Source organism: Humulus lupulus, chromosome 3 (genome assembly GCF_963169125.1).
Source record: "Humulus lupulus chromosome 3, drHumLupu1.1, whole genome shotgun sequence".
Classification (NCBI taxonomy): Eukaryota; Viridiplantae; Streptophyta; class Magnoliopsida; order Rosales; family Cannabaceae; genus Humulus; species Humulus lupulus.
The window spans coordinates 130073933-130146021 of record NC_084795.1 but is presented as its reverse complement, the minus strand read 5'-3'; the positions used below and the strand labels follow the sequence as shown (position 1 = coordinate 130146021).

General features: G+C 39.5%; 1 pseudogene; it reads right to left on the bottom strand.

The window, feature by feature from the left end:
- Positions 1 to 16207: 16207 nt before the first annotated feature.
- On the bottom strand, positions 16208 to 68152 carry LOC133825051 (pentatricopeptide repeat-containing protein At5g61800-like; annotated as a pseudogene).
- Positions 68153 to 72089: the final 3937 nt, after the last annotated feature.

Here is a 72089-nt window from a genome sequence, read left to right as displayed (position 1 = left end):
AACCCTTTAACAACCTATAAACATCATAAACAACCCCAATCACACCCAAAATCCCATCTTGAGTTTCAAATTCCTAAAACTTAAACTATGGCTTCCAAGACTTAAACCAGAGCTTGAAAACTATAAATCATGCCTCTAAAATCTTAACCCACACCAGATATGAAAATTAAACATGCTAAGGATTCTTACCTCAATCAAACTTAGCTTGAACTCCTCCCAATTCCAGCTCCAAGCCCCTTTCCTTTTGATTATCCTAACTGAATTTTCCAAGTAAAACCAGCCATATTTCCTTTAGGTTCCCACACTTATTCTCTGTAAATTCAAGCTTAATTTCAACAAAAACAGAGTTCAAACTCTTACCTTTGATAAATCCTTGCTCAAATTCGAGTTTGATTGCCCCAAACTCCCTCAATTCTCTTCTTAGGTCTCCCAACCTCAATCTTCCTCTTCTTCCCTTTTCTTCTAGCTTTCTCCCCAAATTTCAGCATAAACCCAATTGCCCAAATGAGAATAACGTGAATGATTTTTCCCTTCAGCTCAAGCTTATCTCTTCTTAGCCAATTGACCATTTTACCCTTCCTTAATTATCCCTTCCTAACTAAACCTTAAGGGCTCTTTTGTCATTTCTTATCTATTACAATTCTACCATTCCTTTCAACCAAACTTGTTACTCTCAGTGGTTACTAGCAGTTACACAAGTTACCAAATTACCAGTTACCATTAACTCACAAGAACTCAATTTACAAAATCCCCAAAGTACCCCTAGGCTCCTCCCGAGCCGGGTAATTAACCCCGTTGTGACTTTTAAATTAACTAGCTCTCTAAGACCGTCTCAGCACGTGCATCACATTAGTATCACCACACTCATGTGGTACAAACCACATAATACAATTATCACATTTACCCCTATCATGCAAACGGGGCTCACATGCACATTTATACCACCTAAACATGCATTCTAATCACATATTCATTTAAATTTACATATTATCATATTAATTCACTTATTTCCCTCCAGGCACGCTAATCAAGGTCCTAACCCTTATTAGCAAATTGGGGTGTTACAGCTTGGATGGCTGGTGCAACTGACGAGGTGCCAAGATCGTGATCGCCTGGTCGAGCATTTTCATCTGGTGCACCGCCGTCAAGTATTTCTACTTGGCTAGCAGGGTGGTTCAGATTTTGCCCTTCGACCAGGACGGTCCTCCTCTTGTCTCTGATAACATCCCTTAGATCTTTCCGGGAAGTGCGTCCTCCTAGGCGATCAAACACTGTGCTCCGACTTTTTTCAGAAGACTTACCACGCAGGACTTGCTCTCTCCCACTGCGCTGCTGGTCAGGATGTAGTGGTGGCATCCCTGTACATGTCGAGCAGTCTTTTCCTCCTTATTGGTTGTTGCCATCTTATTCCTTTGACCAGTCGGTGTGATGACTATCAGCCTCATCACGACCATGTCCATCTTTGAACTGTGAAGTTCCTTTATCACGAGGAGCTCTGGTCTGATCCTGCCTGGGAGGAGTCTTTTTACTACCCGACTGGTGACTTCCTGACCTAAAAGTTTCTGACCAGTGGCTCTTGGAGGGAGTTCTAGAGTTCTCCCTTTGTGTCGAAGCAGTTCTGGAGCGGATCCCATCATCCTCCCGACCAGGAGGATTACTCCTACTTCTATCTGGGCCTCGAGAATCGGCTCTGTTAGCGGTTCTCCGATTGGCATTGTAACAACCCAAATTTACTAATAAAGCTTAAGGGCCTTGATTAGTGTGTCGAGAAGGCATAACTGAATTATATGTGATTTAATAATTAAAAGCATGTTATATGAATATTTGGATATCTGTGAAGCATGACTATGTGTATTAGTATGCATGTAGGCCCTAATTAGGTTAGAAGAGCATATTCATAATTTTGGCCCGTTGAGGGCATAAATGTAAATAATTGTGATAAATTATTGAGACCACATTACTATGTGGATATATTTGTAGCTTGTAAATCGAGGCGATCCTAATGAACGATTTAGCGAAAAAGTCACGACGGAGATTTATACCCGGCTCGGGGCGAGCTTGGGGGTATTTCTGGGAATATAGGAAATATATTGGAGTCTATTTTGATATTGAGGAATAAAATTGGTAATTAGTTAGGTGTCAGGAGGTAAGCGATAAATATTAGAGACATTCGAGGAATTAGCGGGAATTGGGCGTAATGACTAAAATGCCCTTAGAATGAGTTAATGGCTTAGGATTTATGGGAGGGCAAATTGGTCATTTGAGTTAAAAGAAGGGATAAGTATTATAATGCTTTATGCCTTAGTGGAATGTGTAGAAGGCAGTAGAGGTATGAAAAAGGATTGAGACAAAAGAAAAGAAGGAAAAAAGAAAGAAGGGAAAATAAGGCACTACTCTCTTGTACAGTTTGGGTTTTTCTTCACCAATTCTTCTGGAAATTTGGAGCTAAAGTTCGGAGAAGTCTTAGGCTAAGACTCAACACTAGGATCCTTGATTTGGCTTGGGGAATTAGCAGAGGTTATTCATCATTTGAGGTTGTTATTCAGTTGTTGGTTTTGGTTTTGGTATTGAATTGGTTTTCTAAGCTGAGTTTCTATGGGAATTCTAGAGAATTAAGCCTAAGGATTTGAGGAGGTGAAGGCTAAGGAAGTGTGGAAGATAACCTAGGTTGAGCTCATCCATCAAAGGTAAGAAGTTTTGGCTTTAAGTTCTGAGATTTCTGTTGCACTGCTGAGTTTTGAGCTTTAAGCTCAACTATGGTGATTTCTTTGTTTTGGGGTGCATGTGATTGAGTTTTGTATGATTGGGTCTTATGGGGTGAGATATAGATGTTGGTAGGTTTGTTTTGGAGTTTGGTTGAGGTTTGGAAGGATTTTGGAAGGTTTTGGCTCGAGGAAGTTCGAAGAGGAGAAGTCTGGGAATTGTCTGGCTGTGACTAGCGCTATCCTTAGGGCGCTACAACGTTAGGCTTGAGTATTTGGGAGCCTGTTGGCTCTGCTTGTAGCACCCACTTTGGGGCACTGTAGCGCTACCCTGTTCCCAGAAGGGTATTTTGGGGTTATTTCTTAGGGATTTTTCCTGGGGGCTCGGGGTTTGATTCCACCACCCCGTTTGGTGGAATTAGGGCTTCCCGAGGGCTCAAGATTGGTCCCGAGGTTAGGTTTTGGAATTGAAGTTTGGTGTGGTTCTAACTTGTGACCGCGACTAGGTGTATGCTAGGGCTCGGACAGGATCGTGCTTGAGGGTTGAATTGAACAAGCTATCAGAATCTAAAGGTAAGAAAACTGCACCCGGTTATGTGATTGTGTTGGGACTAAGAGCTCCCTATATCTGTATGATGTCATAGATGGTATCATGCCATGGGACATGTGATAAATGGCCTAAGAGTGCCGTAAATAATATTTGCGCACAGGGCGCGTGTAACGACCCTAAATTACTAATAAGGCTTAAGGGCCTTGATTAGTGTGCCGGGAGGGCATAATTGGAAGTTATGTGAACTAATGGAGTGTGTTATGCATGAATATGTGAAATGCATGTTTATGAGTATTGGATAAGCATGCGGGCCCTGTTTGGTTGTAAGGGCATAATTGAAATTTTGGCCGTTAGGGCATAAATGTGATTTTGTGATAAACTGTTAAGACCACATTATTATGTGGATATATGTGTTTGCAGCTTTCAGGACGAGGCGATCCTAGGGAGAAAGTAGCGGGAAAGTCACAACGGGACCCGGTGCTTGACTTGGGGCAAGTCAAGGGGTATTTCGGGTATTAGATGATTATTTGGGCTATCGGGTTATGGAAATAAATAATTGGAGATATATCTGAGGTTAGGAAGCCTTGGCGAGAATATTGAGGAAATTTTACCATTTTGCCCTCGGGGACGTTTTCGGTACCCCGAGCCTCGGGATAGAATTAAGCACCTAAGGATAGACTAAATAAATTTTAAAATGCAGTGGAACAAAGCTAAACCGACTCTTCTCTCCCTCTCTCCTTTTCTCTCAAGAAACTCAGTGAAACCGAAGGGGATTTGGCTAGAATTCAGTGATTTGAGCCGAGGATTTCGAGGATTAACTCAGTGGAAGCTGGGGAAACTAACTAGAATCTAAGGTAAGTTGTAAGTTTTATGTATGGTGGTTAGAATTCTGTGACTTTGGTTGAATTTTAAGAGACTTGTGGGTTTTGAAATTGAAGATTGAATTAAAGCTGGGAACTTGGGAGTTAGCCCAGAAATAGCTTGGAGAATTCGTTCTGCAGTGAAGGTAAGTTCAAAATTATGATTTCATGTTTGAATTCTGGTGTTTTGTGGCTGGTTTGAGTGTTCTTGAGTGTGTGTGGGTTCAAAAGATTTAAATGTTTTTTTGATGGGTTTCTAGACTAGATTTCTGCTGGGTTTTGCTGCTGGAAGCATGTTAGAGAGTTGTGATAGTTGAGTTATGTTATTGGGATGATCTAGGATGGATTTGGGTGAGGTTTGAATATTAAAAATGGTGGTTTTTCTGGGTTCGCGGGGCTGGGCTGCGGCTCTGTTCTAGAGTGTCGCGGCCCTTCGGAGCAAGGAGGAGCCAGAAGGGCTCTGAGATGAGGGAGCGCCGCGACGCCACAGGGGTAGGGCCGCGGTGCGTGTCTGTGGTTAGAGAGGCCTAGCCTCTGTTTTAGGGGGCGGCCTGCGGCCCTTAAGGGAATTTGTGGCCATTTGGAGTTTTTAAGCGTGAGAACCTAACCTTTGGTGCTCGGGATCGATCCCACTACCGTGTTTGGTGGAATTTGATGTCCCGGAGGCTAGAATTCTATCTGAAATCCCTTATGCAATTATTGATGGAATCCCTTATCACGGTTGTGACTAGGTGTACGCTTGGGCAAGGGGTAGGATCATGCTCGGGGGTCGTCTCTCCAAATTAAAGCACATGGAATTAAAGGTAAGAAAACTGCACCCGGTTGTGGAATTTATATTGGGACTAAGGGTTCCCTATTTTGTATGCTCTTTAAAGAGGATGGTATTATGCCATGTGAATTATAAACGGATGGTATCACGCCATGTAAATAGTAAATGTGCGGCCTAAGAGCGCCGGTGTTTACACTTGCGCACAGAGCGCGGCTCGGCCACTGGTAGCCGGGGACAGCTTATTATGCACTGAGCTCGGTTTAAGCGGGTCGGAGTCAGTGTGTTAAACAGAGGGTGCGACCTAAGTTGTCGGCCCTAACCATCTGGTGATTTGAGTGCAATTATTATGATGATTATGATTTGTTGTTTAGTTGAATATTATCGTTGAATGGGTGAATTTTGTGTTCTGTTGAGTACCTGGTTATGTCTTGTGAAATAATTGAATATTATTAGTGGTTGTGTTTTAAATGTTATGTTTTCTTGCTGGGCATTGGCTCACGGGTGCTACGTGGTGTAGGTAAGGGCAAGGGTAAGGCAAGTTGACCATGGGTTGGAGAGCTCTGGGGGCAAGGTGTACATTGTCACCTGCTCGGCCCCCACGGTCGAGGGTTTGTATAGGAACGAGAACCTAAAACGTGTATTTGCCATTAGAGTGGCTTGGTTATTTATAAGCTTTAGAAATTCTGTAATTACGTTATTTAAACCTTAATTTGGGATCCCATGTTCCAAACATGTATTTTAATGAAAATGATTCGTTTATAACCAAAATCTTTTAAACCTAACCTGTTTGTATCATTAGATTCACATTTTTAACAAAATGACTTGATTAGCAAGTCTCGCACTATTTCAAACGCACAGTGTAACAGTCTTGGTTATCCAGGGCGTTACAGTGCGGCTCTGCCACTGGTAGCTGAGGACAGCTTAAAATTCACTGAGCTCGGTTTAAGCGGGCCGGAGTCAGTGGGATAGATAAAGGGTGTGGCCTAAGGGCGTTGACCCTGGTTATCACATGTGAATTGATTATTGATATGAAATGATGTGCTTGGTATGTTGAATACTTGATTAACGTGAATATTTGGAATGTTAAGTATATGATTATACTGCATGAGTTATCTGGTTGTTTGCTTGATGATTATGCTCTGCTATTGTGTTTTCTTTCTGGGCCTTGGCTCACGGGTGCTACGTGGTGCAGGTAAAGGAAAAGGCAAAGTGGACCAGTCCTGAGATGGAGAGCTTTGGGGCTGAATGTACACAGTCAGCTGATCGGCCGCCACGGCCGAGGAGTGGTACAGGATGAAAAAAGCCTAACTGTCTATTTTGCCTTAGAGTGGCTAGTAACTGTAACTTAATCCTGAAATTTTGTAAACTGTCTTTTAACTTTACTACTTATGGGATCCCATGTAAAAATGTTTGATTATAAGAAATGAAACTTTTGAGACCAAAGTATTTTAACCCTAGTTCAACTGTAGTTTCAGTAACACGTTTCTAGCTAAATGACTTGATTAGCAAGTCTTGCACATTTATAAACACACACTGTAGCGGTCTTGGCTATCTAGGGCGTTACAACTTGGTATCAGAGCGTCCTAGGTTTAAGGGTTCCTGAAGACTGGCTGGACATGTACATTCGCTGCGAAAGACAATCTTGACTCAGGGTTTGGTAACTGTGTATACATGATTACATGCTTAAATGATTAGAATGGAATATGATTGTTGATATTTGTTTGATCAATAGGGAGCATATGATACTGATAGGGCCTGGCCCTTGACTATTGTGTGATGATATTGAGGCGTGCTTATTAGCATTGCTATGCATGTGAATGAAAATATTCGAATACTTGGATAAACTATTATATTTTGATTGTTTGTGAATGTTTGAGTTCTAATGGTGGATCATGGAAGGATTATTACCCTGTCATCATAGTTTGACCACTGAGTCGTTGATTGTAGATTGACTTGGATAATTATGCGTCCAAGAAAATCTACACGAATAGCAGGCACCAGGTCTGAGACTAGAGATGATGGCCAGGGCTAGACCCCTCTGCCAGTCCCTGAGAACTGGCAGCAACTTATGGCTGATATGCAAGCACGGCTACAGAGCCAGGATGAGCAGATTCGCATTCTGCGACAGCAAGCTCCATCAAGGAGTGCTGCTCCTATTGTGCCACCTGTAGTGGTACCAGTTGTACAACTAGTGGAGGTTGTTAACAGGTGGGAGCCATTGTATGAGCGGTTCAGGAAACAGCAGCCCCCAATTTGGAGGGAGGACCTGATCCACTGAAGGCCGAACAATGGATGACCATGATTACTACTATCCTAGATTTCATGAGGGTAGAGGGACATGACAGTGTGGCCTGTGCCACATATATGTTGAGAGAGGATGCCCGTATCTGGTGGGAAGTGGCATCATAGACTAGAGATGTTACTGCTTTGACTTGGGAAGGATTCAAGGACTTATTCAGTCAGAAGTACTATAATGTTGCCATCAGGGCAGCGAAAGTAAATGAGTTTGTGTGGTTGGTTCATGGCAGCATGACAGTTACAGAATATGCCCTGAAGTTTGACAGACTTGCGAAGTTCGCACCATATCTTGTGCCTACTGATGCAGCTAGGCAAGACAGATTTATCAGAGGGCTTAATGCTATGATAGCCCGAGATGTGAGGATTACAACAGTTCCTGGGGGGACAACTTATGCCCAGGCTGTAGAGAAGGCTCTTACCGCTGAGGAAGCGGATAATAAGATATGGAGAGAGAGTGCAGCAAGGCGGGAGGGCCGCAGGGCGATGCCTCCATATTCTGGTTCTGGTAGGGGCGGAGGCCCCAGTGATTTGAAGAGAAAGAACCCCGATACTTCGACTGGCTCCAGTCTTGATAGGAGGGGTCGAGGTACCCAGGGTGGCCGTCAGGGAGGCGGTGATTCATGGAGGACCTATCCTGAGTGCACGAGGTGCAGAAGACGCCATCCGGGTGAGTGTCAAGCTAAGGCATGTTATGTGTGCGGGGTGGTGGGACACCTCAAGAAAGACTGCCCGACAGTGAAGAAGGGAGATGCAGGGAAGGTGGACAACTTGACTCTAGCTCGAGTGTTCACCCTGACGCAGGCAGAGGCCGAGGCTAGTCCCTCGGTAGTGACAGGTCAGCTTTCTAGCGCTGGCTTTCCTTTTACTGTATTGATTGACTCTGGTGCTACAAATTTGTTTGTTTCTAGTAAGGTAATTGATAGACTGTGTAGACCTAGTGAGTATTATACTTCGGGGTTTGGGACTATTTTTCCTACAAGAGAATTGGTAGTTTCTAGGAGGTGGATTAGAGCACTGCTAGTGATGATTGATGGTAGGGAGTTGTCTGTGGACTTGATTGAGTTGAGTATGGAGGACTTTGATATGATTTTAGGCATGGATTGGATGGTTAGATATGGAGCTACTATTGACTATAGGAAGAAGATGGTGACCTTTGATCCGGAGGGCGAGGACCCCTTTGTCTTTGTGGGAGTGGTGCATGGACCCTACGTACCCATGATATCGGCGTTGAGAGCGAGAGATCTGCTACAAGGAGGATGTATGGGTTTTCTGACTAGTGTGGTGGATACCACTAGGGTTCCGCCAACAAGACCGGAGGAGACGAGAATGGTTTGCGAGTTATTGGATGTGTTTCCTGAGGACTTACCTGGGTCGCCGCCGCGTAGGGAGATTCAGTTTGTCATTGAGTTGGTGCCAGGGACGAGCCAGTGTCAAGGGCACCATATAGAATGGCATCGGCAGAACTGAAGGAATTGAAGAAACAACTACAGGAGCTTCTGGATTTAGGGTTCATCAGGCCTAACTACTCGCCATGGGGTGCTCCAGTTTTGTTTGTGAAGAAGAAGGATAGGACATTGAGGATGTGTATAGACTACCGGGAATTGAACAAGTTGACTATCAATAAGTATCCCCTACCAAGGATTGATGACTTGTTTGATTAGCTATAGGGTAAGACAATGTTCTTGAAGATTGATCTTCGATCTGATTTCACCAGCTGAGGATCAAGGATGAGGACATACCGAAGACGGCCTTTCGAATAAGGTATGGGAACTATGAGTTTCTGGTCATGTCATTTGGTTTGACCAATGCCCCAGCAGACTTTATGGACCTAATGAACAGAGTGTTCAAGGACTTTCTGGATCAGTTCGTTATTGTCTTCATCGACGACATCTTAGTGTACTTCAGTTCAGAGGCAGAGCATGAGATTCATCTTCGACAGGTTTTGCAGAGGTTGAGGGAGCATCAGTTGTACACCAAGTTTAAGAAATGTGAATTTTGGTTATCGGAAGTGACATTCCTTGGACATATTGTTAGTGTAGACGGGATTAAGGTGGACCCATCTAAGGTGGAGGCAGTTAGGGATTGGCCGAGGCCAAGGAACGCCTCAGAGGTGCGGAGTTTTCTTGTTCTAGTGGGTCACTACAGACGATTTGTGGAAGGCTTCTCGAAGATAGTGGCACCAATGACCGAATTGACACGGAAGAATTTGAAGTTTATCTGGTCAGACAAGTGTGAGAGTAGTTTCCAAGAGTTGAAGCGACAACTTATTACCGCGCCTGTGTTGAGTCTTCCTTCGGGGGAAGGGAAGTTTTTTGTCTACTGCGATGCATCGAGGTTGGGTTTAGGCTGTGTGTTGATGCAGAACGAGAAGGTCATAGCTTATGCATCACGGTAGCTGAAGGAGTATGGGCAGCGGTATCCTACCCATGATTTGGAGTTAGTAGCGGTGGTATTCACACTGAAGGTTTGGTGACATTATCTGTACGGAGAGAAGTGCAAGATATACACCGATCACAAGAGCTTAAAGTACTTCTTCACACAGATGGACCTGAACATGAGGCAGAGACGTTGGCTAGAGTTGGTGAAAGACTATGATTGCGATATTCTTTACCATCTGGGGAAAGCTAATGTAGTGGCGGATGCGTTGAGCCGGAGAGGCCCAGGTCAGTTGTATAGTTCCACCCAAATCTCGAGAGAGTTAGCTGATGAGATGGTCAGAGCAGGGACAGAATTGGTGGTGGGCTGGTTGGCCAATATTACTCTGCATTCGACCCTGCTAGAGCGAATTAAAGAAGGGAAATTGGTAGACGCTTAGTTATAGGAGATTAGAGAGAATGCCTTAGCGAGAGTAGCTAATGACTATTCTATTTCTGAGGTTGGTATGCTTCAGTATCAAGGGTAGATTTGTGTTCCAGCTGATGAGGGGATTCAACAAGAGATATAGGATGAGTCACATACGACGCCGTACTCACTTCATTCGGGTACCACGAAGATGTACCAAGATCTACAGACGTTGTATTGGTGGCCCGGGATGAAGAAAGATGTGGTAGAGTATGTAGCCAGATGTTTAACCTATTAGAAGGGAAAGCTGAGCATCAGCGACCAGCAGGGTTGCTTCAGCCTTTCGGTATTCCCAAGTGGAAATTGGAGGATGTTACGATGGATTTTGTGGGAGGTTTACCCAGAACAGTAGGATTTCATGACTCGATGTGGGTGATAGTGGATAGATACACCAAGTCAGCCCATTTTCTTCCAGTGAGGTCGACATATACTGTGGATCAGTATGCAGAATTGTATGTGAGGTAGATCGTATGTCTCCATGGGGTTCCTAAGTCTATAGTGTCAGACCGGGATCCTATCTTTACCTCCAAGTTTTGGGGTAGTTTGCAGAAGGCTATGGAAACTCTGTTGAAGTTTAGCACAACCTTTCATCCTCAAACTGATGGACAGTCTGAGAGGACGATTCAGGTATTGGAGGATATGCTCAGAGCGTGTGTGATCGACTTTGAGGGATCATGGAGTAAGTATCTCCCGTTGATTAAATTTTCATATAACAATAATTACCAATCGACGATTGGAGTGGCTCCCTATGAGATGCTGTATGGGAGGAAGTGTAGATCACCCATTCATTGGGATGAGATGGGTGAGAGGAAGTATTTGGGGCCAGATATGGTCCAGAGGACAAATGAAGCTATAGAGAAGATCTGAGCTAGGATGCTCACCTCACAGAGCAAACAGAAGAGCTACGCTGATCCCAAGCATAGGGACATGGAGTTCCAGGTTGGGGACCACGTATTTCTTCAATTTTCACCATTGCAAGGGGTGAGGAGGTTCGAGAAGAAGGGCAAGCTAAGCCCTAGGTTCATCAGACCTTTTGAGATCCTGGAAAGGATTGGTTAGGTGGCTTACAGGTTAGCCTTGCCACTATCGTTGTCAGGAGTTCATGACGTATTCCATGTTTCTATGCTCCGGGAGTACGTCTTGGAAGCAACACATGTGTTGAGGTATGAAGCTTGGAATTGCAGACAGATTTAGCTTATGAGGAGCAATCGGTTCAGATTTTGGATCGAAAGGATGAAGTACTACAGAATACGATGATTCCTCTTGTTAAGGTGTTGTGGAGGAATAGTAGGGACAAGGAGGCAACCTGGGAGCTTGAGTCACCGATGCGGGATCAGTATCCTGAGTTGTTCAGGTAAATTTCGAGGATGAAATTCTTATTAGGAGGGGATAGTTGTAACGACCCAAATTTACTAATAAGGCTTAAGGGCCTTGATTAGTGTGTCGAGAAGGCATAACTGGATTATATGTGATTTAATAATTAAAAGCATGTTATATGATTATTTGGATATCTGTGAAGCATGACTATGTGTATTAGTATGCATGTAGGCCCTAATTAGGTTAGAAGGGCATATTCGTAATTTTGGCCCGTTGAGGGCATAAATGTAAATAACTGTGAGAAATTGTTGAGACCACATTATTATGTTGATATTTTTGTAGCTTGTGACTCGAGGAGATCCTAATGAACGGTTTAGCGAAAAAGTCACGACGAGGATTTATACCCAGCTCGGGGCGAGCCTGGGGGTATTTCTGGAAATTTAGGAAATATATTGGAGTCTATTTTGATATTGAGGAATAAAATTGGTAATTAGTTAGGTGTCGGGAGGTAAGCGGTAAATATTAGAGACATTCGAGGAATTAGCGGGAATTGGGAGTAATGACCAAAATGCCCTTAGAATAAGTTAATGGCTTAGGATTTATGGGAGGGCAAATTGGTCATTTGAGTTAAAAGTAGGATAAGTATTATAATGCTTTATGCCTTAGTGGAATGTGTAGAAGGCAATAGTGCTCTAAAAAAGGATTGAGACAAAAGAAAAGAAGGAGAAAAGAAAGAAGGGAAAACAGGGCACTACTCTCTTGTACGGTTTGGGTTTTTCTTCACCAATTCTTCTGGAAATTTGGAGCTAAAGTTCAGAGAAGGCAGCTAAGACTCAACACTAGGATCCTTGATTTGGCTTGGGGAATTAGCAGAGGTTATTCATCATTTGAGGTAAGGTTTTGAGGTTGTTATTCAGTTGTTGGTTTTGGTATTGAATTGGTTTTATAAGCTAAGTTTCTGTGGCAATTCTAGGGAATTAAGCCTAAGGATTTGAGGAGGAGAAGGCTAAGGAAGTGTGGAAGATAACCGAGGTTGAGCTCATCCATCAAAGGTAAGAAGTTCTGGCTGTAAGTTCTGAGAATTTTGTTGCACTGCTGAGTTTTGAGCTTTAAGCTCAACTATGGTGATTTCCTTGTTTTGGGGTGCATGTGATTGATTTTTGTATGATTGGGTCTTATGGGGTGAGATATAGATGTTGGTAGGTTTGTTTTGGAGTTTGGTTGAGGTTTGGAAGGTTTTGGCTCGAGGAAGTTCGAAGAGGAGAAGTCTGGGAATTGTCTGGCTGTGACTAGCGCTAGCCTTAGGGCGCTACATCACTAGGCTTGAGTGTTTGGGAGCCTGTTGGCTCTACTTGTAGCGCTACCCTGTTCCCAGAAGGGTATTTTGGGGTTATTTCTTAGGGTTTTTGCCCGGGGGCTCGGGGTTTGATTCCACCACCCCGTTTGGTGGAATTAGGGCTTCTCGAGGGCTCGGGATTGGTCCCGAGGTTAGGTTTTGGAATTGAAGTTTGGTGTGGTTCTAACTTGTGACCGTGACTAGGTGTACACTAGGGCTCGGACGGGATCGTTCTTGAGGGTTGTAAATAATATTTGCGCACAGGACACGACTCGGCCACTGGTAGCTGAGGACAACTTAGTATTCACTGAGCTCGGTTTAAGCGGGCCGGAGTCAGTGGGATAGATAAAGGGTGCGGCCTAAGGGCGTTGACCCTGGTTATCACATATGAATTGATTATTGATATGAAATGATGTGCTTGGTATGTTGAATACTTGATTAACGTGAATATTTGGAATGTTAAGTATATGATTATATTGCATGAGTTATCTGGTTGTTTGCTTGATGATTATGCTCTGCTATTGTGTTTTCTTGATGGGCCTTGGCTCACGGGTGCTACGTGGTGCAGGTAAAGGCAAAGACAAAGTGGACCAGTCCTGAGGTGGAGAGCTTTGGGGCTGAATGTACTTAGTCAATTGATTGGCCGCCACGGCCGAGGAGTGGTACAGGACGAGAAAAGCCTAACTATCTGTTTTTCCTTAGAGTGGCTAGTAACTGTAACTTAGTCCTGAAATTTTGTTAACTGTCTTTTAACTTTACTACTTCTGGGATCCCATGTAAAAATGTTTGATTATAAGAAATGAAACTTTTGAGACCAAATTATTTAAACCCTAGTTCAACTATAGTTTCAGTAACACGTTTCTAGCTAAATGACTTGATTAGTAAGTCTTGCACCTTTATAAACACATAGTGTAGTGGTCTTGGCTATCCAGGGCATTACAGGCATCATTATTCTTTGCTCCCTGTGTGGCTGCTCCTCTTGCTGTGGTCTGGGCATTGGCTCGGGTCAACTGCGTTGCCGCTTCCAGAGCAAGTGCAGCCTCGCGGTGTCGCCGATCGACCTCTTCCTTCCGTCGTCTGATCTCTTCACTTCTGGCATCCATCTCCCGTTTTTGCTGCTCAAATGCAGCCTTCTGCCTGGCCATCTCTTCAGAAAACGACTCTTGTCGAGCAGTGAATTGCATCATCTCTTCTTGGACGGCCCCCATGGCTTCCTGGATTTGTTCAACCTCTGGAGTCGTTTCCTCGAGGAACACCGTGGGCTCAATCTCAGGGTTCTGAGGTCCAGGACCTTCTGATCTAACATGCTCTTTTGATGTGCTTGATTTCTTGTATGCCACATTGGTATTCTTGGGCGCCATCTGATATGATTGTAGTGTGTTTCTTCTCTTCAGGCTCTCAATGAAAGCACTAAAATGTTCACCACGATTTTGGCCAATGACGAATTGACATCAAAACTACAGTAAACCTTCAAGAGAAAATATGACACTGATAATTTTATAGTGGTTCAGCCCCAATATATTGGTAATAGCCTAATCCACTTAGAGTTGTGATATATAGATCTACACTTAAGATCAGATGGACCTATGTCAACTGAGTTGCTTAAGCGTAAATGAAAAAGTACAAGATTTCTCTAAAAAAAAAGTCACTCAAAAATTCCCGAGTTCCCCAAAAGCTTAGACAGAAAAAATTGAATCCGAATCCCCCCAATGATGCCATGAGATCTTTATTTATAGGCTCTTGGATGTACAAATCAAAGTCCCTCCATAATCGGGATAATTCAGTTGCTCTAACCAATATTTAATTAATAATCAAATTTAAAATACAATAATATGCGATTTCTTTGGGATAAACTGAGAGATTCCCGTTGTGGCTACGAATAATTCTAGCTGAAGTTGTTACTGAATTTTTCTGAAGAGTTATAGGCTGAGCTTCTGATCTATCTGGTCGGCCAACTCTGCTTCCTGGAGTGAGACTAGTCGGTCAAAACACTCTTCTGGTTAGGCAAAATAAATGACTGGTCAGCCAAAATATTTCACTGGTCTGCCAAAACAAATGACTGTTCAACAAAAGTATTTCACTGGTCGGCCAGAAAATTTTACTGGTTGGCCAAAACAAATGACTGGTCGGCCAGAACATTTTACTGGTCAGTAAAAAATCTTTACCGGTCGGTTAGAAATCACTTCCAAACCAGATAAATAATTTTCATGACCAGTAATATCACAACTCCGAAGATTAATCTCAGACCTTTGCCCTCCTTGGTCAATACATTTATTGCCACTCAATATGTGTCACTCATTACCGTGCACGACCACTTGTCACTTTTATCGTCACATCATCGTATTCAAATTTTGGGGATAACAATACTCTTTAAAAAATAGATAATTTATTTAAATATAATTTTTTATCATTTTTGTAATTTTAAAATGTATTTTTAATTAATTTTGTAATTTAAAAACAATGTTAATTTTTTTTATTAGTTAGAGACAAATAAAAATATGACATGTAGTAGGTTAATTTTTTCAAATTAGTTTTAATTACTTTTTGCATATAATTGAGTTCAGTTTGGTCATATTGATAAAATTTGTTAACTAAATTTGAGCTAAGAATATATTTTATCCACTTTTTTAAATTACAAAGTATCTGATAAACCAATATTGAGAACATAAGTATCAAATGAGTATATTCTAATATACATTGGCAGACCCATACATAGAGCCTAGGGTGGACTGATGCCCACACTAAATTTGTTTTTTCTTAAAAAAAAATCATTTAATATCATCTTTACAATTGAGTCATTTTATGTAAATTTTGACATTTATACCCTCTAAACTTTATAATTTAGTACTTTTTATGTAAAATTTGACATTTATGTCTTCTAAATTTTACAATTTACTACTTTTATGTATATTTTGATATTTATGCACCGTCTAAATATTTTTATTTTTATTTTTTAGCCCAGTGAATAAAATTTCAGGGTCCGCCACTGCTCATATATATATATATATATAGGCAATTTCTACAATCCTTCAGAGGGCTAAGTCCACCATGTAGGTCCCATTATTATTCCAAGTGTCAAAATATGATAATTGTAAACAATGTATATATGTATAATTTTGACCTTTTGTAACCCGTAACGTGAACCGGGTGAGAAGGATTTGTTTAGGTGGCAGTGAAATGTAAGGACAATACTATAAATGAATGTGCACAATAGTGTACATAAGAGGGTAATATAGTAAATTTCGTTTAAATATTGATTTATTTTCGAAATTGCGTACGTAATAGCTTTGTTGTTACTAAGTGATTTATTATAGAATATACAAAACATTATTATAGATGAACGTAACAAAACAGGATACCATTTGACTTGTTTTTGTATGAATTTTTTATTAAGTTTCATTATATAAATAAGCACATTCTAATAGAGAAAAAAAATATTAAAAATACCTTTCTAATTAATTTTTTATATTTTTCATTTTTCTATTTTAATTTTTCTTTGAGAACTAGAGTAGGTGTGAGTGAGAGTGAGATTTTTTATTTGTTACTTAAAAGCTCGACAAGTTGAAGATCATTCATATGTGAGACCAAGTTATTATCAATCGCAAAGTGACAGATTCTTTGCTTCTTATGTCTTTGTCTGAGGTAAACCAACATATGAAAAAATAATGATAGGACATATTTAGGTAGAATGTTTGAAATGGTATATTTACATGTAATATTCAAAATTCAATATATCTCATCAGTTTGGGGATGCAGTGTGTCCCCAGTAACAAACTCATGAGTCACTCCTTCCAATCGAATCAAACTACAACCAACACTCTTCTTCATCTTCTTCGACACCCTCCACCTCCTCATCTTCACCACATCCTCCCACTGCTTCGCATTCGCATACAAGCTTGCCATGATTGAATACACATGCCGTCGTTCGGTTTTAGCTGCATCACACGCTCTGCTGCTTTCTTAGCAACACCAACATTCCCATGAAGCCTGCAACCTGATAGCAGCCCACCCCACACAAACACATCACTCCCATTGGAATCTTCCTGATCATCTCCATTGCTTCTTCTAACAGACCAACCCTCCCCAGCAGATTAGCCATGCACCCATAATGTTTTTGCTATCGACAAACAATGTACATAGATTCCATCTCATTGAAGAGCTTTCTGGTTTCTTCTACTAGAACTGCATGGCTGCAACCCACCAACACTCTTAGAAAGCTAACCCCATCTGGCTTAACTCTGGCTTCTATCATTCTAAAGAAATAATTTAGTGATTGCTTGCCAAGACTGTGCATGGAAAACACAACGAGCATTGCATTCCATGTACACAAGTTCTTGTCCAAACTCGAGTCAAATATCTTTTTTGCAATCTTAATGCAGCCATAATAGGCATACAACTCGACCAATCATGTAGTCAAGAAGGAGTCTAGACGAATCCCATTTGTGCTAATGTTATCGTGTATAGTATATCCTCGTTCTAAATCCCCCAACTGAGCACACACAGAGAGAACTGAGACCAAGGCAATGTTATCTGGATGAATTTGCAATTCAAGAATTTGATAAAAGAGTCAAATTTTCTCCTCACACTGATTATTCTACGCATAACCGGCTAATATGGTACTCCAAAAGATAGAGTCTCTCAGGTGCATTTTGTCGAACAATTTACGGGCACCCGAAATTTCACCTGCTTTGATAAACACATCGATTAGAGTGTTGTAAGAGACAACATCCCTGTGTTGAGGGTTCTCATCGAATACCTGATACGCATCAGAGAGGCAGCGACTGACGGGGTAGACGCGGATGAGGGTGTTGGAGACAAAAGAATCTACGTTGAAGGCAAACTTGAGGAATTGGGAGTGAAGAGCTCGGGCGATGGAAATGGCGTCGGTATTTCTGGGGCCCAGCTAAGCGCAGACATTGAGGATGAAGAGGAAGGTGTGAAAGTCAGGAGGGAGGGAGAGGCAGTGCATGCGGGAGAAGAGGAGGAGAGACTGTAGCAGTGAGGTGAAAAAAGAGTGGGCATTGATGATGTTGTTGAAGGAAAATGTAGATGGGTTTTGAATGAGGTTGAAGAGAGAGAGAGGCGTAGCTCAATCCGCCATTGTTATTGTTGTGAGAAAGTGAAGTTGCAGAGAAGAGGAAAGTGGTGAGCAATAAGTGGGCATGAGAGGAAGAGAGGAGGCCGGTGATGATGGAGTGAGCGTGAAGTTGATGGAGTTGTTTGAGAGTAGTGCAGTGATTCAGTATCACTCTGTTGACATTGCTGCTATTGTTGAAAGAAGTAGTAGCTCTGAGTAGAATGAGAACAAAATACCCTTTTGTTTTTGGGGTTCCCAATCCCAGTCTTAGTCCCACCATGGTATTTCAGTCGAAAACTCCATGAATTTTTCTTGAACCAGTTCTTCTAATAAGATCACTTTCAAATTAGGGTATATATTTTTGGAGCCTATTTGGGTGTTTGGAATTAGTTAAAAAAAAATAATATATTTTTTTAGAAAACGGTAGTTGGTTCCTTTCTCAACTCAAAGGGTATCAAATGGTATATATGTATTTTAACACAGTTTAATCCAAAAGTCACATTCCAATCATTCATCCTGTATCCAATGACTCAAAAATGCATGAAGGATTAAGTCCTTCAAATCTAACTAAGAGACTAAAGAAACCCCATATATATATATCTTTGTTTTATTCAGATATTAGTTAATTTATTTTATTTTATTTTTTAATTAATAATATCATTAATAAAAATTTATAAATATATTCTAAATATAAGACAAATTTTTATTAAATAAATTTAACTTGTTTTGTTATACCAAAGTAGTGAATTCTGTATATAAGTTGATTTATTTTTGTTTCAGATTAATTTAGATAGGATCTTATTTATTTATAATTATTGTTTCAAATTTGAAAAAAGTAAATGATTTAAAAAGAATGGTAGCACATCCCTCTGCCACTAGTTATATACTAAGAGCCGATAAGTGTCTTTTTTAGAAATTGTTATGATCTTTCAACATAATTTCAGTTCAATCCCTTTTTATATTATATTTACTTGATGTGGCATTAAATAAATTGTATAAAATCAGTTGATTTTGATGATCCTGATTGGAGCACATTTTTCTTTTTTTCTTTTTATTTTTATTTTTCTTCTTGTCTATTTTTTGTTGTCCGTTAGTTTACTTTTCTTTTTTTCACCAATTATTTATTTATTTTTATTTTAAGAATCTACTTTATTAGATTAAAAATACAAATGAGTATAGGTAGGAGGAGAGATTTCTTCTATTCAAGAAAGCTCATCGTCTCTTCTAAAATCATGCTTAGCCAATTTATGAACTGCAACATTAAAATTACGACTAACATGAGAAAGAGATGTCCGAAAAAATTAGACGATAAAACTTTTATATCGGAAGAAAACCCTTATAGTTTAAACTCAATGTCGTCCCAAAAAAGAATACCTACAAAATAAATAATAATTAAAAGTGGATTAGTATCAAATCTTAAATAATAATAATAAGAATATTAATGATATGAAACTTTTTATATTGGCAGAAATATTATCTGAAATAATTTATATATTGAAAAAGCTAGAATTTATTTGTGAAGTCACTCAAAATGAAGGTGTCACAGTTAGATTTATTATGTCATTAGGCCAATAATATACCTGGACCACAAATCAACAGAGATAAGTATTTTTGTAAAATAAGGTTAAAAGAAAATATTTTTAATTTTAAAGTAGCAATATATATATTAATGGAAGAAAAATCTTAGACAAAAAGAAACTTAATATTGTTATAATAAACAAAGACTTATCTTTGAAGTCCTTGAGTATGAAGGTGTCCTCATGAGTCTGATAATGTACAAAAATTAGCTTAACCGACAAGGAGGACGATGGCATAACACTATAGCCTTAAAAGAAACACAAACAAGCAACATAGCTTAACATAAACTAGCCTCAAAGGCAAAAGACAAGCCCCTATGCCACAAAACTAGCCTCAATAGCCACAAAACAAACCACACAACATGGCACAAAACTAGTCAAACAAGACACAACATAAACCGCAAAACACGACAAGCCTCCCCGACCTCAATTCAAAATTAAAAAAATATTAAAATCAGCCTCAATTTCCATGAACCGTCTTCTCGGCCTCAACTTCTTCTACATCCAATGATGTTGCTGCTTCATTTCTCTTACAACCTCATCGCTTCATGCTTCAAATAGTTACTGTTGAGGCTTAGTATTCTAATGTCAAATAACGAGAAAAGTTGAGAACTACCAACTTTTAAGAGTAGTTAACTAAAATTAGACACTAAATATATTTAGTTAAACTTTACTCATTATTATCATGAGACTTTCCAAATTACCCTTATTTGAGTAAATGATTCTAAGTGTTGTTGTAGTGTGTATTATATGTGTCATATTATAGTTAAATTAGAAATGCATTCTAATTGTAGTGTGTCATATATATGTGTAACAACTATATTTATAGGATTGTATGTAATCTATTAAAAATTATTCCTTATAATGTAAACATCAAGGCTTAAAGTCTAAACCACAACTCATTAAAATTTAAAGCACAAAACTTAAAATGTAAATCACAATCCTTTAAAATATAAATATCAAGACATAAATCTAAACCGCAACCCTTTAAAAGTTTAACATCAAGGCTTAAAATCTAAACCACAACTCTTCAAAATGTAAACCACAAGACTTAAAATTTAAACAGTAAGGCCTAAAATTTAAATCATGACTCTTTAAAATTTAAATCATAAGACTTAAGATTTAAACTACGACCATTTAAAATTTAAACCACAATGCTTAAAATTTAAACAACGACTTTTAAAATTTAAACCACAAGGCTTAAAAGTTAAACCACTAAGATTAAAATCTAAACTACGACCATGTAAAATATAAATCATGATCCTTTAAAATATAAACCACGACTCTTTAAAATTTAAACCACTAGTCTTTAAAATTTAAACCATAAAACTTAAAATTTAAACCACTAGTCTTTAAAATTTAAATCACAAAACTTAAAATTTAAACTATAATGCTTAAAATTTAAACTACGACTCTTTAAAATTTAAACCACAAGGCTTAAAATTTAAATCACGACTCTTTAAAATTAAACCACAAAGCTTAAAGTTTAAACCACAAGGCTTGAAAGTTAAACTATTTGGCTTAAAATCTAAAACATAATCATATAAAATATAAATCATGATTTTTTAAAATCTAAACCACGACTCTTTAAAATTTAAACCACTAATTTTTAAAATTTAAACCATGACTCTTTAAAATTTAAACTACAAGGCTTAAAATTTAATCCACAAGGCTTAAAATTTAAATAACAAGGGTTAAATTTAAATCACAACTTTTTAAAATTTAAACCACAAGACTTAAAATTTAAACCACTAGGCTTAAAATCTAAACCGCAACCATATAAAATATAAAATATGATCCTTTAAAATCTAAATCACGAATATTTAAAATCTAAACTACAAGATTTAAAATTTAAACCACAAGGCTTAAAATTTAAACCATAAGACTTCAAATTTAAATCACATCTCTTTAAAATTTAAACTACAAGGCTTAAAATCTAAACCACGAGGCTTAAAATCTAAAACACAATCATATAAAATATAAACCATGGTCCTTTAAAATCTAAACCGCAGCTCTTTAAAATTTAAACTATTAGTCTTTAAAATTCAAACCACAAGAATTAAAATTTAAATCACGACTCTTTAAAATTTAAACCACAAGACTTAAAAGCTAAACCACTAGGCTTAAAATCTAAATCACGATCATATAAAATATAAACTATGACCCTTTAAAATATAAATCACAACTCTTTAAAATTTAAACTATTAGTCTTTAAAATTTAAACCACAAGGCTTAAAATTTAAACAACGTCTCTTTAAAATTTAAACTACAAGGCTTAAAATTTAAACCATGACTCTTTAAAATTTAAACTACAAGGATTAAAATTCAAATCCTGATGCTTTGAATTTAAACTACGACTTTTTAAAATTTAAACCACAAGGTTTAAAAGTGAAACTACTAGGCTTAAAATCTAAACTATACTACGACCATATAACATATAAACCGTTATCATTTAAAATCTAAACCATGACTTTTTAAAATTTAAACCACAAGATTTACAAATTTAAACCACGACTCTTTAAAATTTAAATCACGTCTCTTTAAAATTTAACTGACAATATTTAAAATTTAAAGCACGACTCTTTTGAGGCTTAAAATTTAAAGCACAACTCTTTAAAATTTAAACCACAAGACTTAAAATTTAAACTACGACTTTTAAAATTTAAACCACAAGACTTAAAAGTTAAACCACTAGGCTTAAAATCTAAATCATGACTATATAAAAAATAAGTCATGATCCTTTCAAATCTAAACCACGATTTTTAAAAATCTAAACCTCTAGTCTTTAAAATTTAAAGGGATATTTGTGGGGAAAATACCTAAGTTTTACACTTTGTAACACTTAATTACCTAATTTTTTTTGTGCGGTTAAAATACATTCCGTCATGCTTTCTTGGCACTCGAAGCTACCTGGCCGTTAAATGTCAAGTTAACACCTACATGGCAATCTCTGATTGGTCCAAATTATTTATTTTAAAATTTTATTTATTAAATATTTAAATCTAAAAATAATGATTTTAAATATTTAAAATTTTTAATAAATAATTAATTAATTATTAAACATATATAAAACAATAAAAAATAAAGATAATGTTCATCTTGGTCCTCAAATCCATTCATCTTCTCGAAACCTAGTTTTAAAAAAAAAAATCACAAGCCTTCCCCTCATCTCTATTTATACATGTATATAAGATATATTCCAACTGTCCTTGTACATAGATAAATCTAACAATTCTCAACTGCCTTGACTACGCCTTCTTCGTCCTTTTCCTATATTCCAAGAAACTTTAAAAACATGGGATTTATAATACGAATGGATGACCTTCACATAAGCTTTAAAAGCATGGGATTATGAGGGCAAAACACAGTGTACATAGATAAAGGAGGGCAGAACTAGAGGTGTATAATAGGAAAATTGATTAAAATAGTAGGTATTATAGACTTAACAATTGTGGGTAAAAATGTAAGGAATTACCTAAAAGTGGCTATGTATCTAATTTCTACTCAAATAACCTTAATATATTTAGCAATCAAAATTTCAATTCTTATAAATGATGGATTGGCTTGTCCGTGAAAAATAACATGGTTATTAGTTAAATAAGCAACATCAACAAAAAAATGTAAAAGCCTTATTAAAAAAGGAAAGGTGAGTTGTACAAATCTACATTATGCCCAAAAACATCAAGAAAAAATAAAGAAGGGAAAGCAAAAATCTGGCACCTATGTAAACATTAGGTTTAATTATAATGAGAAAAATGGCATAAAAAGTAAGAGTTGTTGGGCTTAGTGTCCTTTAAAGTATATGCCTTGAACAATGTTTAATAAAAGAAATAATTGAAATGATTTTTTTTCATGTATTGATTTATTATTATTATTATATGAATATCAGAAAATTCTCAAATTCTTTATTATGACTACAATCTTGTATTGGTACGAGATAATTAAAATTGTAGAGAACGAATTTAAACAGTTCGCAATAAAACAAAGTTATATGGAATCTTTAGATTAAATACTGCAAGTACGGTTTACTAGAATTATGAATATATGTAATCTAGATCCTGATTACTCATGTAGTAAGACATCTTAGTGGAGGTACTATGTGTAAAGTAGATATACATGAACGAGGCCTGGTATGTTATTAATACTTAATAATATCGTTTACTTTATAAGTATTAATTAAACAAACATATCAATAAGATGATCATATACAAATTGATCTTAATCCTGAAGTTATTATGAACTCCTGTTTATGTCATATGAGTTCTTTGATTCACTCGTTATGGTTTGTCAAAATGATGAGGTTGAAAACTTTTGTTTTGGCAACTCATTGATGAAAATGCTTGGGGACATAATATATAAATATGCAATCTATACATTTCCGAGATGAATTGAATAATGGTTCTCTTAAGGCCTTTGGAACTGAAAGGTTATTGAGCTCAAATTCATAAATCAGTTTATGAATTAACCTTCACTAATAAAGTTAATGGTACTTAAGGAAACATGATATAATTAAAGAGGTTAAACATTAATTGATTTCTACTTTAATTATGAATCATTAATAGATGATTGAATTGTATGTAGTGATTAAATCGATGGACACTTTTTATATTTAAAAGTACTTAATAAATACATATCTATAATTACAAAAGTGCAGTCTCATATTTTTAGTGGAATAATATTGAGATAATAAAATAAGGTTATTGTATTGAGAGTTTTAATTAATAATCTAAATTTATTGGAGCTTGAAATTATAGGTCCATAGGTCTCCGAGATGGCTCTGTCAACACTATTCAAGGTAAGAGTTGAAATTAGGAAAAATCTAAAAATGATATATTTGGAAGAAATTTGTTCTTCATGGTCAAATATGTAATTGAGACAAATTAATTAATTAATATATCAATTTTCAAAATTAATAAATTAATTAATATAATTTTTTAAGATAATTTTTTTAAATAAAATGGGCATTTTCAAAAATAGCTTTTAAATAATTAAAATAATTAATTAGTTTTATTTATTTACATAATGTGAAAATATATTTATGATAATTCAAATTGGATTTGAATTTTAAATGATATTTATTATCTAATTAATATGATAAGAAAAGTTATCAAGATAATTAAATAAAAGTGGTTGGAACACATCCATGAAACGAGGGATGTGTTACATGCCAACTACAATGCTGTAACGACCCGAATTTGCTAATCGGGCTTAGGGCCTTGATTAGTGTGCCTGGAAGGCAATAAATGATTTAATATGCTAATATGTGGATTTATGTGAATATATGATAATGATGCATGCTTAGTTGAGTTAAATGTGCATGTGGGCCCCGTCTGGATATTAGGGGCATAAATGTGATAAATGCGATATATATGTGATATGTCTGTGCAGCACGATCCGAGACAGCCCTGGGGAGCGGATAGTCAGAAAGTCACAATAGGGTTGAGATTCGGACTCGGGGCGAGTCGAGGGGTAATTTGGGTACTAGGTGTAACGCTCCAACTCCAGGGACCGCTACAGTGCACATTGCAAAACAATGCTAAACTCGCTAATCGAGTCGTTTGGCCATAAACGTGTAACTAAGTGTGATTAGCGGTTTAGGGATTAAAAATTTCGGTTAAGATGTAACGTTTCACTAGAACGTTTACTATATACATTGGGATCCCAAAAATAGAACTTCAGGGTTTACTACAAGAAAGTGTTTACAACAGGCCGTTCTAAGCGGCAAAACAGGGTTCAGCCCTAGTTCCACTTTCAAACCTCACCCAAGTATTGGTCGAGCAGCTGCATATGTACACGTCATCACCTAAGCTTTCCAACTCAAGGATGGTCCAGCTTCCTTTTGCCTTTACTTGCACCACAAAGCACCCGTGAGCCAAAGCCCAGCAAGAAAACTCATATGTTCATAAACGGTCATATCATGATATCAAATCATATCTGGCATGCCTAGCAATCATAGCTCTATTCAGCATGCAAATGAATTCCAACAAATGCTGGGGTATCCAGGATAAGAAATCCTGGCCTTCTGATTGGAGGACTATCAAGTCAATCCTAATCAGATGAGTGTCGCAACACTTGAGGTTTCGATAAACCATGCTGAGTGACCGACAAGTGAGTCACTAATTCAAATGGAAGGGTGGCTGTTGGGTAAGCCTCTAGCCTTCAATAGGTTCTGGTAAACCATACTGAGTGACTGACAAGCAAGTCACTAATTCAAATGGAAGAGTGGCTGTTGGGTAGCCACTAACCTTCAAGCGCTTATAATGTTCATTGACCTTGAGGTCGGTCTGGCATTAATGCTCTTTGAGTCATTCAATGCTGATAGTCGATTAGATCTAATCTTTGATGGCTTGCGTGATACACGTTAAGGCCGTTTTGACTAATGAGTCAGTGCAACGTGACCAGTGCCCACCACCACTGCCGAACCTGTCTAATGAGTCACAGCTTCACAGTTGATACTAGCACCTTTGCCAAATCTGACTAATTAGTCAGTACCATGCACAGGTAAGCAATGTTGTCAATGTGTATCATATGCCAATTATCCAAGAATAGGGCATTCAGCATGCTTACTAAACAGTTGCTAGCATAATTATGATCATGCACAAACACAGAGACTCAAGCTCTGACCAATCTCATATTCATCATTCATGGCATGCCCCAATCACATGTTTCTCGTGCATCACATGCATCACACTTAATCATCCAGCACGCCTCAATAATAACCATAGGCAAATGGGCAAAATTGCCAAGCATACATTATGCTATCGATGTTCACATTCAACATCCAACATGCATCAATCATAACCATGCATGTCACATATGGGGTGCAGTTTTCTTACCTCTGGTCCGAGCGAGAACGACCCTTGAGAATGATCAGTCCTTTAATCCCTTAGCGGTCACCTAGTCATAACCAAATATAATTTCCAATTAATGAAAATCAACAATGATAGGGTCTTGGTCTAAACCCCACTCTCGGGACCTCGAAACATGCCCACATGGTGAGTAGATTCGATCCTGGGCCTTAAGGATTGAAACCCCGAGCCAAAAACCCTTAAAAACACTTAAAACAGGGTTCTGAAGAAACAGGGTAGCGCTACAGCGCTGCCCTCCTAGCGCCCCAGCGCTCTACTCAGAACCACAACCGCCCAACCTCCTCTGTAGGTAGCACTGTAGCGCCCTACACTGGGCGCTGTAGCGCTACCTTCAGCCCATAAATTTTCCTCCTTCGATTCTACCATTTCCAACCCAAATCAAAAGCTTCCAAACATCAAATTCAGTCCCAAATGAACCTAAAAACCATCCTCACATGCCCCAAGCATCACAACCCAAAGAACCCTAGCCAAGACACCCATTGAAACTCAACTTTCCAACTCAAAAACCACCTGGAACTTAACTCAGAAAATAGAGTAAAAGCTATAGTTCTAATGGTTAAAAACTCACCTCAATCTCAGCAACACACCCTCTTCAATGGTGGAGCATAACCCTAGCTTGGCAAAGCTTGGTTCCTTGGCTTAATTCCTCAAAGGAAGCTTGAAAATCCAAAGAGAAATGAAGGAGAAAACCTATCGGGAGAGAAGGAGAAGGATACTCTGTTTTTGCTTCTCTTCTACAGCCTTAATGGTTTATATAAATCCTTTAGGGGAAAAGACTTAAATGCCCTCAAGCCTAAAATAAAACCTTAACAGCCACCAAGGGAAAAACCGTCCTTTCGCACCTATTTCGTTAATCATAATTAAAACTCTCCAATTCCCGCTATAATCCATATCCCATTACCCTTTAATTCCCGGTAATGCTCTAATCATTAAAACCACCCCGAGACTCACCCCGAGCCCCGAACTTAAACCCGTTATGACTAGACCGAACACTTGCATTTCATGATCGTCTCATGCCGAAAAGCTCGAACATATCTCCATAATGACGGGATCTCATTCACAAATCACAAAATGCACCCAAATTCACAATTGTGCTCTAAACGGCCCAAATTGCCAAAACAATTTAATAAACAGTTGTGGACCCACATGCATGTATATAACATCATATCATAATATAATTCACATAAACATGCATATAATCATTGAGTAGCATAGTAAATCAATTATGGCCCTCCTAATCAAGGTCCAAAACCTTATTAGGAAATTTGGGGCGTTACACTAGGTGTGTTATGGGATTATCGGGATATGAAAATAAATATTTGGAGATATATTTGAGGATAGAATGTCTAGGAGGGAATATTGGGGAAATTTACCATTTTGCCCTCGGGGACGTTTTGGTACCCCGAGCCTTGAGGTAACCCTTTAGACTTAAGTTAAGTAAAACAAAAAGGAGGAATTACTTAGAAACTTTGGGAAACCGACCTATACTTCTCCTTTCAGCTAAGGATAGCTTCTCACCATTTCTATCTCTCTCTCTCTCTTTCATTCTCTAAGAAACAACTCAAGGAAATTCTGGTGTAAGCTAGCTTAAGCAAGGAATTGGGCTGAGAAAACTTAGGAGCTTAAAGCTTGAGGATTGAGGATCAACTTCAGGGATTGAATTCAGTAAAGGTAAGCTCTAATTATGGGGATTATGTTGGGATTTCAGTTGTGTTTTTGAGATTGCATGCTAGTTTAAGCTTGGTCTGTTTTTGGGTATTCTAGCTGAGTTTTGGAGCAGATTTTAATGGGGTTTTAATGTTGATATTGAGCTGGAATGTATATGTTAATTATCTGGGTTTGTTAAGTAATCTTTGGGTAAGTTAGCTTGAGGAAAATGTAGGGAAGAAGATGAAAATTATGGGTTTGGAGGTGAGGGCTGCGGCCCTAGGAGGGGCGCGCCACGACCAGTGTGCGCGCGCGACCGAGTGTGGCTGAGGAGTTCATGCGCGCCGCGGTGCTTGGTGCGCGCGCCGTGGCCCGTGTGTGTTGCAGGGGTGTGCTAGCCTCTGTTTTGAGGCTAGCCACGACTCTTGAGGGAAGGGCCATGACTCCTAGTGCCAGTTTTTGTTTTTAAGGGTGTTTAGGCTTGGGAACTCAATGGCTAAGGCTCATGATGGATTTTATCACCCAGATTGATAGAATTCAGGGTCCCGGAGGTTAGGGTTATGGCTCGAAGTTATTTATTGGATTTGAACTTGATGGATGGATATTGTTAATGTGTTGTGACTAGGGTTTCAGCGAGGCTCAAGTTAGAGGATTGTGCTTGTAACGCCCTACTTCCTTAGAGCCGTTACTAAGTGAGTTTTAAGACAAAACAGTGCAATGAACTCGCTAACCGAGGTTTTGAAACAAAAGTGTGACTAATAAAAGTTAAGGCTGTAATCTTTGAAAGTGCGTTGACTTAATAAAAACTTCTAGTATTCAACAATTGGGATCCCAAAATAAGGTTTGAAAACTATTTACATCTTGAAATAAGTTTACAGTTGATCAGTTCTAAAAACCATAGATTATTACAGCCATTTTCAAATAAACCCCCAACCAAAGCAGTCGGGCAGGCCAAACATGTACGCGTCGCTTCACGCTCTCCGTACTCATGGTTGGTTGACTCAGCCATTGCCCTTACCTGCAACACGGAGCACCCGTGAGCCGAAGCCCAGCAAGAAAACTCATGCAGAGCATAACATATGCAATTTATACAGTTTATCCTAACAGATAATCCACATACAAACAAGTCAACCATTAGACTAAGCAAACACGGCCATGCCACCCCCGAAGCCTTACCGAAGCCTGGGGTCTCGGTCTTCACCGTAGGGATACCACTCGTATCCCCTGGGTCCTACCCTGACCATAGCATCCCATGTGCTAGGTGTTACTTCCGGCCCCGCTGCCGTTCTCAGCCTTGCCGCCCTCGGCCATAGCCGTTCATTTCACTATAATCATACATAGCATAAATCAAACAACATTCAAACAAATGTCAATTCATTTAAATCTGCACCCTAACATGTAATGCACTATAGGGCCGTGCCCTGCAATCATCTCATCATGCAACATGCAATATAGGGTCGTGCCCCGCAATCACGCTATGGGCCCATGCCCCATCCTACGGGTGTTATAGTTTTCTTACCTGTATTTCGAGCCTCCTGATGCACTAAAGCCGCGAGCACGGTCCTCTAGCACGAGCCACTCCAATAGCGTAGTCACAACACACAAGAAATATCCCTCAACACTAATCAAATCAAAACCGCTTCCCGGGACCAATACCACACTCTCGGGACTCCCAAATCCCTACAACAATTCATCGGAAACATCCCCCGAACCCCCGGAGCAAAAGCTCAGAATGCAACTTTTGGTGCCCTGAAAATGGCCTAGCGCCGCGGCGCTGCCCTATAGCGCCATGGTGCTGCCCTATAGCGCCGCGGCGCCCAGCAAGACAGAAAGCCACCCTCGCCTGGACACAGCCTCGCACCGCGGCGCCCAAGAACAGGGCCGCGGCGCCCCATTGCGAACCCAGAATCCTGGGTTTCCACTTGCGTTTTTTTCCGAACTTCAACCTCTCCAAATCATCCCAAACAAAACCTAAACCCCCAAAATCATTTCAAGACCCCAAATAAACCCTTTAAAAACCTATAAACATTAGTATCATGATCATAACACAATCACACTTAAAAATCTCATCTAGAGTTTCAAATTCCTCAAACTTTAAACCAACCATCCTATCTTTAAATTCCACACTAAAACTTTGAGAAATCAACCTTGAACCCAAGAAATAACAGAATATAAATCTTACCTTGAGTAGTCCTAGCTCAAATCTGGTTTTTGGTTGCTTCAAATCCCTTTGAATCTCCTCCTAGGTCTCAAAACTTCAGCCCCATCTACACCTCTTCTCCTTTCTTCTTTTTCTCTTCCAATTTTATCAAAGCATCAAATGACCCTAAACACCCAAACCGTGACCCACTAAAACCCAGCTGAGAATTGCCTATTACCCTTGCCAAATGACCATGCTACCCCTCCAAATGACCCTTTCTCAACTAATTCCTCAAGGGTACTCTAGTCCTTTCACTAATATTGCAATTCTACCATTTCTTTCACCTAAACTTGTTACTCTTAGCAGTAACTAATGGTTACCCAGGTTACTAAATCTCCAATAACCATTAACCGCCAATTCTCTACTTAACCATAAAATTCCCGAGGTACCCCTAGGCTCCTCCCGAGCCGGGTACAAAATCCCGTTGTGACTCTTAAGTTAATTTGCTCTCTAGGACCGTCTCGACACGTGCATCACAACAATAACACCACACTCACGTGATACGATTCACAGAATACAATTATCACATATATGCCCTCAGCGGGCTAAAATTACCAATTTACCACTATCATGCAAACGGGGTCCACACGCATATTTATTTCACCTAACATGCATACTAACCACGTAGTCATGCATCTCGAATGTTCAATTAGTCATATAACATGCTTTAAATCATAATCATGCATTTAACTCATAAAATCACACATAAATCCCAACATGCCCTCCTGGCACACTAATCAAGGCCCTTAAGCCTTAATAGCGATTTTGGGTCGTTACAGTGCTCGGGGCATCGGTGCTCGGAAAGCTCGGGACTCAGGTAAGAAAACCCCTGTTTCCATAGAGCTTGTGTGTAGGGCTGAGCCCAATGTGTTTGAATAGAATTGGTATGCAGGGCTGAGCCCAATATGCTAGAACTGCGAGCGTAGCCCTTTAGCTGAATATACTAGAATTCTATACTTGCTTGTTATGCTATGTATGCTATTATGTGAATGATCGGCAAGGGCCGGAAACGGTGTAGGCCGAGAACGGCGAAGAGCCGGGAACGGCGTTGGGCACGTTGAGTGCAAGGCCGAGAACGGCAAGGGGCCGGGAGCAGCGATGAGCACGTGGAGTGCGAGTTGCCAGGGTGAGTCCTTAAAAGGATACTTGGGATATCCTCACGGCGTGGTCCGCGAACCCAGGGCTTGGTAAACGCCTGGGACGGCTAGGCCGTATGTGTTTAGCCAATTGGTGGCCTGTTTATATGTTTGATATATGTGTTGCATATGTTATCTGTTTGTGGGTTTTCTTGCTGGGCTTCGGCTCACAGATGCTCTGTGGTGCATGTAAGGGTAAAGAGAAGGCCAACCAACCATGAGTATAGCAGGCGTGAAGCGGCGTGTACATGTTTGGCCAGTCTGGCTGCCACAGCCAGAGGATTTCGGGAGATATTTGTAAATAAACTTAGATTTTGTCGTTTAGTCGACTTGGTTCAATTTTTATGTTGTAAATATTTCTAAACTGTATTTTGGGATCCCAGGTGTCAAAATTTTATGATTTTCAATGCTATGGTATTATTTCTAGAGTTTTTCCTCTGTTTATGGCTTAATTACACTATTTGATCTAAAACCTCGATTAGCGAGTCGAAAGCACGTTTTTAAACTCACTTAGTAACGGCTCTAAGGAGGTAGGGCGTTACAAATGCTAGCACTGTAGTTGGTGTGTAACAGATATCCAAGAATGAATCTTGATATTTTTTTATTTGTTTGTTTGTTTATTTAATAATTGGTTTATAATTTAAATTTTGAATTTAATTAATTCTTTTATAAATCTATCAGATAGAAATTATTTCAAGATACACTTAAGTGAGAGAAAAATATGTCATAATATTTTCTTATTCTTGAAAACTATCTCAGACCTAATATTCCAAGATCTCATGAGTTGACTACATCTTGTGAATCAAAAAACTTCCCATCATTACTCCATGTGCCCACATACGTCGTGAGGTGTAGAGATACATCTTGGAAGATTTTGGTCTGAATATTCACAAGGCTGCTCTGGATTGGATGTTTGTTGGAGTTACTAAAAGATAGAGAGGAATCTTGATTGTTCTACAACTAGTAAATCCTCATCTTCTTCTTTTTCTTTGATTAATGTTTTGCATATTAATGGATCTGGTTATTTAAAAAAAATTTAAATAATTTTTTTTGAAATCTCTGGGCCCACCACCACGTGTTTTTCGCTGCGCATATGGTAAACCAGTTACCAACAATTGGTACTACAGCGGTCATTAATCTCTGCATACATTAATTATTGTTTGGGTATAATATGCATTCTTATATTATTGTAATATGTGATGAATGGATGGATGCTTTTTTGATGAATGTGAGTTATTGTCGTTAATTATATGGTATTTTGGGTTTAGGAAATGTTCTTAATTTTTCCAGATCTACAAAACTGTAAGCCATATAGGGCATAGGATTTTTGTAATTTAATTTAAAGTTATTTGAAAAAATGTAATCCCGAGTCCTTAAGCTCCAAGGGTGCAGAGAAACACTTGGCACCTCAAGCCTGAGCATGTCAGCTGTGCCCAGCGCCTGGCCCTACGCCCCTTGCGTGCCTGAGCCCCGTGCCCCTTGCGTGCCTGATCCCCGCGCCCCTGCGCCTTAGCTGCAGCGCCCCAATGCACCAGGCTCCCCGAGCCTTGCTGCGCTTGGCTCCTGCATCCTCTATGCCTGGCACCCACGTCCTGCACGCCTGGATCCATGTCATTATTGAAAGAAACGAAGGTAATTATGATTACATATATTTTTTTAGTGATTATTGTACTCACACATGCAATTAACAATATTTTTTGTTGTTTGTTCTTCATCGCATGTTAAGAATCTTTTCACAAAGAGGTTAACTGTGCGCTAGATGCTAGATAGAGATGGAATTTGATTTTAGTTTTATTTAGAATTTTAATTTTGTTATGAACAATTTAAAATTTTAGTCTGTTCTTATTTTAGAGAGTTTAGATTTCTATTTAGAACAAGAAAACTAATGTTTTAGATTTTTTTAGTTTATAATTAGTAATGTGATAACTAATTGGGAACTTTATTATTTCTATGTCGCATGGACAAGGTTTTGATATTTCTTTCAATAATAATTTGATTATTATCTCAAGATCTAGTATTGAAATATGTCATGCAAGATCTGATGATGGGTTGTATAAGTTTAAGGCAAAAGAGTGATTTGTATACAACTCTGAAATGTTTAAAGTTGCAAACCCAATGTCTATTAAACGTCAAAAGATTGATTTCGACAATGAGAAATATCTATGGTATTTGAGATTGGGGCATATTGGTTTGGATAGAATTAACATACTAGAAAAGGAGGGACCTTTAAGAGAATTAACTGTTGGTTCTCTTTCAGTCTATGAATCCTGTCTGGAAGGCAAGATGACCAAAAGACCTTTCTCTGCAAAAGGTTCAAGAGCCATAGAACCACTCCAAATCGTACACACTAATGTATGTGGACAACTTAATGTGCAAGTGAGAGGAGAATTTGAAAATTTTGTCACTTCATTGAAGATTATTCAAGATATGGTTACCTATATTTGATGTAAAAGAAATCTGAAACTTTTGGAAAGTTTAAAGAATTCCAAGCTGAAGTTGAAAAGCAATCAGGTAAATCACTTAAAGTTCTTCGATTTGATAGAGGATGAGAGTACTTGGATTGTGAATTTGAGGACCACTTGCGTGAGCATGGAATCCAATCTCAACTCACCACACCTGGAATGCCACAACAAAATAATGTTTTAGAAAGAAGGAACATGACATTATTAGACATGATTAGATCAACGACGAGCTATTCATCTTTGCCACTGTCATTCTAGGGTTACACTACTACAAAAAAAGTGTTTTTAGGACTTGCGGGGAGCGAGCCCTCTGTTTGAGAGCCTTAAAAAGTGAGATTTTTTAAGGCTCGCAAAAAAATGTTTTGCGAGTCCTAAAAAGTTTTATTTTTAAATTTAAAAAAGTTAATTAATATTTATGGTAGAGAACTGTGGGGAACCCCAGTGATGGCGGCGGTGGCGCCACAACTCAAAGGTGGTTGGGAAGAAATAGCTACTGGGTTTTGAAGCCCAAAGCACAAGGAATGAAGTGGTAGTGGTCATTTGACTCAGGATGGTTAGAGGTGGTCGAAAAATGCCCAAGAAGTTTTGAAAACTCACAAAGTCGCCAAACTTTGAAGACACCGTCGAGAGGGCTAGACGGAGCGTATGGCTTAGGGCTCGGGAGTCTGGGGGTTTTGAAGGCTAGGGAACACGCCTAGGTGGAGCGTATAGGCAGGCGATGGCCGGAGAGCAACCGGTCATGGCTGGCAGAGAGCTTGCGACACGCTTCCATTGCAACTTCGAGCCGTTCGTTGGATGTTTTCTGCGGTGCGTGAGGCGGAGAGCTTGCAGGGGGTCAAAGGTCAATGACGTGTTGCATCTCCTGGGGTTGCACATGTAGTTGTTGGTGGCCGGCAAGGTGGTCGTCGGGGCTGGCACATCTGGGATGCGAGAGAGAAATAGAGAGAGAAAGAGAGAGAGAGAGAGAGGGTGAGGCAGCTGGAAGAAAAGAGATGAGAGAGAAGGGGTTGCTACAATTTTAGGGTTTTTCTAATTTTTGTATTATCTTTTTTGTTTTTTTTTTAATAAAGCTAAATTTGATTGATTTATTTATTATTATTTTTTTAGGGCCCACTTTGAGTGCCCTCAATACTCTTTTAGGACACTCAAAGTGTGCCCTTAAAAATCTCCACTGACCCAAATTTTCTCATAGTCTTTTAGGACTCACGTTAGTAATTAGGGCTCGAACAGCGTGTCCGAAAAGAAATTATTTAAGGACTCTCAATGAGTGTCCTAAAAAGTCCAGGAAATTTTGTTAAAAAAATTCAAACTTTTAGGACACACATCAGTTTTTAAGACACAAGTTCTAGTCAGAACAACATAGAGCTTCGTCGTAGTGGGAGGGTTCAGGCAGCTAATTCGCTATGAACATGAAGCTCAAATGCTAGTTTTGACACATACAAAGATGAACCATTGACATATAGAGATGCAATGAGAGATTTTGACTAAGAAAATGGAAAGATGCCATGAACCTGGAAATGGAATCGATGTATTCAAATTTCGTCTGGATTCTTGAAGATCTTCTTGAAAATGTTAAACCTATTGTTTACAAATGGATATTCAAGAAGAAAAGAGGAACGAATGGGAAAATGGAAACTTTCAAAGCAAGGATTGTAGCCAAAGGCTACACTCAAAGAGAAGGGGTTGATTATGAAGAAACCTTTTCTCCTGTGGCCATGCTTAAATCCATTCGCATACTCTTGTCCATAGCTGCTTGCATGGATTATGAGATACATAAAATTGACGTTAAGACAACATTTTTGAATGACTATCTTGATGAGACCATTTATATGTCTCAACCAGAAGGGTTCAAATTAGAAGGTCAAGGGCAAAAGGTTTGCAAGCTTCTTAGGTCCATTTATGGACTCAGACATTCTTCTAGATCTTGGAATCTGAGATTTGATGACATAATCAAAATGTATAAAACAAAACGTTGACAAACCTTCTGTCTATAAATAAATCAAAGATGTCATTGTGGTATTCCTGGTTCTTTACGTTGATGATATTCTACTAATTGAAAATGATGTAGGAACATTGACAAAAGTAAAGAAATGGCTACCGATCAATTCCAAATGAAAGATTTGGGAGATGAAAACTACATTCTGGGTATCCAGTGTTGGGGTTTTATGCCCTAATTAAAACCCAATTTCTTTGTAATCTCATTTATTATCAATAAAAGAATAGAAATCATTTTTTGACTTGGTCAATCACTTTGCTTACATGTTTTATTTTCATGATTATTTGTTTAATATAAACTTCTATTAAATCCCGAGCATATAGCTAATCGTATTTATAGTGACGTAATCACAGTGGAATATAAATATTATTATATGTTCAAAAATAAGTTAGTCCTAAGACTAGTCAATGCACAGGATTTACACTGACTTGCCAATATACAATATGTTCTACTTACACATCATAGTGTTATGTTCTTTCCAGAACATTAGCAATGTAGATAAGATCGAATGTATTTGTTACATTGGTCTAGACTGATATTGACAGTAGATAGGATAAGTAAACATACCGTTGTTATCTGTTCTAGTCATATCATATAGTTGACCATAGATCAATTCAATCTCAATTCTTAGTGGTTAGTATTCTACTGATTGTATTATTTGAGTTCTTTGACTTGTTCGTTACCAGCTTACCCTACGGAGCAGCCCATACTTACATCTTGGGAACTCGGTAGTATAATTGAGTGGGATGTTAATCATAGATATGAACATCTATAGCTTCTGATGAAGAAGTGAAACAATGGTTTCCTTTTAGTTTAGTTCAAGGTGCTAAATGATAGAGATCTCATTTCAGTAATTAATATTAGTTTACTGAAATATCATTTACAAGGAACTAAGTGTTTTAAGGATAAAATACAATGAGGGTTAAAACGGTATTTTAGTCCCATCTCATTGTAGACCGTCTAAGAGGATTGAGTGACAATTATGGTTGTAACAATTGATAATTAATAACGTATCTATATAGCTTATAGAGAGTTAGATGAATTCAAGAGTGCAATTCTGAGTCCTTAGTGGAGTCACGAGGAATTAATAAGTTTGTAAATTTATTTGTTAGATTTATGATAACTTATTGGAGCTTGATTTCATAGGCCCATGGTCCCCACTGTACCTTGGATAAAATCATCTAGATAGTCTCAATTAATTGATTTAATTATCAAAGTTGACCAGGTGAATTTTGGATAGTTTCACAGAATTATGCAATTTTGAGAAGAAATGAGAAATTAGAGCAGATTTATTAATTAAGATAAATTGGTATCCAAATTAATAAGTTTAAATCAAAGTTCAAATTATAAATAATTAATTTGATAAAAGATTTAAATAATTATTTAATTAATTAAATCAATAGAAAATAATACAGGCCTTGATTTTAAGTCCAATGTGCTTATAGTTAAATGAGAAATTTCACGGGCCTAAAGCCCATAATAATTTCGAACTAGGGCTGATATTATATATTATTTTATTAATTTTTTAAATTAAATTAAATGGCCTAATTGAATCTATAAAATGAGTGCTAAGTGAGAGATGAAATCAGATTTCTGAAACACAAGTTTCTGATAGGTTTTAGATTCTCTCTAAACATAAGTCATTTTCTAAGGCACAGTTTTTCTCTTCTATTCTTCTTCTCTCTATATCTATCTCATGTGTTGAGAATTGCCCACTCTAGTCTAGGTGATTCTAAGGATACTTTGGAAGGTTACGAAGAGAATTGAAGATCGATTCAGTTTCTTGGTAATACTCAGCGACAGAAAAGATACAAGGAATGACTCTATTATTCTGCTGCGTATAGTGTAAGTATTCTTATCATTATTTCTCTTTGAATTCAATTTTGGAAACATGTTCTAGGTTGTCTCATATTAACTTGTTTAATATTAGATCTACATGAAAATAAATAAAGATCTTGTATAAGTTTTCCCAACAACTGGCCTTAGAGACTTTGGTAATCTTTATTTTTATGCATGAACATGGTAAAATTGAATTATTTGATGATTGAGTAATATGATGGGTTTCATGATTTTATAAAGCATATTGAATTCTATGTGATTATTAGCAATTTTTAGGTTATTTTGTTGTGTATTCTATGCCATTTATTTTTATATATGCTTTATTTTTTTGTAAAACATGGCAAAAATTAATTAGAAAATGTTTTTGGTTTGAAAAATTACACAAAATATTTTTCCGAATTTTTTTTGGCTTGGTTGCCCATGCGTACGCACACATCAGCGTGCGCATCACCCATTCACCTGCGCGCGTCACGCAGCACCCCTGCGCGCGTCCCTCGGCAGACGTCCTAGGCGTCACTCGCCAGCCACCTGTTGTGCGCGCACGTGCGTCACCTCCTTGCAGAGTACTGCTCATCAATTAATTTTTATTTATTTTTAAATTAAAGAAAATTAAAATTGTGAAATTGATTATTCATAATCAAAGCAAAAAATATTAGATTTATTTTATCATTTAAAAATTTATTTTTTAAATTAAGATATTTTTGTTGTTTGAGATTTAAATAATTAGATATTCTTACAAAGATTCAAATTCAAATTTAAAAATAGACTAACAACTTAATTTTAAATATTTTAATATATTAAAATATTAGAATTAAGATATCAGATATTAAAGATATTTTCTTTTAAATACTTGTTATTTTTATTAAATCTTTATTTGAAAATATAAATATATGTTTATTCTATAATTTTTAATATTTAAATTATTTGAAATTTGAAATTTGTGAGTTAGATATTTTCATAGATATTTGAATTTGTTTAACTGTTTTGAGATATTTTAGGGTTGTTATAACTATTAATATTTTTTTAAATGGTAAAAATATTAGCTAATTGTTGTAATAACAGAAGATATTTTTTGAAAAACAGTTAGGATATTGATTTTAAAATTTAAAATTGGTTAAATTTTGAAAAATATCATTTTTTTCAACCAATTATTAAAATAATTTTTTTAATGGGATTTAAATTAACTATGGATAATTTTTGATAAATCCTATTTAAATTAAATTAATATTTTTCAAATTAACCTAAACTAAGTTGATTGTTGATAAATAAAATTTAAATTAACTTTTGTTAATTGTTTATAAATTTCATTTAAATTGACTTATTTTTGTAAAAATTTAATTAATTTGAATTTTTTGATAAATTCTAGATAATTAATTGTGGTATTTTTGCAAATGAAATAAATTGTGGTATTTTTGCATAAATTCATAGACTTGTTCATAAAGTAACATGATTAGGCCCATTCAATTATAGCATGTCTATTTGAACTATATGTGGTATTTTGAAATTGGACTTAGATGCATATAGTGACCCATATGTTTGCTAGATATATTGATTTTTGCCAAATAAAATATTCATAAAATGATAGGTTTTATTTGGGCCCATTAGAAAATGTAAAGTTTAAATTCATCTCTTGTGGGTGATTCCACTTGTGAAGACTCATTTGCTTTGCATGACTATAGTTGGCCTAATCAATTAATAATAATTAATAAAACGAAGGTTTAAATTTCTCTCTTTCAGACTTTGTATGGAAGTATGGGGGCATTTGTAGTGGGAGCGACATACTAGACCCAACCCTCCTCCATACAAGCCCAATTGTTAAGGCCCATTTACCTGAGTTGGACTTAATTGTATATGTTCATTATATTAGTTAAACCTAAATATTGATTAGCAACAAATTAATTCTAAATTAATTGAATTTGTTTCAATGTGACACTTTAGAATTAATAGGAAATTATAGCACTTTAGTTTTTAAAAATTTAATCTTTTCAATATTTTGGTAAACCATAGTCATTGATTTTCTAAAAATAAATAATAAAAATACTATTTTTAATTTTATAATGAGCTTATTTTAAGAATTATATTCGATCTCCACCGTTGGTTTAACAATGTCGATAGCTTAATGGGACCTTGAGACGCTTTGATTCTTCCCCCTATGGAAGGCGTTCATTAGGTATTTTGACAAGGTTAGATTCGAAAGATAGATAATTATAGGTCAAATTCTACTAGACTCACCCTTACGGTGACTACAAGGACTAAATCTATTGATTATCGAAACCGTGGGTCTAGCTCATAAAATAAGAGATTTTTTTTTCTTCTTTTGATCGAATAACAGGTTGTTAATAATGATGTACATTATTAAATAAGTTTACAACTTTATTTAACTAGTGGTATTATTTACTCTCGCCAATCGAGACAAGGATATCATAGATTAGTTGAAAACCTAAAGAAATAGAGATATGATAGTTTTTGGTATTTTTCTCATATCTTACATATTTTGGTATATGTTGTACTATTTCTTGAATTTTGTGTGAATAGGAGTTTTATTGACCATAAGTGATTGGTTTCTATTTTATTGATAATTGGTAGTTTTAAGTATGGTTGTGTCTACTCTCATCCTTTCTCAACTTTCGATGGAGAAACTCACTAGAGAAAACTTCCTTAAGTGGAAGCAAAACATCAACATTGTGTTGATTGGTGACAACTTTGAGTTCATCATGAATGATAAATCCCCATAATGAGCACCGTCTCTGCACGTTCGTGATTGCACAGTCAATGCTCGGATGGCACTGTGTCTGCACGTTTGTGATCAACTCAACTATGGTCTGAAGCAACTCATGAATGAGCTTCAGACTTTAGAGTCTTTCATGGGTGGATATAGTAAAGGAGGAGAAAATAAGACTACTATTGTTGCTGTTGATCCAACTAAGGTTGAAGCTAACCTAGCTTCGTCTTCGAAAGCTGGAAACAAAAGGAAAGATGGACAAAACAACAACCCCAAGCCTGCAAAGGCTGCAAAGACGAGTGCACAACCAAATGCACAAATGCCTAAGGAGAAGAACAAGTAAAACAAAAAAGGTAAAGATAAGTGCTTTCACTGCAAATTGAAAGGGGCATTGGAAATGTGATAGCCCCAAGTTTCTAGCAGCAAAAAACAAAGGTAATGATTATAGTTCATTTATCTTAGAAACATGTGTTTTAGAGAATGACAAATCCATTTGGATTATTGATTCTTAATCTACAAACAATGTTTGCAACTCTTTACAGCTTCTTGAATTGTAGGAGGAAGTGGACAAAGGCGGCTTAAATTTTAGAGTTGGAAACAAAGCGTTCGTTGCGGTCCAAGCTAGATGAATAGCTCATCTGAAGTTCGGAAATAAATTTTTAATCTTAAAAGATGTATTTTTTATTCTGGATTTTAGTAGAAATTTAATTTCAGTTTCCATGTTGCAATTAGAACAATTTGTTATGACTTTCACAAGTTCTAATATATCTATTTCCTTCAATGGATCACAATTGTGTATTGCATGTTTGGAAAACGAGCTTTTTATTCTGCGACCTAATGAACCCCTCGCTCTTAACAATGATTTATTCAAAGTAGCTAAACCTAGGACCAATAAACGTCAAAATATCGATAACGATATGATGTATTTATGGAACTTGAGACCAGGTCACATTGGCTATGATAGGATTCAGAAACATACAAAGGATGAACCTTTGAGGGAACTCACCTTAGGTGAATTACCTGTCTGTGAATCTTGTCTAGAAGGCAAACTGACCAAGCATCCATTCTTTGCAAAGGGTGATAGGGCCAAAGAACCACTTGGTCTTGTGCATTTAGATGTTTGTGGACCTTTGAATGTACAAGCCAGGGGTGGTTTTGAGTATTTCGTCACTTTCATTGACGATTACTCTAGATGCTCATGTCTTTACCTAATGCATAGGGAATCATAAATATTTTCAAAGTTTCAGGAATTCCTAGCGATGGCTCAGAACCAATTAGGTAAAATATCAAAGATCTTGCGATCTGATAGGGGCGCAGAATATTTGGATATGCAGTTCCAAGATCATTTAACTGAACTTGGGATTTTATCACAACTTACTGCCTTGGGTACTCTGCGACAAAATGGTGTAGCGGAACACTAGGACAAAACTTTATTTGAAATGGTTAGATGCATGCTTAGTACTCAACTCTACCAAATTCGTTCTGGGGACATGCAATAGAAACCGCGAACGATTCTCAATGTCGTTCCATCTAAATCAATTCCCAAAACACCTTTAGAACGCTAGAATGGTCGTGAACCTAGTTTACGCCATTATAGAATCTAGGGGTGTCCCGCCCACGTCCTGAGGAAAAAGGAGGGAGAGCTAGAACTGCGAACTGAAGTTTGCATGTTTGTTGGCTATCCTAAAGGTACTCGGGGCAGACATTTCTGTAGCCATTCAGAAAAGAAAGTGTTTACTTCTACGAATGCTACTTTTCTGGAAAATGACTATGTCCAAAATTTCAAACCACACAGCAAAGTAGTTTTAGAGGAGATGGTTAAATAATTGACTCCAACCAATCTTCCATCACCTTCAACGTGAGTTGATGATGAAATTCCCACTCTTCATGTTCAACTGACGCAAGTCAATTTAAATGAAGAAAGTACCACTAATCCTGAGCAAACAGTCACATAGCCTCATCGTAGTGGGAGGGTTTCTAGGAACCCAGTTCGCTATGGTATAGATGGTGAAACCAATATGGTTGTTGGTGACACTAGTGATGTTGATCTATTGTCTTTCAAACAAGCAATGGCTAGCCTTGAAAAGGAACTATGGCTCAAAGCCATGAAACAGGAAATGGATTCCATGTACTCAAATTTCGTCTGGGATCTTGTGGAAGCACCTAGTGGCTTTAGGCCATTGAATGCAGGTGGATCTACAAGAAGAAACGATGTGTTGATGGAAATATCGAGACTTATAAAGCTCGATTAGTGGCAAAGGGTTATACCCAAAGAGAAGGCATATACTATGAGGAAACATTTAGTCCGGTAGCCATGCTCAAGTCCATTTGCATCCTCCTATCCATAACAGCCGCTATCGACTATGAGATCTGACAAATGGACGTCAAGATAGCTTTTGTTAATGGAAAGCTTGACGAAGTCATTTATATGGATCAACCAGAAGGATTTAAAGTAGCTAGACAAGAAAGAAAAGTTTGCAAGTTGAATAGGTCTATTTATGGACTTAGGCAAGTTTCTCGTTCCTGGAATCATAAGTTTGATGAAATAATCAAAACCTATGGCTTTGAACAAAATATTGATAAGCCTTGTGTTTACCAACCGAAGGCAAATCAAATAGTGGTATTCCTGGTTCTTTATGAAGATGATATCTTACTCATTGGAAATAATGTTAAGAAATTATCAGATGTGAAGAATTAGCTGAGCACTCAATTCCAGATGAAGGATTTGGGTGAAGCAAGTTATGTTCTAGGTATCCAGATCATTAGGGATAGAAAGAACATACTCTGAGCTCTATCTCAAGCAGCTTATATAGATAAAGTGCTTGAACGTTTCTCAATGACAAATTCCAAGAAAGGACTTTTACCGTCCCGCCATGGAATTCATCTTCCAAAGAATCAGTCTCCTCAGACTCCTGAAGAGGAAGATGCAATGAGAAAAGTTCCTTACGCATCTACAGTTGGAAGTGTGATGTATGTTATGTTTTGTACTAGACCAAATATCTACTATGCAGTGGGAGTAGTGAGCAGGTATCTGTCAAACCTAGGACTAGAACATTGGATAGCAGTTAAGCATATCCTAAAGTTTTTAAGGCAGAATAGGAATTATATGTTAGTCTACAAAGGTAGTGTTCTGAACTCTGTAGGCTACACCAATTCAGATTTTCAGACTGATATCGATGACAAGAAGTCTACTTTAATGGTGTTTACTCTTGGGGGTGGAGCTGTGATATGGAGAAGCGTAAAGCAATCTGCAATCTCAGATTCCTCCATCCGAAGGGAGACTTAACATAGGTGTCGTAATAAGTCATTGCTTCAATTCCTAAAAGTTGTTCTCACACTTATCCGACTAGATGAACTTCAGATTCTTCCATGTTAACTCTGTTATCGGTGCAACAATCTTCAAGAACCCTTCCACAAACCGCCTGTAATAGCCCACTAACCCAAGGAAGCTCCTAACCTTTGAGGCATTCCTTGGCCTCAGCCAATCTCTCACTGCCTCAACCTTAGATGAATCCACCTTAATCCCATTTTCACCGACAATATATCCAAGGAATGTCACTTCTGTTAGCCAAAACTCACACTTCTTAAACTTTGCGTACAACCGATGCTCTCTCAACCTCTGCAAGACCTATCGGAGGTGCTGTTCATGCTCTGTCTCTGGACTAGAGTACACTAAGATGTCGTCGATGAAGACAATCACAAATTGATCAAGAAGTCCTTGAACACCCTGTTCATCAAGTCCATAAATGTTGTTGGGGCATTGGTCAAACCAAACGACATGACCAGCAACTCATAATGCCCATACCTCATTCGGAAGGCTGTCTTCGGTTTATCATCATCCTTGATCCTCAGCTGGTGATAACCAGATCGAAGATCAATCTTTAAGAACACCTTATTTTCCTGAAACTGATCAAACAAGTCATCGTTCATTGGTAAGGGATATTTATTCTTGATGGTCAACTTGTTCAACTCCCTGTAGTCTATACACATCCTCAAAGTCCCGTACTTCTTCTTCACAAACAAAACTGGAGCACCCCATGGAGAGTAACTAGGCCAGATAAACCCAAAATCAAGAAGTTCTTACAACTGTATCTTCAATTCTTTCAGTTCCGCCGGAGCCATCCTATATGGTGCCCTCTGGCTCTGTCCCTGACACTAACTCGATGATGAACTGGATCTCCTTGGGCGGCGGCAGCCCTGGTAAACCCTCATGGAACACATCCAAGAACTCACGAACTAATCTGGTCTTTCTCGATCCTGCTGGAAAATCTCTGGTAGTATCCACCACACTAGCTAGGAAACCTATACAACCTCCCCGTAATAGGTCTAGCTCTCAATGCTGATATCATTGATATGCGGGGTCCCTGCATCGCACCCATGAAAATGAAGGGATCCTCTCCCTCAGGCTCAAAGGTCACCATCTTCTTCCTGCAATCAATGGTAGCCTCCATATCTGACCAGCCAATCCATCCCAAGAATCATGTCAAAATCCTCTATACCTAACTCAATCTAGTCTACTGATAGCTCCCTTCCATCAACCATCACTGGCAGTGCTCTAATCCATCTCCTAGACACCACCAGTTCCCCTGTAGGCAATATAGTCCTAAACCCCGCAGTATAATACTCACTAGGTCTACATAATCTATCAAATACCATACTTGGAAAAAATGAATGTGTAGCACCAGAGTTAATCAATATAGTAAAAGGAGAGCCAACGCTAGAAACCTGACCTGTCACCACCAAGGGACTAGCCTCGGCCTATGCCTGCGTCAGGGTGAACACTCGAGCTGGAGTCAAGCTATCCACCTTCCCTGATTCCTCTTTCTTTGCTGTTGGGCAGTCTTTCTTGAGGTGTCCCACCACCCTGCACAGACAGCAGGCCTTTGCCCGACATTCACTTAGATGACACTTCCTGCACCTCATGCACTCAAGGTAATTCCTCCATGTCTCACCGCCTCCCTGGCGGCCACCCTGAACACCCTGACCCCTCCTATCAGGACCAACAATGGTCGAAGTGTCAGGTGTCTTCCTCTTCAAATCACTGGGGCCTCCGCCCCTACCAGACCCTGAATATGGAGGCACCGCCCTGCGAACCTCCCATCTTGCAGCGTTCTCCCTCCAAATCTTATTATCTGCCTCCTCAGTGGTAAGAGCCTTCTCAATAGCCTGGGCATAAGTCGTCCCCCCAGGTACTGTTGTAATTCTCACATCTCGGCTAAGCCCTCTAATAAATTTGTCCTGTCTAGCTGCATCAGTAGGCACTAAGTTTGGTGCGAACTTTGCAAGCCTATCAAACTTCAAGACGTATTCTGTAGTTGTCATATTTCCCTGCACTAACCCCACGAACTCATTCACCTTCGCCGCCCTAAAGGCAACATTATAGTACTTTTGGCTGAACAAGTCTTTAAACCCATCCTAAGTCATAGTAGAAATATCCCTGGTTTGTGATGCCATTTCCCACCAAATGCTGGCATCCTTTTTTAGCATATAGGTGGCGCAGGCCACCCTGTCATTACCTTCCATCCTCATGAAATCTAGGATAGAAGTTATCATACTCATCCACTGTTCGACCTTCAGTGGATCCGGTCCCCCTTCAAAGGTTGGAGGATGCTGCCTCCTGAACCGCTCATATAAGGAATCCCTCCTGTTCCCAATCTCAGGTGCCTGAATAACTAGTGCCACAACAGGTGGCAAAATAGGTGTAGCACTCCCTGACGGAGCCTGCTGTCTCAGAAAATGGATCTGCTCTTCCTTACTCTGTAATCGAGCTTGCATGTCTGCATGTATCCGCTGGCAGTTTTCAGGGACTGGCGGAGGGTTCTGGCCCTAGTCATCATCTCTAGCCTCAGACCTTGTGCCGGCTAGTCGTATAGATCGCCTTGGATGCATAGATATCCAAGTTTATCTGCAATCAACGACTCGGCGGTCAGACAATGATGACAGTGTAACAATCTTTCCATAATCCACCATTGGAACTCAACCAACCACAAGCAATCAAGGTGCAAATAATCATTCATATGCAACAACAATGTTAATAAGCATGCCTCAATATCATCACACAGCAACCAAGGGCCAGGCCCTATCAGTATCTCATGATCCTTTTTAATCATTTAGTAAAGCATTTATATTTCAGTCAAGCACTTAAGCATATAATCACATGTATACAATTACCAAACCCTGAGTCGAGCTTATCTTTAGCGGCGAGTGTACATGTCCAGCCAGTCTTCAGGAAACCTTAATCCTAGACCTCTTTGATACTAAGTTATAACCCTGGATAACCAAGACCATTACACTGTGTATTTAAAATAGTGCAAGGCTGGCTAATCAAGTCATTTGAATAAAAATGTGATCCTAAAATCATAATCAGGTTAGGGTTAAAAGATTTTGATGATAAGTAGTTAATTTTCATTAAAATAGATGTTTGGTACATGGGATCCCAAAAACAGGGTTTAAAAGACAATTTACAAATTCTCAAAAGTTATATACAATCAGTCGCCACTCTAATGGAAAAATACAAGTTTTTAGGCTTCTGTCCCTGTACTTTCCCTCGACCATGGTGGATGAGCAGTTGAAAATGTACACCTCGCCCCCAGAGCTCTCCAACTCATGGTTGGTCCAGCTTACTCTTGCCTTTACCTGCACCACGTAGCACTAGTGAGCCAAGGCCTAACAAGAGAACCAGAATAGTATAGCATAATCAATGGTGATAATCAATCAATTGCAAGACATATAACCAGATATTCAATAAGCCATAGCATCCAACTACTAATAGTAAACATATATATCCAATAATTCATCTCAATCAACATGCAATACTCAGGGTCAATGCCCTTAGGCCACACCCTCTATTTAATCCACTGACTCTGGCTCGCTTAGGTCGAGTACAATGTTTATCTAGCTGACCCCGACTCACAGTGGTCGAGTCGAGTCCTGTGTGCAAATTATCATTCCCCGGCTCTCTTAGGCTGTTCATTTCCATATGCAAAATTATTCATTTAGCCATACAATATACACGTTCAAGTATTGGGAACTCAGTCCCATTACAACCACTCAAGGGTGAAATTTTCTTACCATTAATTTCAAACAGAGAAAATGAAATGGTTCCGAGCACGATCCTTAGCCTCGAGCCTTGGCGATAAACCTAGTCACAGTGTCCAATGGGTAATTGTTAACTTTCCATCCAAATAAATACTTAGGAGACAGAAACTAGCTTCCGGGACCTCAATTTCTACTAAACTGGGTAGTTGAAATTGTCCCGAGCGCCAAGGTTTGAACCCCCCGAGCCTTACCAATTTTAGAAACAATTCTAAGGCTAAAATCCCCAGGCAGGTTGCGACTTGAATTAGTGGGTCGCGACTTGCCCCAAGTAAGAGAGAAAGAACCCAAGCCAAAGGGGAGGCGGGCCACGACTTGGCTTAGTGGTCACGGCGTGCCCCCATCTTAGAGAGCATACCCAGGCCAAAATGGCCACACGCGTCATGACGCCCTAAACTTGGGCCGCGGCATGCCCCCTTCGAGCTCAGAAATTCTAGGTTTTCTCCAACCCCTTTCCAGCCAAGAACTACAAGGTTTCGAACCCATCACACTCCACTTCCAACTAAATCACCAGGGCAAAACCAAGACTCAAACCATAAATTCTAAGCATAAAAAAATAGAGAATTTCTACTCAAACTTCCAACAATTCATTAACTAACTTATACCCAAGAACCCAGAATTAACACATGTTCTAAGCTTCAAAACTACTTAGCTCTAATTCTACCCTATTGAACTAAGTTCTTCAACAACTTAAAAGTCTAGAGCTTACCTCAACAGTGGGTGAATCCTCCTAAGTTCCAGCTTTAATTCCTAGCTTAATCACCTCCAATTTTCTTCAAAGAATTCTCAGATTAGGCCTAAGTTCCCTGCCCTTTTCTTCCTTAGCTTCAAGGCACAAGTGAGAGTGAGTGAAACCGTGAGGGAGAGAGAGAGAGAGAGAATGAGCATGAAGTTTCTACTTCTTTCTGTTTTAGTCCTAAATGATTTTTTTTGAGTATATCCCTTAGTTTCTAGGCAAAAGACCTTGCTGCCCTCCAAGATTTACTAATCTTCCAAGGGTACTTAAACGGTAATATAGTCATTTCGCTCCCAATTCCCGGTAATTCCTCGAATGTTCCTACCATTAACCAATTAATCCCATCATTCCAATAATTACCAATTATTTACTCAATATCTAATAATTCCCAAATTATTCTCTAAATTCCCATAAATACTCCCAGGCTTACCCCGAGCCGGGTATTAATCCCCGTTTTGACTATTTTGCTAATCCGCTCACTAGGACCGTCTCGAGCCATATGATACGAATATATCCACATAATAATGTGGTCTCAACAATTTATAACATATAATCACATTTATTCCCACAACGGGCCAAAATTACAAATATGTCCTTATAAGCTATAAATGGCCCACATGCATATCTAATACTCATAAACATGCATATCACATAATCATATTAATCATGCATGCCACATAATCATGCATTAAACCATTAAATCACACATATACCAATTATGCCCTCTCGACACGCTAATCAAGGCCCTTAAGCCTTATTAGTGATTTTGGGTTGTTACAACCTGAACCCCGCTGGATACATTGACTCTGCTTTTCAATCAGATAGAGATAGTTAGAAATCGACTTCTAGATCAATGTTCACACTTGTTGGATGAGTTGTAGTCTGGTGAACTATTAAACAGACCAATATTGCAAATTCTACCATGGAAGCTGAATACATAGCAGCTTGTGAAATAGCTAAAAAGGTTGTGTGGCACAAAAAGTTCTATTCTGATCTGGAAGTTGTTCCAGACATGGATAAGCCACTGGTCCTGTACTGTGATAACATTGGGGCGGTAGCTAACTCGAAGGAACCAAGGAGTCACAAAAAGGGAAAGCCTACCGAGAGGAAGTACCACTTGATTAGGGATATTGTTCACAGAGGAGAAGTAGCAGTTATGAAGATAACTTCAGAACATAACCGTGCAGATCATTTTACTAAGACTTTATCTACCAAGTATTTTCAAGATCATGTTAGCAATATGGGTTTGAGGGAGATGTCTCATTTGCTTTAGGGCAAGTGGGAGATTTTTGAGATTAGTGTCCTTTAAAACATATGTATTGAACAATGTTTTATGAAATAACTAATGGAAATGATTTTTTTTTTTGCATATATTGATTATTATTATTATTATTATTATTAGAATAATTGAATATGAATATCAAAAAATTCTCAAATTCGTTATTATGACTACAATCTTGTATTGGTACGAGAGGAGTAAGATTGTAGGGAACGAATTTAAATAGTTCGTAGTAAAACAAATTTATATGGAATCTTTGGATTAATAACTCTAAGTATAGTTCGCTAGTATTATGAATCTAGATCCGAATTATTGGTGTAGTAGGAAATCCTAGTGGAGGTACTTTGTCTAAAGTGGTTATACATGAACGAGGCCCGATATGCTATTAATACTTAGTAATACCATTTACTTTATAAGTATTAAATAAACATATCAATAAGATGATCATAAACAAATTGATCTTAATCCTGAAGTTATTATGAACTCATGTTTATGTCATATGAGTTCTTTGATTCACTCGTTATGGTTTGTCAAAATGATCAAGCTGAAAACTTTTTTTTTGGGAACTGATTGATGTAAATGGTTGGAGACATAATATATAGATATGGAATCTATACCTTTTCGAGATAAATTGAATAATGGTTTTCTTAAGGGTTGACTTTTGGAACTGAAAGATTATTGAGCTTAAATTCATAAATCAATTTATGAATTAACCTTCACTAGTAAAGTTAATGGTGTTGACTACCTTTTTCGCTATCAACCTAATTGAGAGTTTAAACAAAATAATAGAAAAGAACACAAGAGTTTTATGTGGTTTAGGCTATAAAAGAGCCCTAGTCCACGAGTCTCTGGTATATAGTGAGCTTGAGCTTGTTTGAGCCAACTTCAATGGTAGATCTCAGGCAGCGTATATATTGCATTGAGTTACATAGTTTCTCTTTCTAAAATTCCGAACCCTTTACAAGGAGATACTATTGGGAAAACTTATACAGGATCTAAATTATTTTCATGTAAATCTTATATTAAAATAATTAATATAAGACAACCTAGAACATGTTTCTGTAATTAAATTTAAACAGAGATAATGATACTTACATTATACGCAGCGGAATGTCTAAGTCCTTTTTTCAGTTTCTCTAACCCTTGAATCCTTTCTTTCACAGGGTATCACCAAGAAACTGAACCGATCAACAAATTTCTTCACAGCCTTCCAAAGTATCCTTAGAATCACCTAGACTAGAGTGGGAAATTCTCAACACATGAGACATATACAAAGAGAAGAAGAGAAGAGAATATTGAGGCTTAGAAAAGGACTTTTGCTAGAGAGAGTCTAAAACACTAAAGCGTCAAGAATATATATTTTGATCATCTATCAGATGGTCTGATTTCAACTCTCACTTAACATTCCTTTTATAGGCTCAATTAGGTCATTTATTTTAATTAAAAAATCAATAAAATAATAGATAATATCAGCCATTAGGTCGAAATTCTCATGGGCTTTAGGCCTGTGAAATTTCTCATTTAATTATAAGCCCATTAGACTTAAAATCAAGACATGTATTATTTTCTATTGATTTAATTAATTAAATAATTATTTGAATCCTTTATCAAATTAATTATTTATAATTTGAACCTTGATTTAAACTTATTTATTAATTTAGACACCAATTTATCTTAAATAATAAAGCTGCCCTAAAATCTATTTTCTCCTCTAAATTGTACAACTCTGTGAAACTATCCAAAATTGACGTGGTCAATTTTGATAATTCTAATTGATAATTAAATCAATTAATTGAGACTATCTAGATGATTTTATCCAAGGTACAGTGGGGACCATATGCCTATGAAATGAAGCTCCAATAAGTTATCATAAATTTACTAACTTATTAATTCCTCGTGACTTCACTAAAGACTCAGAATTGCACTCTTGAATTCATAGAACGCTCTATAGACAATATAGATACATTATTAATTATTAATTGTTACAACCATAATTATCACTCAATCCTCTATAGAAGGTCTACAATGAGATGGGACTAAAATACCGTTTTACTCCTCATTGTATTTTATCCTCAAAACACTTAGTTCTTTGTAAATGATATTTCAGTAAACTAATATTAATTACTGAAATGAGATCTCTATCATTTAGCATCTCGAACCAGACTAAAAGGAAACCCTTGTTTTACTTCTTCATCAGAAGCTATAGATGTTCATATCTATGATTAACACTTCCACTCAAGTATACTATCGAGTTCCCAAGATGTAAGTATGGGCTAGTCCGTAGGGTAAGCTGGTAATGAACAAGTCAAAGAACTAAAATAATACAATTAGTAAGAATACTAATCACTTAGAATTGAGATTGAATTGACCTATGGTCAAATATATGATATGAATAGAATAGATAATAATGGTGTGTTTACTTATCCTATCTACTGTCGATATCGATCCAGTCCGATGTAACAAATACATCTGATCTTATCTACTTTGCTAATGTTCTGGAAGAACATAACACTACAATGTGTAAGTAGATTATATCGTAGATTGGCAGGTCAGTGTAAATCATGTGCACTGACTAATCTCAGGACTAACTTATTTTGAACATATAATAATATTTATATTCCACTGTGATTACTTCACTATAAATATGATTAGCTATATTGTAACACCCTACTTCCTTAGAGTCGTTACTAAGTGAGTTTAAAAACGTGAATTTGACTCGCTAATCGAGGTTTTAGAACAAATAGTGTAATTAAGCCATAAACAGAGGAAAAACTCTGGAAATAATTCCATTTCATTGAAAATCATAGAAGTTTAACATCTGGGATCCCAAAATACAGTTTAGAAATATTTACAACATTTAAACTGAACCAAGTCGACTAAACGACAAAATCTAAGTTTATTTACAATCATCTCCCAAAATCCACTGGTTGTGGCAGCCAGGCTGGCCCAACATGTACACGCCGCCTCACACCTGCTACACTCATGGTTGTTTGGCTTTCTCCTTACCCTTACCTACACCACAGAGCATCTGTGAGCTAAAGCCCAGTAAGAAAACCCACAAGCAAATAAACAGGCCGCCAATGGGCTAAACACATACGGCCTAGCCGTCCCAGGCGCTTACCAGGCCCTGGGTTCGCGGTCCACAACGTGAGGATATCCCAGGTATCCTTTTAGGGACCCGTCCTGGCAACTTGCACTCCACATGCTCAACGCTGCTCCCAGCCCCTTGCCGTACTCGGCCTTGTACTCATCGTGCCCAACGCCGTTCCTGGCCAACACCATTCCTGACCCTTGCCGATCATTCACATAATTGCACTCATAGCATAATAAACAAGTACAGAATACTAACTAATACAATCAAAGGGCTACACCCTGCAATTCAAACACATTGGGCTCAGCCCTGCATACAAGCTCTATGGGAACAAGGGTTTTCTTACCTGAGTCCCGAGCTCTCCGAGCACCGATGTCCTGAGCACAGTCCTCTAACTTGAGCCTCGCCGAAACCCTAGTCACAACACATTAACAATATCCATCCATCAAGTTCTAATCTAATAAATAACTTTGAGCCATAACCCTAACCTCCGGGACCTTGAATTCTATCAATCCGGGTGATAAAATCCATCCCTAGCCTTAACCATTGAGTTCCCAAACCTAGACACCCTTAAAAACACAAACTAGCTCTAAGAGCCGCGGCCCTACCCACAAGCGCCGCAGCTAGCCTCCCATGGCCGTGCGCACACGGGCCGCGGCGCGCCCCTCCTAGAGCCGCGACCCTCACCTCCAAACCCAAATTTCTCCCCCTTTTTCCTGCGTTTTCTTCAAACCAATTCACCCAAAACTTAACTAACAGTCCCAGATTATCTCCACAAAAGTTCTAACACAGTCCCAACATCAAAAGCCATCAAGAACCAACTTCAAAACTCAACCAAGTAATCAAGAACATCCCAAACTTAGCTAACATGCAATCTCTAATAACCAACAGAAATTCTAAACATAATCTTTATAATTAAATCTTACCCTTGCTGAATTAAACCTCTGAACCAGCTCCCTATGCTCCAAGCTTTAAGCTCCCCTAAATCCCCAGCTCCAATCCCTTAGCTTCAAGTTGATTTCCCCAAAGTTTTCCTTGAGTTTGTCTTAGAGAGTGAAAGAGATAGATAGATAAGAACTACCCTCAGCTGGAAAGAAAAGCAAATGTCAGTTTCTTAAGTTTCTAAATAATTCTTCCTTTTCGTTTTATTTAACTTAGTCTATGAGGTTACCTCAAGGCTCGGGGTACCAAAACGTCCTCGAGGGCAAAATGGTAAATTTCCCCAATATTCCCTCCTAGACATTCTATCCCCAAATATATCTCCAAAGATTTATTTCCATAACCTGATAACCCCATAACACATCTAATACCCAAATTACCCCTCGACTCGCCCTGAATCTGAATCTCAACCTTGTTGTGACTTTCTGGCTAACCGCTCCCCAGGACTGTCTTGGATCGTGCTGCACAGACATATCACATATATATATATCATTTATTACATTTATGCCCCTAATATCCAGACGGGGCCCACATGCACATTTGACTCAACTAAACATGCATCATTATAATATATTCACATTAATTCATACATTAACATAATAATCCATTTATTGCCCTCCAGGCACACTAATCAAGGCCCTAAGCCCTATTAGCAAATCCAGGTCGTTACATATATGCTCGGGATTTATTAGAAGTCTATATTCAACAAAATAATCATGAAAATAAAACATGTGAGCAAAGTGATTGACCAAGTTAAAAATTTGATTTCTATCATTTTATTGATAATAAAATGAGATTACAAAGAAATTGGGTTTTAATTAGGCCATAATACCCCAACAAACTCCCACTTGCACTAATTGAAACTAATGCCTTAATTCTATTAATCTCATTTCTTTGATATGCTTATCAAATGTAGCTTCTAGTAGCGTCTTTGTAAACGGATCCACAAGATTGTCTTCAAATGCAATCTTCAAAACCTTCCCATCTCCCGTGGCAACATATTCTCGAATTATGTGATACTTCCTTTCTATATGCTTACTCCTCTTGTGACTACGAGGTTCTTTTGAGTTGGCTATCGTTCCTGTGTTGTCACAAAACAATACAAGTGGTTTATCCATATCTTGAATAACACCAAGATCTGAATACAACTTTTTTAGCTAGACTATTTCCTTAGCTGCTTAAAACGCAGCTATGTACTCAGCCTCCATGGTGGAATCTGAAATCGCAGAATGCTTTACGCCTCTCCATATCACAACTCCACCCCCAAGAGTAAACACCATTCCAGAAGTAGGCTTCCTGTCATCGACACCAGTTTGAAAATCTTAATTGGTGTAGCCTACAGGGTTCAGAACACCACCCTTGTAGACTAACATATAATCCTTAGTCCGCCTTAAATACTTCAGAATATGCTTAACTGCAATCCAAAGTTCTGGTCCTCAGTTTGACTGATACATGCTCACTATTCGCACTACATAGCAAATATTTGGTCTAGTACACAGTATGGCATACATCAGACTTCCAACTGGCGATGTGTAAGAAAATTTTCTCATTGCTTCTTTGTAACGCCCTACTACCTTAGAGTCGTTACTAAGTGAGTTTAAAACAGAAATTGTGCATTTAATTGACTCAAGTGGTTTCTAAAACCAAAAGTGTGAATAAACCAGAGTTTAAGGCTGTACTCTTTGAAAATGTTTAGTTTCATTAAAAACGTTAATTATAAAACATCTGGGATCCCAAAATAAGGTTTACAAAATATTTACAACTCAAAATAGATTTACACTTGATCATCTATCAAAAGAATGGTTAAATACAGCCATATACAAAATGCCCCCAACCAAAGCAGTCGGGCAGGCCGAACATGTACGCGCCGCCCCCACGCTCTCCATACTCATGGCCGGTTGACTGACTCCTTGCTTTTACCTGCCACAAGGAGCACCCGTGAGCCGAAGCCCAGCAAGAAAACCCAAATAACACATAACATATGCAAAACAAATAGCTGGCAATAATTCACTGACACATAGGAAAACCATCATAATAAACAAGTACGGCCATGCCGCTCCCAAGGCCTTACCAAAGCCTGGAGTTTCGGTTCTCACCGCGAGGATAACTCATGTATCCCTTGGGTCCCACCCTGAATATAAGCATCCCATGTGCTGTGTGTTACTTTCGGCCCACGGCCGCCCCGGCCTATGCCGTACCCGGCCTCTGCCGCTCGTTTCATCATAATAACACATATAGTACATTCAAAATAAAAATTCACACACATCACGGTTCATTTAAGGTTAAGCATTTGCATGTAATACAATCCGGGGCCACGCCCTACAATCACACAGTGGGGCCATGCCCTAAACTCGGGTGTTACGGTTTTCTTACCTGTAATCCGTGCTTTCCGATGCACCACGACCACGAGCACGGTCCTCTAGCACGAGCCTCTCCGAAATCCTAGTCACAACACACATAAAACACTTTTAATACTAACCAAACCCAAAACCACTTCCCGGGACCAATCCCGCACTCTCGGGACCTCTAAAACCTTAAAACAACACCCCGGAGGCATCCCACGAACCCCCGGAGCTAAGACCTAAAATTGCCAAAAAGAGCTACCCTGAAAATTGCCTTGTGCCGCGGCACCCATCAGACAGAAGCTCCCTTGCCGCGACACACAAAAACCCTGTCGCGGCACGCCTTCGCAGACCCAGAATTCTGGGTTTTTCCTGCAATTTTCCCCGAGCTTTAACCTCTCCAAATCATCCCAAACCAAAACCTAAACCCCAAAACTCAAATCCAAACATCATATGAACAATCTAACACCCCATAAACACTAGAATCAAATCCAAAACATCAATGCACACAAGATCCACTCCTATGATTTCAAATTCAACAACCCAAACCAAAACCCATGAAAATCTTAACTCAAGCATTAAATTCCTCAACCAACACAGAAAACAAACTTAAATAAGCATAAGATCCTTACCTCAAGAGTAGAATCCACCCTAAAGTTCCCTTGATCTCCTTCTAAGCTTCCCACTTCAGCCCCTTCTACACCTCTTCTTCTTTCTTCTTCTTTGCCCTAGCCTTTCTCTCCTCTTCTTTTCCTTCTCTTCTAATTTTATCAAAGCCACAAGTGACCCAAATGCCCAAACCGTACCCCCTAAATCCCAGCTGCATAAAGTCTATTTGCCTTGCCAAAAGACCAAATTACCCCTCCTTACTAATCCTTCTAAGCTAAACCTTCAAGGGTACTTAAGTCTTAACACTTTCATTTCAATTCTACCACTTCCTATCTTAAAACTTGTTACTCACAGTAGTTACAAATGGTTACCAAAATACCAATAACTAATCACTCTTTCTAAACTCAACTTATAAGATTCCCGAAGTACCCCTGGGCTCCTCCCGAGCCGGGTACAACATCCCGTTGTGACTTTTAGACTAACTGGCTCTCTAGGACCGTCTCGATGCGTGCATCCTGATAAAACATCACACTCACATGGCACAATTCACATAGTACAATTATCACAGTTATGCCCTAACATGGCCAAGTTACAATCATGCTCATTTTAAGACAATCAGTTCTACATGCATACTGATTCACATAGTCATGCATCTCAAATAATCAAATAGTCATATAACGTGCAATAAATCATAATGATGCATTAAACTTAATAAAGTCACACACAAAATCCCATCATGCCCTCCAGGCACACTACTCCAGGCCCTTAAGCCTTAACACTGAATTTGGGTCGTTACATTCTTCCTCTTCATGAGTCTTTGGAGACTGCTTCTTTGAAAGATGAATTGCATGGTGGGATGGTAGACGTACTTTCGTGGAATTTGCCATTGAGAAACGTTCAAGCACTTTATCAATGTAAGCTGCTTGAGACAGAGCTAAGAGTGTGTTCTTTCTATCCCTAATGATCTGGATACCCAGAACATAACTTGCTTCACCCAAATCCTTCATCTGGAATTGAGTGCTCAACCAATTCTTCACATCTGATAATTTCTAAACATTATTTCCAATGAGTAAGATATCATCTACATAAAGAACTAGGAATACCACTATTTGATTTGCCTTCAGTTGGTAAACACAAGGCTAATCAATATTTTGTTCAAAGCAATAGGTTTTGATTATTTCATTAAACCTAAGGTTCAAGGAACGAGAAGCTTGCTTAAGTCAATAAATGGACCTATTCAACTTGCAAACTTTTCCTTCTTGTCCAGCTACTTTGAATCCTTCTGGCTAATCCATATAAATGACTTTGTCAAGCTTCCCGTTAAGAAAAGTTGTCTTGATGTCCATTTTCCAGATCTCATAGTCGAGAGCGGCTGCTATGGATAAGAGGATGCGAATGGACTTGAGCATGGCTACCAGACTAAAAGATGTTATAATTGATTAAATACAAATGATAATGTGTTAAAATACAAGCAAGGTATAAACACTTAGTAGAATTCACATAATGTAGATGTGAATTTTAGTTTCAAATTGTAGGCACTTAGAAAATGCAAAATTGGGTCCAAAGTGATACATAAAAGTATTTAAGGGTTCCCAAAATGTTTGGAGGCATTTGGAGCAATTTTTGGACCTTTGGAAGTGTACAAAGTCAGAGGAGGATGTGGTACGTTGCCACCCAGTAGGCGACACATCGTCTGGAAGCTAGGGTTTCCAGAAACCCTCGAATGCGACATGTCGCCTGCTGTATTACGTGTATTTACGTAAATGCTCAAAATAACGTGTTTTGCAAGTCTAATCCTATTGGTTACACCTAATGACAGTGCGTACTGTAAATATGGGTCAAATACAGTGATTTGTGAGACTTGATCACTCTCTCTAATCTCTCTCTACCCTCATTCTCTCTCTAACTCCAAGAATATCTAGTTTTCTCCAAGAACTCTCCAAGAAAGTGCTTGACTTAGAGAGTTGAAGGCTTGTTCAATCTCAATCCTCATTTCCTCAAGAGAAGGCCTCAAGCATCAATGGTGGCTGGGAAATAGAGTATTAGGACAACATTTCTCAACGTGTATAGTCCTTGGTTTGTGTTTGGTTTTTCTCAAGGGTTTGCTCTAAGGATTGTTCAAAGTGGTGATTTGCCAAGGATTTGAAGCTTCATCAAAACTTGAAGAACATCATTGTTCTACTTGGGTTTGCATGTTCGTTCTTAATATTTTTTAAGTCTCTGTCAATCCAAATTTTGTGTATATTCTATTTTTGTGGTGGTGTTATCTCACTCTCCCCCAAAAAAAGTTTCCTCATAGTCCACGCCTTCTCTTTGGGTATAACCCTTTTCCACTAATTGAGCTTTATAAGTTTCGATCTTTCCATCAATACCTCATTTCTTCTTGTAGATCCACTTGCACCCAATGGCCCTAAAGTCACTAGGTGCTTCCACAAGACCCCAGACGAAATTTGAGTACATGGACTCCATTTCCTATTTCATGGCTTCGAGCCATAGTTCATTTTTAGGGCTAGCCATTGCCTATTTGAAAGACAATGGATCATCATCACCAGTGTCACCAAAAACCATATTGGTTTTACCATCCAAACCATAGCGAACTAGGTTCCTAGAAACCCTCCCACTACGATGAGGCTATGTGACTGTTTGCTGAGGAATAGTGGTACTTTCTTCATTTAAATCGACTTGCGTCGGTTGGACATAAAGAGTGGAAATTTCATCATCAACTCACGTTGATGACAATGGAACATTGGTTAGAGTCAATTCTTTAACCATCTCCTCTAAAACTACTTTGCTGCGTGGTTTAAAGTTTTGGACATAGTCATTTTCAAGAAAAGTAGCATTCGTAGAAGTAAACACTTTCTGTTCTGAATGACTATAGAAAAGTCCAGCCCGAGTACCATTAGGATAGCCAACAAACATGCAAACTTCATTTTGCGGTTCTAGCTTTCCTTCCTTTTTCCTCAGGACGTGGGTGGGACACCCCCAGATTCTATAATGGCGTAAACTAGGTTCACGACCATTCCAGTGTTAAAAAGGTGTTTTGTGGATTGATATCGATGGTACGGCATTTAGAATGTCATTCGCAGTTTAAATTGCATCTCCCCAGAATGAAGTTGGCAGAGTTGAGCAGCTAAGCATGCATCTAACCATTTCTAATAAAGTTATGTTCCGACGTTCCACTACACCATTTTGTTGCGGAGTACCCGGCGCAGTAAGTTAAAATAAAATACCAAGTTTAGTTAAATGATCTTGGAATTGCATATCAAAATATTCTCCACCCCTATCAGATTGCAAGATCTTTAATGTGTTACCTAATTGGTTTTGAGCCATCGCTAGGAATTTCTGAAACTTTGAAAATGTTTCTGATGTCCTATGCATTAGGTAAAGACATGAGTATCTAGAGTAATCGTTAATGAAAATGAAGAAATACTCAAAATCACCCCTGGCTTGTACATTCAAAGGTTCACAAACATCTGAATGCACAAGTCTAAGTGGTTCTTTGGCTCTATCACCCTTTACAGAGAATGGACGCTTGGTCAGTTTTCCTTCTGTTTACCCTAAAAAGGCTGCTGATGATGTGGCAAGGATTTCTCACACGTGGTTGAAACGTGGCCAAAGTACTGCTCGACTATCGACCAGAAGCACATGGCTTCGTCGGGGCTTAACATTTAGATACGACCAGGCTAGTCGTATAACTTGATTTGTTTCCTTCTTAAACTATAATCTTATAATTAATACATTGAATATTTCCTCATTATGACCTTGACACGCAGTTATTAAGGAAAGATATGGCCCGTTGGCCCATGTTACCTTCCTTGAGCCTATAAATATACATGAAATAGCTCAAGGAAGGGACTTTTGATTCCTGAATATTTTTGCTAAGATAGAGAAAAAGAGAGAGCTATAGTGCAATTATCCATCATTTTATTGTATTTCTTCCAAGGTTTGTGAAACTCAAGAACCCTAGTTCTTTGATCACTGCTTTGAGATTCAATCTTAATAATAGCACTAAGTGGACGTAGGCCATTACCATCTTTTGGGGCCGAACCACTATAAATCCTTGGTGTTTTCTTCTCTTCCATTAGATTATCTTTCTTAATTGTCGTTTTATCTTCAGTAGTACATTTGACTCCGTGTCGTTGGCCAAATCGTGGGTCAACATTCTGGTGCTTTCATTGAGAGTTTGACCAAAAAAAAAAAAAACTGTGAAAAAATCTAATGGCGAAAACATCTAAGAAGACTGGACAGGCTACTAGCGCTGCACCATCCCAACCTCCTCCCCCAAATGTGGCTGAGAATGAACCACATTTGGTGTTCGATGAGGAGGAATTAGACTCCGAAACACTGAGGGCAACGCTAGGAGTGTTGCAAGATGAGTCGGCTAATCTGAGGGCCAATCAGGAGAATGCTGTAGAGACAATGGCGCTGTAGCAAAGAGAAATAGAACGCTAGCGCCAAGAGCTGATTGAGCAGCGGGTGGAAATGGATTGTCGGCAGAGGGATGCCATGACCACCCTTGAAGCAGCCATTCAACTGGCTAGGAGTCAGGCTATGCCAGCCTCCCAGTCAAATCAGCCACCTAATGCACCATCTCAAAGAGGTCCCAATCCAAGCCCTCTGCTCCAGCCAGAAAGCCCTCAAAGGCCGGAGCAGCCGCCTGTGGCTTAGGATGATATTTCACCTAGGGATCTTGAGCAGCAGCCTCCGTCCTAGGCTGGTCGAGGCAATCTGCAGCGCCCGAGGCAGAATAGGGCAGGGCAGCCACCCCGTAGCCCTAGACGCCCAGGGGATGAAGAGTCGAATCTACCGAGCATGGGGCAGTGTCCTTCTGCCAATAGGAGGAACGCCGAGTTAGGCTCTGCGGTCAGGGCCCCCCACGGCATAACAATGCACGGGGACCCAACGACTAGTGCAGGCCTCCCCCTGATGCTCGGGAAATGACAGCCCGAGGAGGAAATAGCGTGAACAGCCAGTCATGCCGTAGTCAGCCACAATTCAGAGATAGCCACGACTATAATGAAGCTGATTCCGGCAGAGGAAATGCTGGCCGGAGAAATGAAGAAAGAGGTGGAGGCAGAAGCCCCCCACCTAGAGAAAATAGGCCAGCTAGCCACAATGATGGGGGGCAACCCAGGCAGCAGAACGCCTTTAGTCGGCTAGGAGCTAGCGAGTAGAGATGATGATCTAAGGGATGTACTTAATGATTGCCGAGAGAGGCACGACGAGTACGCTCCCCCGGCACCGGTGGCCCCAGCAGTCCCAGAAGCTGTTCAGGCTCAGATTGATGCCCTGAACCTGGTGGTACAGCAACTGGTCGAGGGACAAACGTCCCATATTGAGTATGATAGGAGGAGGGGCACCCCCTTTGTACAGAGGATTGCTGCGGCCGAAACCCCCAGTAAGTTCAAGATGCCTATATTGTCGAATTTTGACGGGTATAGAGACCCAGTATCTCACGTTAATAAGTTTGAGATACAAATGGATATACAGAAAGTGTCGGAAGACGCCCACTGTTGGATCTTCCCTGCGACATTGTATGACACCGCCCATGAGTGGTTTTTTAAATTCCCTCCTGCTAGTATAGTATCTTGGGAGATGTTCGTAAATGAATTTTATGGACAGTTCTACGTGGGTCGTGTACACCCCATAGAGGCCAACCACCTGGTCGAGATACGCCAGAAAGAGGGAGAGCCCTTGAAAGAATATGTCCAACGCTTCATTTGAGCAGCAGCTGGAGCCAAGATAGTGGGAGATGAGGGTAAGATGATATCTCTAACTGCTGGGGTTAGGCGCCATTCACCCCTCTGGAGTAGCCTCAGAAAGAATGGGGTAAGAAGTACCCAAGAGTTTTTGGATCGGGCTGATCGATACATCAAGCTCGAAGACGCGATTGCCAACGAAGGGAAATCACCAACAAAAGACAAGGGGCCCAAGGAAGAACCCGCCAAAGCCACCAACCGGTCTGAAAAGCCCAATGGCAACGGCAAGGGCAACATGAATGGCAATGGTAGGAATGGTGGAAAACAGGCAAATAATGAACCCTCAACTTCTGAGAGTAAACGCCCCAAAGGCAATCGATACGAGCCGAGATTCACCAACTACACGACCCTTGTCGAAAGCCGAGCTGAAGTCTACCAGGCGACCATCTCAAGCATTCCTTACAAGCGACCCGCAGCTATAAGGAAAGATATCTCCAAGAGAGATACGACAAAGTTCTGTCATTTTCACAACAACTACGGGCACGACACCAATGAATGTAACCAGTTGAAAGACGAAATTGAGTTCCTGATCAGACAGGGACATTTAAGAAGATATGTGCGAGCCACAGGAGGGTCTCAGCGAGAGGCTCAAGGTGGCAATGAGCAGGTGCCTGCACGCCAACGCTCACCACCTCTACAGCCAGCTCCTATGGCAGACACATTACTCACCATTTGCGGAGGCCCACATCTTGCAGGAGAAAGTGGGAAGGCAAGGGAACGATATGCTAAAACCCTACGCCAAGACCAGGACATCGAGATGATGAGTGTGGAGGATCGAGCATCGAAAAAGGCTAGAACAGAGGAGGAATTGATAACCTTCTCTGAAGATGATGCCCAGCACGTGCGATTCCCACACTCTGATCCGCTGGTCGTAGACATACAAATTGCCAACATGATGGTAAAGAGGGTGTTGGTCGACACAGGAAGTTCGGTCAACATCCTGTACAAGCCTTCGCTGGAAAGAATGAAGCTGTCTGTCAAAGACCTGGAGCCATGCAACCAAATAATTTATGGTTTTTCCAATGAAGGGCTCGCCCCAACAGGGTCGATTAGGCTTCCAGTTACAGTAGGTACTGCACCTGCTAATAGGACATTACTCACTACTTTCATAGTGGTCAATTGTCCTTCAGCATACAATGCTGTAATTGGGAGACCAATTCTGGTCGACCTACGGGCCGTCACTTCAATATGGCACCTTGCCATGAAATTCTCGATAGACACAGGGGTAGGATGCGTCTTGGGGAATCAGCGGGAAGCAAGGGAGTGCTACAATGCCTCAATCACCAAGGCGAAGAGGGGTGTATCGAGAGATGTTCCCGGAAAAGAGTTGCAAGTGGCAACTGATGCTCAGGGCCACTTGGGTGCCCACTCGGGTGATAATGTCACCAAATAGGGTGTTACCCAAAGTGAGGATAGAGATTTGGATCCTCACTTTGGGGATTTTGAGGAGGAAATTGGACCCATCGAGGACCTTGAAGAGGTTCAACTCGATGAAGAAAATTCGACCAGGGTTGTGAAAGTCGATAAAAACTTAGAGACAACAACAAACAAGCATTGGTGGAGTTTTTAAGGAGGAACCAGGAAGTCTTTGCCTGGTCACACAAAGACATGGTCGGGATAGACCCTGCAGTCATCAACCATATCCTGAACATCGACAAGAGTTTTCCACTGGTGCAACAAAAAAGATGGCTGCTCGAAAAAGATAGATCAAAAGCCTTAAAAGAAGAAGTCGAAAAGTTAAAGGAGAATGGGTTCATCAGGGTGGCATTTTATCCATCATGGGTCTCTAATCCCGTGCTAGTTCCCAAGCCGAATGGAAAGTGGCGCACGTGTGTGGATTTCATAGATCTTAATAAAGCCTGCCCCAAAGATTGTTTCCCACTCCCAAGAATCGACTAGCTGGTCGATGCCACTGCAGGACATGAGATTCTTTCATTCATGGATGTATACTCCGGGTACAATCAGATTAGTATGCATCGCTCTGATGAGGATCACACTAGCTTTCGGACTGATACAGGGCTTTACTGTTACAAAGTAATGCCTTTCGGTTTGAAAAACGCTGGTGCGACTTACCAACGACTAGTCAACCACATGTTTAAAGAGCTGATCGGCACAAACATGGAGGTCTACGTCGATGACATGCTGGTCAAGTCAAAGAAGGCAGAAAGGCATATAAAGGATTTGCAGGAATGCTTCAACATCTTGAACAAATATCAGATGAGCTTGAATCCCCTTAAAATTCTCCTTCGGAGTAGGATTAGGGAAGTTCTTGGGATTTATAGTTAACTCGAGAGGAATTGAAGCCAATCCCGAGAAAATTAAAGCCCTGATCGATATGAAATCGCTAGCAAAGATTAAGGATGTTCAAAGTTTAATCGGAAGAATTGCCGCTCTCAGTAGATTCATTTCGAAGTCAACATATAAGTGCGTTCCATTTTTTAATCTACTTAGAGGCAACAAAAAGTTTGAATGGACGGAGGAGTACGAGCAGGCCTTTCAAGCATTAAAAACTCACATGGCACAACCACCCATCCTGTCCAAGCTGGTTGATAAGTAAACTTTGTTGATTTACCTGGCGATCACAGAGTACGCTGCTAGTGCCATTTTAGTAAGGGAGGAAGAAGGCATGCAGAATTCTGTTTACTATGTAAGCAAAAGGCTAATTGGAGCAGAACAACGGTACCCACCCATCGAGAAGCTAGCATATTGCCTAATTTTGGCCTCCAGGAAGCTGCGGCCTTACTTTCAAGCTAACCCAATCACGGTTTTGACTGACCAGCCTCTACGACAAGTCCTGCAAAAACCAGAGGCTGTAGGTAGATTGTTAAAATGGGCAGTCGAACTTGGGCAGTTTGATATATCTTACTTGCCACGAGTAGCGATAAAAGGGCAAGCCCTGGCTGACTTCATTGCAGAGTTCACTGACTTACATATAGCGAGCAGATCGAAGAGCCTAATGAGCCTGAGTGTCAAAACCAAGCCCCCTCGTGGAAATTATTTACAGATGGTTCTTCTAACGAGTGCCACGCTGGAGCAGGAGTGATATTGATAATGCCGGAAGGGCATCGATTTCACTGCATAATCAGGTTTGACTTCACTACTTCTAACAACGAGGCCGAGTATGAAGCATTATTCGCTGGGTTGCGGTTAGCCAGGGACATGAATATAAAAGTGCTTGACATCTACAGTGATTCTCAGCTGGTGGTGAATCAAGTCATGGGAGAATACCAGGGGCGAGGTTTAAAGATGGTTGCCTATCTAAACAAAACAAGAGATCAATTGGCTCAGTTCGACAAATACACCCTCCAGCAAGTACCTTGCGACCAGAATTCCAATGCTGATGCTTTGGCCAAATTAGCAAGTGCAAAGGATGCTGATACTCTGAATATAGTACCGGTTGAGCGGCTGTCTATGCCAAGCATCCAAGTAGAGGAGACCACTATGGTAATCCAGATGGCGGATACATGGATGGCACCATATATAGAATATCTGACACAAGGCATGTTAGCAATGGACACAAACAAAGCCAGGACCCTTCAGCGACAAGCTGCTAGGTATATCCTAGTCGATGGAATCTTGTACCGAAGGGGATACTCAATGCCACTCCTCAGATGTATTTCAAAAGAAAAGGCCAAAGAATTAATGAAAGAGGTACACGTTGGCTTTTGTGGAGACCACGCTGGGGGGCAAAGCTTGTCAAAAAAGATCCTGAGGCAAGGATACTTCTGGCCCACGATGAATGAAGACTCGATGGAGTTTGTGTGGAGGTGCGACAAGTGCCAAAGGTTCTCCAAAATCTCATGAGCAGCCCCCAATGGGCTTAAATAGATGCAAAGTTCATGGCCGTTTGCAGTTTGGGGCATAGATTTAATCGGATCTTTGCCCACAGGGAAGGGCGGCGTCAAGTATGCTGTGGTTGCCGTCGACTACTTCACTAAATGGGCCGAAGCCAAGCCACTCGCAACCATAACGACCAAAAAGGTTCTGGATTTCGTGATCAAAAACATCGTTTGTCGCTATGGATTGCCAAGGAAAATTTTCTCGGATAACGACACCTAGTTTGATAGTGATTTGTTCAAAGAATTTTGCGAATGGCATGGTATTATCAAAAGCTTTTCTTCAGTCACGCATCCCCAAGAAAATGGACAAGTCAAAGTAGTCAACAAAATGCTAAAGGATAGACTGAAGAAAAGACTGGAAGAAACTAAGGGAGCAATTTCCTGAAGCCCTTTGGTCGTACAGAACTTCCCACCGAATAGCAACAGGCCATACTCCATTCTCTTTAGCTTATGGGTATGAGGCTATGTTGCGTGTTGAGTTAGATTTTCCTTCGCGTCGCAGAATAATGTACGATCAAGGCTCGAACAGCCAACTATTGATGGAATCCCTAGACTTGGTCGATGAGAAGCGTGAGCAAGCCCAACTCCGAGTAGCTGTGTACCAGCAAAAAGTCGCTCGGTATTTCAATTCTAAAGTGCGAGAAAGGAAATTCAATGTCGGAGATCTAGTACTTCGAAGAGTTTTCCTAAACACCCGCGACCAAGCTGCAGGAGTACTCGGACCTAATTGGGAAGGGCCATACCAGATTGAAGAAGTCCTTCACCCAGGCACCTATAAACTTGCTCGCTTAAACGAAGATCTCATTCCTCGCTATTGGAAAGGAGAACACCTGCGCAAGTACTATCAATAAACAATCCTTCTTAAAGGATTGGCTTGTATTAATTTTACTTTTTACAAGTCATGAAAAAGAGTTGGTCATTTTATGTGACTAATTGCTTATAAGTGTAAAATCTTTTTGATCACTCGTACAGACACATTTTGTTCATTTATTACGAGAAATATAAGGGACTGTGCACAACCAATCATTCTTGCCAATTATTGTATTTTATACAAGTATTTGCTCATTACATGTGTTGTTTTGCTGTATTAAAATTTTAATTATTTTGCTACGAGCATTGTTGTTCAAACAGGTTTTGGTCACGGCAAGTGACCAAGGACCTAAAGCTCCTCGATCACTTGGGGGGCATATAAGGTATCTAGTAAGCAAAGCATATTGAAAGGTATGTAAACACATGAGCAAAATAAGTGAAAGCATCCTAGGGTACTTAGAGTATTTTTCAAAATTTTGTATTTTGTTAAATCAAACTAAAGTACTATGCTAAGTTCGGTCATGCGAACAGATGTTATAATAAGTGCAAATATATTATAATATCAAAATGTATCCTTTTACACCATTAGCAGGCACTGCTCGGATGTAATTGTTCAATTAAAAGTAAAAGCTGCCCATGTAGCAATAAATAGTCAACTGGAAAATAAGTGTCTTTACATCACGACCCGTAGGCCGTATACTTGAAACATTAAAAAGAAAGAAAAATAGCAGACTACGAGGCTGGAGGATCTTGAGGGGTGCCCTGGTCGATGACATTTATGGTTTCATTGTCTGCCTCGTCCACGTTGGTGGCCAAGGCAGGTACCCTTGCCCTCTCTTTCTCTGCCAATCGAGCAACGCAGCGGGCTATCTCAGCATGCCTTGCGTGCTCGGGAAGGTAGCTGAAGTCAGCCTCTTGGTCGTGTTTCCAGAAGTCATAGAAACACTTAACCGTTGCGTTCTTGTACCTTTCCAAGTTGCTGGTGTTGGTTTTTTCAAGCTTCTCGATCTGGCCCTCCAAGGTTGTGGTCTCGTGTCTACTGGCAATCAAGTCATCCTCGAGCTTTTTGCCACACGGTAATTGACGCGGTTAGACTCCTTGAAGTTGTCTCTCTGCTCGATGGCCTTATCCAGAGCATTTTTCTTCTCCCTCAACTCCTCAGCTAGTTTGTTCTTCTCCTCGAGCACCGCCTCAAGTTCTTCAGTGTGTTTCGCTTTGGCAGCTTTGAGTTCGTCAGCATGCTGTTGTTCCAAAGACCTGGACTGCTCGGTAGCAGCACTTGAGCGGAGCCAGTCGGCAGTAAGGGTTAGCATTGCCTACGATCAGAGCAAAGGTTAGACTGACTATAGAATGTAAAAAGGGTTGTCTCCACAGAAAAAGATAACTTACATTGGCAAACTCATTCAATGCCCGGGTTAGGATCTGGTCAACATCCATTATCTCCGTCGAAGCCATCGCCTCTCGGCAACGTTCGTGCTTCAAAATTTTGGCGACCCTGTCTTTGACCAAACTTAAGGCGCGACTCGATATGTCACCCCCTGTGGAAGCAGGAGCAGCCTACTGAGTCTGGTCGGTTGGGGCCGGTGGAGACGGTGTCGACCCGGTAGGAGTAGGGGGAGTTTGCTGCTCGAAAGGAGAAGGAGGTGGTGTTGCATTGGCTGAGAGTCCGTCTGCCAGAGGGTCTACAGTGCGGGTTTTCTTGGCCTGAGGCGCTTTGCTGCTTTCCCCGGGATGCCTCTTGTTCATTTTCTTCTTGCTCGAGGGAGCTTCAGGAGCCTCGGGAGCACTGTCGAACACATTCTCAGAGTCCATGTCTGTAAGAAAAGCAAACACACGAACAATGAGATAGTATAAACAATTGAGTGTGTTATTTCAAGAAAAGAAACAAGGAAAATTGTAAGTGAAATACCCGAGCTATCATTACTGGTCGCTAAATTATATACTCTACTAGTGTTACATTCACTCTTTGGCTTGAAGAAGTCTGAATCTAAATTGGGAGCATACTTAAAATTTCCGTCCCCATCAAATAAGTGACAGGGAATTGGCAAACTATCTAAGAGCGAGAGATCAGTACCGTTCTCATTCGAAGATTCGTTGAGGGGCTCGAGAGGTTCGGTGGCTTTCTTTTTTCCCTTTCCCGTTGGGGCAGGGGGAGCAGCAGCCCGCGGGGTACCGGAGGGTTCCTTGATCATCACTCCAGTGGCCCTCATCGGAGGGGGTTGTGACACATCTGGGTGCTGCTCGAGAACCTCTCCACCAGTGGCACTCTCTACTGTTGACTCCCTCACATCCTGATTAGAGGCCAAAAGACCGACCAGTCTTAGATTGGCCTCTATGACCAGCTATTTGACACTTTTCTCTATGTCAGTCATGTTGGCCAGGAGGGCTGATCAGATCTCCATGTCTGGAGTTGGGTCTGGCTGCAACCATGGGCCTGAAACACACTAAATTTGTAAGGAAAATGCAGCAAAAATTGAAGAAAGATAAACATCCAGTGGTACAAAGACTTTACCTCCTTGTGTGAAGGCCAAGTTGTTCGCGACCATGTAAATTGTCAGGAAATAATCCAGATGGTATCTCCCAACGTTTGAGATGTAGGTGGTGTTAGTCAGGAAAGTGCGACCTGTTTCCTGGTGACAGAAGTGGAAAAACCCCGTATTTTCTTGGTTGGGGTAAGATTTTAGGTCGAACAGATAGTTGACCTCATGTGGTGTGGGGACGGGCCATTTCTTGTGGCTGTAGAGGATATAGAGTGCAGCAAGCATTCTATATCTGTTGGGAGTTATTTGAAAAGGGGCGACCCCGAAGTAAGTGGCCACCCCCTGGAAAAAAGGATGAAGAGGCAGCGTCGCTCCTGTCTCGATGTGGTACCTCGACCAGGCGCTGAAGGCGCCTCCAGGAAAGTTCGCCCATTGGTCTTGAGTGGGTTGAACTAGGGTCACCCCAGGAAGTCCATATTTTTTAATGTAGTTAGCGATCATCCTGATCGTTACCCGGCTGAGAGGGGCGACGCACCATTCAACATCTGGTTGAACGACATTTCAAGGCTGAGTGCGAGTTTGAATGTTAGGGTCAGGGATATTTCTTTCCCGACCACTGGTCGAGGGAACTTCAGCTTGAGGAGTAGGCTGATTTGAAGGGTTTAAAGGTTTCTTTTTCTGGGCAGTGGATTTTACTCTACCCATGGCTAGAAGGTTTGACTGAGGTCTATTGGGTGGGGTTCGAGAAAAAGGAATTTCTGGTATCAGCAACGACGGTTGCTCCTCATCTTCAAGTAATTGGGCAAGCAAGTCATCGTCGATAGGCCTTTCACCTCCCCACGAATCTTGCATGAAAATATGCGAACAGAGAAGGGGGAGGTGAGAACGTAAAGCCTAAAAATCTGTGTTGTGAGTTAGAATAACGTTGCTCGCGTATAAAGGTTAAGCTTTTAGACGACTAGCAGCATTCTAGCGAAAACATTAAGTTCTATATGAGCAGTTTGAAAAATAGATTGAAAAGCGGAAGTAAAAAGTTTTTCGGAAAAAAAAAACTTTTTCAACTCCGAAGGGGCGGGAAAAACCCAATTTTTCAACTAGCCTAAAAATCGAATTTTTAGTTCAATTTTAAGCCCTAAATCTACAATCTCGACTACCAAACTGGCTCTTAACTCCTACAAGACGTTGTTTCATCACCCTTTCAAGCATTAGTTAACATTCCCAATTTCCCCAAAACAGTTTCAGTCAAGAACAGTAAAATATCTCCAAGAACTTAGAAATCAGAAATTGAGATAAACAAGTGTTGCATGGCGAATCAACAACTGAAAGGTTTGAAGAAACGTACTTGTATGAAAGATGGAGTAAAGTTATGAGGTGCTAAGTTGAATCAGCTGGGCAGCAGCTTCGTGATCCGTCTGAATTTCTGGGTTTCTGAATTATGAGGTGCTAAGTTAAAGCGTAAAAAGTAAAAACTGATTCTGAAGGGTTATTTATATTAGCCGAGGAGCGGTTACCAAGGTAATCATAAAGGGTAACTTTTCAAAACATGGGGAAGTGTAATGATCGTCAGACAAGTTATTGGGAAACTGAAAAGACTTGATTGGACATGATTGATCACCCTTTTTCAAAAAAGCATGGCGGCTCTAACAGATTTCGTGGGGTATTCAAAGAGTCAGTTTCCTAAGTTTACTTATTGCTGGTCGCAATAAATAAACTTGGGGGCCAAATGTTTACCCTAAAAATGACTACTGATGACATGGTGGGGATTTCTCACACGTGGTTGACACGTGGCCAAAGTACTGCTCGACTATCGACAAGAAGCACATCGCTTCGTCGGGGCTTAACATTTAGATACGACCAGGCTGGTTATATAACTTGATTTGTTTCCTTCTTAAACTGTAATCTTATAATTAATACATTGAATATTTCCTCATTATGACCTTGACACGCGGTTATTAAGGAAAGATATGGCCCGTTGGTCCATGCAACCCTCCTTGAGCCTATAAATATATATGAAATAGCTCAAGGAAGGGACTTTTGATCCCTGAATATTTTTGCTAAGATAGAGAAAAAGAGAGAGCTATAGTGCAATTATCCATCGTTTTATTGTATTTCTTCCAAGGTTTGTGAAACTCAAGAACCCTAGTTCTTTGATCACTGCTTTGAGATTCAATCTTAATAATATCACTAAGTGGACGTAGGTCATTACCATCTTTTGGGGCCGAACCACTATAAATCCTTGGTGTTTTCTTCTCTTCCATTAGATTATCTTTCTTAATTGTCGTTTTATCTTCAGTCGTACATTTGACTCCGTGTCGTTGGCCAAATTGTGGGTCAACACCTTCTAGACAAGATTCACAGATAAGTAATTCACCTAAGGTGAGTTCCCTCAAATGGTCGTCCTTTGTAAGTCTTTGAATTCTATCATATCCAACGTGACCTAGTCTTAAATGCCATAAATACGTCATGTTATTGTTATCAGTCTTTGGACATTTATTGGTCCTAGGTTTAGCTACTTTGAATAAATCATTATTAAGCGCGAGAGGTTTGTTAGGTCACATAATATATAGCCCATTTTCCAAACATGCAATACACAATTATGATCCATTGAAAGAAATAGATATATTAGAACTTGTGAAAGTCATAACAAATCGTTCTAATTGCAACATGGAAACTGAAATTAAATTTCTACTAAAATCTGGAATAAAAAATACATCTTTCAAAATTAAATATTTATTTCTTAACTTCAGGCGATCTCTTCCTCTAGCTTAGACCGTATAGAACGCTATGTTCCTAACTCTAAGCTTTAAGCTGCCTTCATCCACTTCCTCCCATGATTCAAGAAGCTATAAAGAGTTACAAACATGGGTAGTAGATCTAGAATCAATAATCCGACTGGATTTATTATTCTCTAA